Source organism: Cyprinodon tularosa, unplaced genomic scaffold (genome assembly GCF_016077235.1).
Source record: "Cyprinodon tularosa strain WSP-4 unplaced genomic scaffold, ASM1607723v1 ctg106, whole genome shotgun sequence".
Taxonomy (NCBI): Eukaryota; Metazoa; Chordata; class Actinopteri; order Cyprinodontiformes; family Cyprinodontidae; genus Cyprinodon; species Cyprinodon tularosa.
In genome coordinates, this window is record NW_024037849.1 from 980,437 (window position 1) to 1,040,107 (window position 59,671).

Genomic DNA, 59,671 nt, shown 5'->3' on the forward strand with positions numbered 1-59,671 from the left:
CACAATGTATAAAGAAATGAGTAACAAGTTTATTCAATTAAACATAACTGACAGATGGCATGGAAGCTCTCAACAGCTTCATAAATTGCATTTGATTCCTAAAGACACTTGCTAGAGATGTAATAAAGAGGAAGCATCTATTCTACATATTCTCTGGACCTGACCTGCTCTTCAAGATTGGTGGAAGAGCATTATGGAAGTCTTTTTGGAAATATTGGAAAGAGGGTTTAATATCACAGTCAAGCTCACAATTTTAGGCTCCACAGTAGAACTCCCAGACTCACAGTTCTCACCTTTTGAGTGAGAGATGACTTGTTCTTGCTCTGACTACAGCAGAAAGGATTCTATAAAGGATGAAGAAAAATCATCCTCCTTATGATGAATGACGAATGGCTGACAACTATTATTAAATTGGCCTCTTACGAGAAAGTGACGTATGGCCTCCTATGTAAAAAAAAAAAAATCAGTTTGATTGTACATGGTCTGCTTTTACCAAATAGATAACTGTAAAGTAGATTTGGACATGTTGGTGTGGCACATTGAAATATTTGTTGTATGTTCTACAAAACAAAAAAATCAATTAAATTTGCATTATTAAACAAATTGGGGCTTGGTCTTACCAGCTTTCCTGTTCCTGATTTTTAAAAGGATTCCCAGAGACTGATTCAGCTCCTAAGTCTCATAGGAGGAAAGTTGTGTTCAAGATGATATGCAGCATTTCTGCCACTCAGGAGTTTTCGTGCATTAGCCAAAACCAGCTCAGAGCATCTTCTTTATTCATATATTCTGAACAAAGGAAGCTCAGCATGTCTTGTTTATTCATTTTGTCTGAGGTAACAACAATAAATGAAATAATAAATATGTCATCAGTTGCCTTATCCTCATATAACTGCAAATATTTTCACTTTGGTTTAATTTTAATAAGATTAAGCTTGATTTTGTCATCAAAATAACATTGTTTATAGAGTTTGTAGGCCTTTAGACAGACAGACTTTAGAAAGGTATTTTGTGTTCTGTAGTTCTAGGCCAAAGCTGCCATCTAGTGGATGACTGAGGAGCAGTTACTGATTATATATTAAACTATAAACTTCAAATCTGGTTTTAAGCTGGTGGTATGATTAAAAGGTTATTTAAATATTGTAGAAAAAAACAATTCAAGTTTTATTAAGTAAAAAGGGTTGAAGCTTTGAAATAGTTGCAATTTGTTAGTGATGTATTAAATACTGATATAGAAAGGACGTTAATCCAAACATCTGAATGTTTTTTATAAATTAATTCTATCCTTTGAAAACATTGCTTAAAAAAAGCAGATCATGATCATTTGGTTGATATTTGCTTTGCTTAAAAGCACAAAATCAATAAAGAGGAGCGAAAATAGGTCATTTTAAGATAAACACTTAAAATGTGTCAAATTTTTGTAATTCAGGTCAGACAGGCATTCCAACCTATGTGCAAAGGATGAAGAAAAACAAAATCCAAAGAACCTGCTGCTCTAATCGCAACAAAAGGTACTTATAAAATAAAACTATTCAGTCTGTGCTGAAAACATATTTTCAATTTTTAAATAAAAACAAAAGAAGTAAGCCTTGTAGGAATTTTCTCACACTTTGATACTGCAAACACTCTTCCTATTATTTGTTGGTCAAACATAATTCAGAGGTTCTTTGCATAACAGGCAGGTAAAATGTTCAAGAGCTGTGAGATTTTTTTTCAACACTGGAAAAAATCCATATCTAGATAAGTCATTTTTTCTTAAAATAAGTGCATTTGTTCTTGGATTGAGGAGGTAAAAAAGACATTTTGCCAATAGATCAACAAAATGTACACTTAAAGTAAGAAAACACAACTGCATTGAGATTTAAAAAAAAAAAAAAAAAACAGGGCAATTTATGTTTACCACTAAAAAAACTAAACCATAGAGTAGGTGCTCTGGTCAAATACGCTGAAAATACAATTATTCAACCTAGAAGCAAAAACTGCAGGACCTCACCCCTGATCAGACTAGACACACCTTGAAAAACACAAGTTATGGCTGCATCATTATGTGGGGTCCGTCTCTTAAGCAGGCATGAAGAAGCTGTTCCTAAGTGCAAATGTTTTGGAGATTAATGGAGGAATCTCTTAGGGAAAAGGCGTATAGAGGAGCGGAGGTTCACCTTTTGACAGGCAACCAGCACTAAAAAGAAGTCTAGACATGAAAAATTCAGTCTAGATGTGTAAACATGGTAGAAATGTACCAAATTTTATGCAAATTATTTAGCTACTTTTCCCTGGTTTATCTCATAAACCCTTAAAAAAATACTTTAGTTTGTGGGAGTTATATGAAAAGTTGCAAGGCTTATAAATAGTTGTTTAAGTCATATTCTGGGGCCTAGCAAAGTGGACAGATTTTGACCTTTGGTACTAAGAATTGTTTTAAAAGGGAAACTTAATCAACTTTTCAAAAGCAACCATTGGATGTAGATCAATCTATTTTTGGACCTCTTCTTCTTATGATTATTAGGGTTTTTTCCCTCTGTATTTATAGACTCTAAACAGCACCATCATCTTGATTATCTTACTTTCTGGATGAGACTGCAGGTTTCCCCTCTTCCGTTTACATGTGTTTAACCAAGAGCCAGGTCGACGATGCAAAGTGGAGGTGGACAAAGATCTGCATGGTTTGTGCAGGAAACATCCTGCTGCCTAATAGAAACCCCCACTGGCTGATAGAGAGCAACCAGCAGGGACAAACTGCTCCATGAATGACTCCTGTGATAAAACTTCCTTTATTCACAATTAGAGATCTGTCGTTGTCATATTTACAAATACATGTTGCAAATAGTTACACCAAGAGACGTAGAGCAGAAGCACAGTTCAACACTGGTCTGAGCATCTCCAGAACCTCTCTCCCCATATTAGAAATCACATAATAAACGCAGTGTAATGGATTATAACAAGCTGGAGCTCCCCACTGGTCACAGGGACCAGTTTAGTTTTCAGTGGAATACTTCGACGAGCCAACAAGTGCTCCCTGCTGTTAATGATGCAGATGGATCCACATGTAAGGGTGAACAATCATCAGATATGGCAAGCCATTAGGGTCAAATATTTGGCACTTTTTCAACAGGCCTTGTGAATAAGCTACAAAAAAAATAATTTAATGGGTGAGCATGGTGTATGGAACAAATCCATAGAGCCAAAGGGTGGAGGGGGTCCAGCTACTCAATAATAAATGCATGTTTCTGAATGTCAGATAAGGTGGTATTTAATGACTGGGTAACATTTTTATTTTTGACGCTCTTACAGCCTAAAAAAAAAAAAAGTCACAGGCATCAAACAGCATTCTAGCGTAGCATTTGTCAACCCAGGGTGATTTTTACATTTCTTTACTAAACTTGTTGAAAAAGTGAAGATATTTGACCCTCTTGGCTTGCTGTTATCAGAACATTTGGATATGCGTTTGGGTTAATATGCAGCAGCAAACGTATAACTCTGCAGCGTTCACGCCTCGCACTGCATTTCTAAATTAGGTCATGGCTATGAGAGGCATCCAAGAACTTTATGGGGTTACACAACTGCCTCGTCTTTACTTTTCTCAGTCCTCTAAAACCTGCTTAGAGGAACAAATGATCAGTTCTCTAACAAAAAAACAAAACTACCGGATTCACATGTGAAGGTAAAAATGAATAAAATTGGGCTAAATTTCTGTAAAAAGCAAGAAGTGTGAAAAATCTTTAGATCAAGAATTGGTGTAATTCCCCTCTTCACTTCTTATAGGTCTAAAACGCGATGTCACACCTCCGACTGTGTCCTCAAAAAATGCTTTCATTTAAAGTTCTAACTTGTCTGTGGCGGGTTTTATGCGCTGCCGTTCATCTCTTCCTGTTCTTGGAGGGAAACACAGGACAGATGATACAAAAAATTGTTACCGATCTGCGTCTGGACAAATTAAAAAGATGTTACATTTAGGTGTCCTTATGGTCTGAAGACACCTTGTGGATTTGTTGTGTTCATCAATGGTGCTCTAGTACTTTTGCAGTCAATACTTAAACTTGAGTGGAGATTTAATCTATCGGCCGTAAATAGGACAACTTTCTCTTGATGTCTAATCAGGGGTTTAAATGGTGTTAAGGCCAATCAAGAAAATGGATATGCTGTAATCAATTTTGGTCTATTAGTGCAACAACCTACTGATGGTTCTTTTTCAGCGTTAAATTCAACATAAATATCAAGTTGGAGACTTGGGCTTTGAAGCATAAACTTCGATAACCTTGTAATTACTCAATTTTGCCTTTCAATCCAATTCAACATGACTGCATTCTTTTAGAAAATATTTCCTGTTTGATCATCTTTAGAGGAAAATCAGTCAAAGCTGAACGTGGCAGGTCTGACCTCTGAATAAGAAATTTATCAGCCAGGAAATCCGTGTTTGGTGCATCTCTATTAATCTGTCCAGTCGGGCTTAGATGCTTCCTGCTTTGGAATTAAATTTCAACAATTTAACACATGAAAACAAAAATGTGCTTTGTAAAGAAACAATAAAGGCATCTTAACTTAAATTCTGTTAACAAAAAAACGGCCATACATTGAAGGAGAGGGGATTTAAAATGGCAGAGAAGCTCAGATAACTTAAGATATTTAGGAGGTATTACAGATCATGGAGCAGGGGCCCAACAGACCTGATGAAGGAAAACAAGAAGACATCATATGAGGTACATAAAACTACATCGACTTAAAAGGAGAGAGTAGTTTTACTGGTCTTGTACAATTTTAACAAAAAACAGGATTCCAGCGATTCCAGAAAAACGTGATATAAACGAACCACACTCATCTGTCTTCTTCTCGTCCAATTGGAATAAAACGGATTCGGCCATATTTGGTTATTCTGTCCTGGGTTAGATATCAGCAACAACCACACAAACACTGACGCAGAGCCCTCTGTGAGCGCCGTCCTGTGCAGATGAGGGTCAAATGGAGCTGTGTCAGTGCGGAGAGGGATGTGTGCACTCATTTTACAGATTTGCTTACAGGAACTTCCGGATTAACGATCGCCAGTGTGCGCCCTCACAAATACACAAGGACAGACATTAATCCACTGAACATTTGGGGTCAGATTAGATAAAATTTCATTGTGAGACACTCAGATGAGCTTTAAACATTTGACTTAAAAAGGCACAAACTACAATTTTCTGGTAAATTATTTAGATGTAAAATAAAAATCAAAACTTTTTCCTTCTTTTTTTTTCTTTGTAAATCAACATTTTTCAGCCATAAACGTAGATATAATCATCGACTCTTCCTAGACAAGTCGTTATTTCCTCAATTGTTCAAAACCTAAGGTTTTTCCACCGAAATTGTTTTCTTTCCCCAAAGTGCAATAAAAATAAGAGAGCTTAATATCTTCTTTCACTCATTCTTCCACAGTACCTGAGGCCAGTGACTGTGCTACAAAGACCACGTTAAAGGATGTAAAGAAAACCGGGGAGGAAAGAACTGAACTCCAGAATACGACAACATGAAAACAAGCTTAGAATGCAGGGTTTGAGTCTGAAAACTGAGGATTCACTTACCAAAAAAAAGAAAGAAAAAAAAAGAAAAAGAAAATACATAAAATTCAGATTCAGTTCTAAAGATGAAATGCTTCCTTGTCTCTCAGATTAAACATCAGCATAGTTCACCTTTTACTCCTTTTACCTTGTTCCCAAAATACACACCAAAAGAAAAAAAAAAAAAAAAAAGAGAAAATGTATTTCCTACAGAGCAGATTTCTTTCACTCGAACCACCTGAATGGTTTCCCCTGATCAACAGCTGATCCAACAAATTATCTTCTGCTTGGAATCTAGAATACAACAACTGCGTCAAACGGCATCTTGTTTTTTTTGTTTGTTTTTTGTTTTTTTTATATCCACGCCACTGTATTTCAGTTTCAGCGTTACAGCTTTTATAGGTTTCCTCAAGCTCCCAGGTGTAATGCAGGTATGTTTTTAATTCGTCTGGAAAAGAATCAAACGTCTCTTGTGAAGTCAGTAGGACTGCAACATTCCTTCAACTCGGCAGGAGCCGCGGGGAGCGCCGGGAATGGGGAAGAGGGAGGAGCGCAAAGGAAGGAGGTACATGATGGCAGGGGGGGGGGGGGGGGGGGGGGGGGTTAGTGAGGAAGAAAGGGGGCTGATGTGTAGTTGCTTCCATTAAAACTTGACAGTGACCATAATGTTTCAAGTCGTCTCCATCCTTTTCCTTCACTTGTGCCTCTGGAGAGCTTTCCTCTTTCTCCTTTTGAAGAAACAACAGCACCTGCAGGGAAACGACCCATCAGAGGTTAATTCTTTACAAGCCGCATTTCAGGGCTGAGAAACTCTGAACCTTAAAGCTACATCATTAACTGAACTAAAAGGATTTTTAAAGGGAGATAATCAAATATAGTGACAGGCATACCTGCTACCAAAATACTGATTAGTCTACAGAGATTCACTTCAGCTGCACAGATTAAACTGAACTGAAACCTATAAGCAAACTCCCCACCAGAGGACAGGAAGTATTTGAAATAATTTGTTAGCATACTTGGTTTCATCAATCACGTCAACCTCAGTGGGAGCAGTGATGGGAGCGTTGGAGTGTCCGGCTGTGGGATCATCCGTGTTCAACTCGCCATTTGTCGAGCTCATCACCTGAACCATTACAACCAAACAAACAAAAACAAAACAACAGAGGACGTCATATTGCTGAAATATAGATGACTAATAGGCCAAGTTAACAATAGACACCTCAAACTATGTATACTTTCAAATAAGGACAACCTAACCTGGACTTAAATGCTAAAACAACACAGAAGTTGGATCATATTCCTCCCCATAACTCTCTAAAAATAAAGTTCTCTACACCAACAGCAGCTCTTTCTTTTGTTTTCAACAGATCGGTGCTTTACAAAGAAATGGTTGCCAGTTATAACCAGATTTAAAACAAGCCAAAGTGGTTTTAGGTGTCAGAGACTTTTTACAGTCACCCGACTCTGAAGAACCAAGGAGCTACTTGCCTGGAATGAAAAGGAGGAGAACAAGATAAACCTGTTTGGACTTAGCATGTGAATACAGACACTGATAGAGGTTTGGTCTTTAAAATCTGCAGTTCTACTAACAAACACTGGGTGGCGCATTTGTCCCAAATTAATATTTGTGGGAGAAAATGCATAACAATCTGTAGGTAGAATGAGGATAAATACTTCAGTTGTTTTGTCACTTTCTAGAAAAACTACTTATCTGCTAAGAGCTCAAGTTTTAGATTTTTTTTTAAAGCAATTTCATCAGGTGCATCTCAATAAATCCGTAAAAATATATTACAGTAACTGAATTAAAAAAAGAGGAACTCATTACTAATTTCATCATCAATTTCTGATCATTTAATTATTTTGGCTATCAGCTAATACCATCTCTGTTAGGAAAATTCTTATATTGCATATTAGTTTACAAAAAAACAAAACAGATCTGTAAATTCTGATCAGTAATGTCACTCCTGTAAAGTATGCTCACCTATTGCACAGCGTATGCATTCAGTGACTCTTGATAAGGACACTTTGGTAGCTTTAACAGTAACATAAGGGAAGGTAACTTTACTATTACAAATAGGTACATTTCTTTTTGATAAGAAGTTTTTTTAGAAGAGGTTTCACCTTTTCTAAAGACGTGTTTTAAAAAAACTTAATGCCCTGTTGTGTAAACTGAACTTTTTCAAGCTTAACCATGACCTGGATGAGTGAGAAACTTCAGACATTTTTTATAAGAAATTAATTTTGATTTTATTTTAATTCTAAATTGAAAGCTTTGGCTTTGGATGACAGATAAATGGTAGGAACTGTTTATTTGTGAGTCAGGAGTTGAAAATAGGAATACCACAGCTGCGCTGGGAATCCCCCTAAAAGTGTTACATGTTTTGGCTTCCCTATATTTTCAAGGCTCCAGTTATGCCTATGCGTTTCCTTTTCCTTCCACTAAACTTTATATAAATAACCCTGGATGCAACCCTCTGAATAGAGAGCTAGCAATGACTTCAACGAGGATGGGTTGATGGAATCTTTTTAGTAACCTGAATTATGGCATTTCTATTGCTCATAATCATCAAGATTAAAACCAAGTAAATCCCAAATGTGTGCAAAGCATTAACATGAGTTCTCCTTTTAATCCAAATTACTTAAATGTTCTTTTCAATGTCATTCTGGTTGATTGAGATGCACCCGCCAATCATGAGGTTGAGATATCACATTTGCATGGCTTTTGCTGAAAGCTGCCTAGAAGCAGGAGAGCTTTTATTCAGCAATGAGAGCAACATGCACAGCAGCACGCCGGGTTCGAAGAGTCTGACTACCAAAACACAAGCAACAAAGAAAGCATCTACCAGGCAAGCAATGTGGGTTTGGTGAGAAGCGGGGAAGTCTGTCACAAAATTACATGCATTCATGCATTAGCTATCAGAGCAGCAGCAGTGGTACCTGAACAGAGCCCCCCAGCCGCTCAGCTGTGAGGTGCGACCCAATAGTCTCCTTATTGGTCACCGGGGTGGGCTGAGACTCACTTCCTTTGGGCTCAGGTGACTTGATACAAAGCAGAACGTGTCGAGGCAGGTGGGCAGGAAGTAGTGAGAATAAAGGAGGGGGAAGGGGAGAGAGGGTTGCAGGTGAGGTCAGGGGTGAGGTGATGTGTTGTATTGGAAGGGAGTGAGGGAGCAACACGGAGGAAGGGGGAGTAAATGAATAAAAAAAAGAAAAAAAAATCAAATTAAAGAAGACATCTCCCAAGCAGAAGCAGGCTTGTTAAGACAAACTATGTTAATAGAGGAGTAAAGGAAGAAAACATTTATTTTGAAGCAAACAAATCAGCTCATGCAGACATAAAAAAAACAGCCTTGATTATCTGGTCTCACTTGATTTGCTATAAAAAAAAGACGTTAATCAATCTTTGCTGATTTTATAATGATTTGCGCTTCAGCCAGAAACTTAAGATTTTCCTTCGTCTGAATTTTTCCCCGAGTCCTGCTCTGATTTACAACAGAGTTTCCTTCATCTAGGATGTAACAGCTTTTCTGAGTCATGACCAATGTGCACAGCACAATAGGAGGTGCTTCACCAGCATTAAAAGATGGCACGTTGTTTCCAAGCCAATCACATTAAATCCAGAGCAGTAAAAAACCAAGGGGTGGAGCGGGGAAGCTGGAGTCCACTGTAATAAGTCAGTCATATAATCTGATGCACTCCTCAATAGCGTTGCAGTAAACGATGAGTCAGACTCAACAAGCACAACAACCTTATCTGTACCATTATTTATGACAATCAGCCATCGTTTAAGGATGTTTTCTGCATAATAAATCTATCAAATTATTCCTCGCCTACACATAAAAACAGGCTCAGATTGCATGCTAACATAAAACACTACACTTTGTCACACACTAAGCATGTAATTAGTCATCACTGATATGAACAATGCGGTTTGCATTTTCAACTCATGCAGGCAATGACTGCTGCTTAGAGTGGCAAGATGTGGAGACTCACAGTGCCTTGAACAACGTATCCATAATCTGAACTCATTCACATTTTGTCCCGTTACAACCACAACCCCCTGCGTATTCTATTACGCTTTTATGTCACAGACCGACACAGAGGAAGCTTCAGAGGCAAGTTTTCTTCAGTGAGACAATTTATAGCTCTGCGCTCCAGAAAACTGGCCAGTGGGAAAGTATGATCACAAAAACTCCACAAAGGAAAAATACATTTTAAATCCCATTTGCTTGGCAAGCTTTTGGCATGTGGACAATGGTTATCTAAGACCTAACCTGATTTTGCCATCTTTAAGCAAAGCCATAAATGGCAGGATTAGAAAAATTAAAGCGGTGTCAACATAATCCCAAACACACCATTCCCATGGTGTAACATGGTGGTGATAGTATAATACTGTGGGACGGATTTTCCTTCGCAGAAAGAGGGAAGGTGGTCAAAGCTGATAGCAAATTAAGCTCAACAAAATATAGTTTAATGCTAAAGAAACACAATAAAAACAGTAAACTGGAGTGCAGGTTTGCAGAAAGCAGAAAATAAAGATGCATGGTTTATATCTGGGTTAAGACAACTTTTAGATGTGACACACCTGGATCCAGTTGTTAAATGACCTCATCATCTAGTCAGGCTCTACAAACTCCTCTTAATGACCCAGTTATTTGATTCATGAGGAATGAAGCACTGACTTTAAAATCTCAGATTGAAATCAAAGCACCTTAGTCAAAGTCTAGACCTACATCCAATGAAGAATCTGTTGAGTACTGCAGTACACAGATGCCATCAGTCCCTTCTGAATTATCTAAAGATGTATAAGATGAATAGAGGCAAACCCCAAAAACTTTCAGCTGTACATCCAGGTGAATTGAGGTTCTACAAGCTATTGACACAGAGGAGCAAATTCATTGCCTCTTACATAATTTTTATTCCAATGAACAACTATGTGCTACTAGGCGTCTACCACATAAAACTGCAGTTGTAACGAGACAAAGGTGAAAAGATTCAAGAGGTATAAATAGCTTTTCAAGGCACTGTATGGGAAGCCATAAATGATGCTTTGTTGCCCCTCATGATGGTGCATATCTGCAATTTTTCCACTTCAGCATTATGTTATCTTACATTTTATAGGTAGCTGTCTGATAAGGACTTAGGAAAAAAATGAGCGTGAACAAGCGTCTTGTTCTCCAGGAAGCTGCTTGTATGATAAACCTACAAATGTGGTCAGGCATGGAATGAAGATCATTTAGGTAAGTGGGCTGGGTTTGCGGATGAAAGGTGGTGATCTCACCTGGTTTTTGGTCTGCTGTTGTCCTTTGTCTCTGTTGCTGGCCTGCTGGGGCGTGTCACTGGGGATAGGGCCTATCGGGGTGGGCTGTATAAAACAGAACAAGAAAATTAGCCTTAAAACTGACTTTATTTTGTCTTAATGTCTGTGAGAAAAAGATGTGATGGTAATAGGCGCTCACGAGAGATTTGCCGACCCAGTCGTACTCATAATCAAAGACGTAGCCGTTCCTGTCAAACAGATCAGTGAAGAGCTTCCTTAAGTAATCATAATCTGGCTTCTCAAAGAAGTCCAGCCTCCTCACATAGCGCAGGTAGGTGGCCATCTCTTCTGTTACAAAAGAAAAAAAAATAACTAAATAAAAAGGCAGTGAGAACAAACCCCCAAAGAATGGAGATACAGGAACAAAGAAAATGGTTGCTTCTACTGACCAGGGAAGCTCTCACAAAGCACTTCAATAGGGGTTGCTCGTTTGGTGTCTCCGATCTTCTGATATCTTTCTTTCAAAGTGTCAGCCTTCAATGAAAACAGGTTATTATATATTATTTATTCTTTTTAAAACATGTGGCATATGTTGTTTAAAACTAAACAGATGATCAAATCTTTTAAATATTAGGTTCGGCTGATGAAAATTCCTCTGGCTTTTTCCTGTGATATTTATAGCACTTAAGCCTTGTTTGTATAAATCCGACACGACCCTCAGGATTTTAAAATTATTTCTCAATACGTCACTGAAACACTTCTGCTTCAAGCAGCAGCAGTAATGGTTTAGTACACAAAGCTATAAATAAGTACTTACTACATTTTTTTTTTATTTTTTTTTTACACCATTTCAATCATTCTCTACATTTAATCAGAAAGTTTGAAAAGCTACATTTAAAAACGTTAAATTAAAGATCCTAAAAGGAACCAGGTTGTTTGTTGCATATTAACCGAGTAGGCTCTTTCCATACTTTTCAAGATAGAGAGAGAGAGAGAGAGATAGAGAGAGAGAGATAGAGAGAGAGAGATAGAGAGATAGAGAGAGAGAGATAGAGAGAGAGAGAGAGAGATAGAGAGAGAGATAGAGAGAGATAGAGAGAGAGAGAGAGATAGAGATAGAGATAGAGAGAGAGATAGATAGATAGATAGATAGATTTTTTTTAAAGTAGCGGTAGAGTGGTCAGGCTTTCAATATGGGGCCTGCTAAAGAGAGACTGTAAAGCAGATGAAGGGATTGAAAGGGGCTAGAATGTAAAATGGATGGAGAAGAGGATGGATTGAAGGACATTTGGTTGAACGAGCAGACAGCTCATGGAAACATTTCTCTATTCCTTTATTCAGTTTTGCATACAGAGCCTGACCTGGGAAACGCCCACATTCCATACAGATTCAGTCTGTAGGAACCCTGAGTAAAGCTGTAAGGAAACTGGTCTCTTTATTTCCTCCATAATATTTTAGTGTTGAGTCTTTGAACACACAACAGCATAGAGGATTGTTCTGGCCTGAGCCGTGCGGCATCCCCCACACTACATCCCTCACATTCATCTACCAAGAGCTCCCACCCACACAGCAACTGTTCACATGTCTTTTCTTCACCACTATTCTTTGATATCGATGCCTTCAAAAAGCTATGCATGTCTGCTCCTTTCTATAACCTACTGTTTGGGCACTTCAGTTGTTGGCCTTTTAAAATGCCTCAGGGCTCTTTCGGTGGTTGAAATATACATCAAGTGGGTTAGTTTATTAGTGACTATGCAACAAAACAAAATTAGATGATTCATAATTAAGTGGAGGGAAAAAAATAAACAAATCGACATGATTTTAATGTTTCGGGCCACCTCTACAAACAACATTCAAACAGACTTAATGTTTTATCGTTTTCTTTTCTAGGCAGCAAATCATTGAATCTTTAGTGAACATGTGTATTTAGTGTTTTAGTAGTTTTTATTTAAGCTCTCTGTGCCTCTGTCTTGAAAATTACATGAACATTTTTATGTGCCTTTAAAAATAATAAGGTTGGGAAATTCTGTGCTTATGATAAGAAGGTAAAATTGAACAGAAGCCGAATATCATAACCATTTCTTGTTATATTTTAATGAAAACTCGGTTTTATACTGCCATTCCTCTGCTCTCTCTATCCACCTTTATTATTTAAACATCAAAGCGAATGTGTGTACTAGAAACCTATTTGATATACTCAGACTGTGTAGGGACCCTGCATAATGCAGCTTGCTGCTAAGTGATTCAGGCAGGCCATTTAGGTGAAAGTTCATGATACAGGACATTACCTTCAGGCCCTGCCAAGGCAGACTACCTCGGAGGAAGTACATAAACATGTGGCCCAGTGCTTCTAAATCATCTCTTCTGCTTTGCTCTAGAATACAAAAAAAGAGAAAACAAATATGTTTTATGGCTGGATTATTTTATGATTAAACCTGGGCTTATTAGAGAGACTCACCTTTTCCCAGGTGTGTATTAATGCTCATGTAGCGTGCCGTCCCAGTCAGACTCTTGTGCTCCCGGTAGGGGATGTGTTTTTTGGTCTCAGGGTCTATATATTCTTTGGCCAGACCAAAGTCGATGATGTGGATGGTATGCTGCCTCTTGCTTCCAGGCCTCCCAACAAGGAAGTTCTCTGGTTTTACATCTCTGTAGATCAGACTCTTGGTGTGTACATACTCCATCCGTGTTATCTAGTCAAGACAATTCAATGGGAAAAATTAGTCTGGACAAGAGAGGGAAGCGTACAGCAAACCTAAAAGGAGAGTTATGCTGAATAATAAAACTTTTAGGGTGAATTTACTTCTTATGAGTGCTGTGCATGTTGCCCAGACTGGATACGTAAGCAGTGCAGTTGAGTAGTGGGCCAACCCCCTAAAAAACTAAACGATTAATTAAAGAGGATACTCAAGGAGTCTTTTAAGGACAACATTCAAAACAGCCTTTTGGTTTTCACCTCAAACAAACGGCGCATCATTAAACCCCCTTTATTGAATTGAAGTGAAAGACCAACTTTATCAGAAAAAATCCACTTACCCCTTTGATCCCTGTTCTCAGCATTTGCTGCTTGTCCTGGCAGGTTAAAGCTAAATAAATATGCTAAATATTTGATCAGATTGTCTTCTGCACTTTAACATCCACTTAGCTATCAGAGGGCTGGTAAATGATGAATGAGTGGTGTGTATGCATCAGAAAAACTATCTCAACTCCACTGCTATTCATGTATATGCAAAGCGATAAATGTATATCGTCGCTTATTATTAAACAATGAGCAAATTGCTTTTTTTTTTAATCATCAAACTGGTGACTTTAAGAACTACTTCCTATAGATTTCAGTTTTAATTTCTTTACATTTTTGCCTCTTGTTGTAGTTAAGGTATTTTTACACAGGTCTTATTAAAAAATAAATTCATTCAGTTCAATTTAAAATGTGAATTTAGATGTCATATTTTGGTTTAAGAAGTATAATTCCAAGGTTTTTTAAAAACAATTTAGTTTAATCTGGCTTACAGAAATGCAAACCCCAAGTTCTGTGTCTCAGAAAATTTAAGATCATGCATAAAACAAAAAAAAAATATTATTTTGAACATAAAAATACCCTCAGTACTAATAAATATGTCTATAAAGATTACAGCACAGGTACTCTTTACATGATCATGGCACTTCGTGGATGCAACATGATTGAGTGCAGCAACAGACAAGCAACAGCAGCCTTCAGCTTATCTGCATTATTAGATTTGATGTCAGACATCCGTGTTTGGGAGCTCTGAAAACACATCAACTGAAACTAATACTAAGTGTTTACATACACTATATTGCCAAAAGTATTTGCTCACCTGCCTTGACTCACATATGAGCTTAAGTGACATCCCGTTCCTAATCCATAGGGTTCAATATGACGTCGGTCCACCCTTTGCAGCTAGAACAGCTTCAACTCTTCTGGGAAGGCTGTCCACAAGGTTTAGGAGTGTGTTTATGGGAATTTTGGACCATTCTTCCAGAAGCGCATTTGTGAGGTCGCACACTGATGTTGGACGAGAAGGCCTGGCTCTCAGTCTCCGCTCTAATTCATCCCAAAGGTGTTCTATCGGGTTGAGGTCAGGACTCTGTGCCGGCCAGTCAAGTTCATCCACACCAGACTCTGTCATCCATGTCTTTATGGACCTTGCTTTGTGCACTGGTGCACAGTCATGTTGGAAGAGGAAGGGGCCAGCTCCAAACTGTTCCCACAAAGTTGGGAGCATGGAATTGTCCAAAATGTCTTGGTATGCTGAAGCATTCAGAGTTCCTTTCACTGGAACTAAGGGGCCAAGCCCAGCTCCTGAAAAACAACCCCACACCATAATCCCCCCTCCACCAAACTTTACACTTGGCACAATGCAGTCAGACAAGTACCGTTCTCCTGGCAACCGCCAAACCCAGACCCGTCCATCAGATTGCCAGATGGAGAAGCGCGATTCGTCACTCCAGAGAACGCGTCTCCACTGCTCTAGAGTCCAGTGGCGGCGTGCTTTACACCACCGCATCCGACGCTTTGCATTGCACTTGGTGATGTATGGCTTGGATGCAGCTGCTCGACCATGGAAACCCATTCCATGAAGCTCTCTGCGCACTGTTCTTGAGCTAATCTGAAGGCCACATGAAGTTTGGAGGTCTGTAGTGATTGACTCTGCAGAAAGTTGGCGACCTCTTCGCACTATGCGCTTCAGCATCCGCTGACCCCGCTCCGTCAGTTTACGTGGCCTACCACTTCGTGGCTGAGTTGCTGTCGTTCCCAAACACTTCCATTTTCTTATAATACAGCTGACAGTTGACTGTGGAATATTTAGGAGCGAGGAAATTTCACGACTGGATTTGTTGCACAGGTGGCATCCTATCACAGTTCCACGCTGGAATTCACTGAGCTCCTGAGAGCGACCCATTCTTTCACAAATGTTTGTAAAAACAGTCTGCATGCCTAGTTGCTTGAATTTATACACCTGTGGCCATGGAAGTGATTGGAACACCTGATTCCAATAATTTGGATGGGTGAGCAAATACTTTTGGCAATATAGTGTATAAACTGCCCTGATCAGGGCTGAACAATATTAGTTAAATTGCCACGTGATAATATTGGCAAATGGGGAATATGGATATGAATTAAATAAACATGTTCTCTCTACAAGGTTGTTGGGAATATTTCCTCAGGATCATATCTGCAATTTTCTTGGCAATTAAAGAACTAAATTGTAGTTTCTCAATGACTTACTCATCTTAGTACCTCTGCATGTCATGAGAACTTTTTATGCAGCATTTAAGACTAAATGTCAAATATTTTACAGGTACAGGAACTCTGAACGGATTGTTATTAAATAATTAGATGACATTTATTCAAGTCTTTGCATTTCTTTAAAACATGTGTACCACATACATGTACTGTTATACTGCGATACAGTTTGCAACTCATTGTGCAGCAATGTCCCTGATTCTGCTAAGGAGGCAGCCACAAACCCTTTAACCAAGATTAAACTTGAGGGGTAATAGCAGATTGTGAAATGCCACCCCAGCAGTAGCAACATTTTAGTACCACACCATTTCCTTCCACTGAATCTACCATTAACATGCAAGTCTAGTTTAATAACTTTTGTGAACTTACTCTCCTTTGTTGCTTATGGCTGTGGATGGGCTGCGCAAATCATAAGATTCTCTATTACTAACCTTTTCTTTAACACTAACCCTGTGTAATTCTGATATTCTGGAATAATGAATTTAAGATTTATATTGAAAAATAAAGCAATTACCACCAAAACTAAACCTGAGTTCTTTAATGTTTAACTAATTTATAGTTTACACTTATTGAATAGTTATGATCAATTAAGTATGTGGAATGGTCTTTTTCTTTTAAGCAAAAACTCTGTTCAAAGCAGAATAGGATAAAATTACTAAAATAACTTTTTTCTTTCTTCCTGGTGTCGTTACGCATGCCTTACCAGCTGTATGGCTATCATGAGGACGGTCTTGAGGGAGAAGGTGCGGTCGCACAAGTCAAACAGATCCTCTAAGCTAGGCCCAAGCAGCTCCAGCACCATGGCGTTGTATTTCCCACATGGACCAAAGTAGTAAACCTGAGGAATTCCCTCTGTACAGACAAAAAGAAACAAATTCAATATGTTTTGTTATATTCCTTTTTTTTATATATATATAAACATTATCCATATTAAATCTAAATTTCAATTAACTGTACAACATTGGGAAAAGAGAGTATGAGTGCTTGCAGGTAAAATTATTAAAGGGTCTATAAACTGGAGGTATTTTACTTAAAGAGGTCTACCTTTTTCACAGCAAAATTCATATAGAGACTATAGATAAGCTACTGCTGTGAGTGGACCAAACAAACTGAAACTGCAACAAATGTCAGCTCAGTGCCACTTCCATTTAAAACATCAAAAACTTCCCACTCTCAGAACAAAGCCGCATCGCAACACACAATAATGCAACAATCAGCTAAGTATGAGGAAGGTGACATGAGTTGATTTATCATCCTGGTGTGTTGATAAGAAAGGCTCAGACAACATTTGGAACAACAGCAGCATAAACAAAACCAACGTTAGGGTTTTATATTCAACAGGTTTTTCCAAAACAGACACGGCTTATTCTAAGCAGTAGGATAAAGGAAAATGTAACTAAAAAAAGCAACAGGAAACATAAGACACACAGTGTCACCTGCTCCAGCCACCACACCTGCCTCAAATGCTGTGCACTAAACCTCAAAGGAATGTGGATGGATGAAACAGCAGATTGGCAAACATGCATTGGAAACTGAGGCGTGGCAAAACACTATAGCTTGTTTTTATGATAGAACAGAGGAAACCGTCTCTAATACACAGTCTTTTTTAATTAAAGTCTTATTTTACAGGAGATACAAACATCCTACACAATCTTAAATGGTCATGTAGAAATATTTTGCATTTTTAGTGTTTGATGACAGAGTAGCTTTGTGGCAACTCAAGGATTCAAAAAAAAAAATTTGTCATAATGAGTGAAATTTTTTTCTTTAAATGTTCTATGAGTTTTTTTTTTTTATTAATTCTGTTGAAAAGCAATGTCTGACTTTTATTTGTTCCCTTTTTAATAAATTGTATTATTACTTTTGTCAGATTTGATTGTTTTTTTTTTTTTGATGACTGCTGGTTTTTCATTAAATGACAAAGAGTATTTCAACATTATTTCCTCTTAAAAATGATTTGATTGCCTTTTGGGAGAAGCTGCCCGACTTGGCATCAAAAAGCAAAGTTCAAATGAACATAATTTAAAATCTAAATCTGACAGAGTATGGATAATTCTGAGCTTTATATTATACATGTCAAAATGAAAAGCAAATTAAACAGAAATGTTAGCCAAAGATGGTTCCATTAACATAAAGCATCTGCTAGTTTCTTATTTCATCTGATAAAGGTCAGGGACATATTCTTTGTTCTATTAACACAAACATTCTTCTAAATCCCTTCATTTCTCTTTATTCATACTGAGTTTTGGTCATGCATTATGGTATAAAAAACATTCAGAGTCCAAACAGTCTAAATGAGAATCAGAAAATTAGACTAAAGATTAATAAATATATCAAGATCAAAGCCTAGTTTATGAATCTATATTCAGTTTCAACACACATCAAGAAAAATAAAAGTATGAAGACAAAAACTATTTAAGAGAAGGTTTAATAGGGTGTGTTCTGGTGTGTTTCTCTAGTTTTCATCGCCAATTCTACCTCCGAATTCCTCAACAACACGCATGCATGAAATATGACAGAAACATTCCCTCATCTATGGTTGGACGCACGAACGCACACCTGTCTGCACTCTGGCCTCTAGGATTTTCCTGATTATGATGTCCACGACAGATGAGACTGTGACAAGAGATCATAGGGAGGCTGACTCATCAAAAGCTTGGCCCAAATCTAGAGGGCATTCAAAACACAGTCATCACCAGAGAAGAGCATAGCGTGCACTATAATCTTCTTCTGATGTACTAAGCAAATGCTGGCACTCACAGCCTGGAATTGACTGCTGTTAAAACTTCTGCTGCATAGCTTTTATGTCAAAAATCAAAAATCAAACTTTGTCATAAACATAACAGCTTTCCCATCTGCTACAAAAAAAAAAAAAAAGGAGAAGAAAAAAGTAAATCAATGGTACAGAACTGCGTTTGCGTAAATCTGTTTAATTCAGATGTACTGTAGATCTTCAAGTAAACGTCATTTGTTCAGCATAGTGGGAAACGTTCTTTGACGCCAGTGGTACTCTGACCCCTGCTGTCTTGACAAATTGAGACAATCCACCTCATTGTTTCTGCAGGCCAGCCTTCTCAGACGACACAGTCAGAGGGAAGACTGCATCATGGTGGCAGAAGACAATGTTTCCCTACAGTGAAATGCCAGCACTGGGAACCAATGAGGAAGGAGGAGTAGAAAAGAGGACATAAGGAGCAGAATGGAAAACAAGAGGAGAATGCCTAAAGAGAATTGAAATCATGGAGAGCAGCAAGACTAAAGAGGGGAAGTGACGACCATTAGGTCTAATGCTTTAAAGATGTTCTCACAAGGTTGAAATTTGATCAGCCTGCACATACTAAGCCGGCGCTGGAGTGCTGGAGAACTCAAAAACCCATCAGGAGCAAAACATGGTATTTGGCTGAAGACTAGTCAAAAGCCACAATTTTCAACAAATTCATCTTACTCTTAAATTAAAAAACTGACATTCAAATAAAAGGCAGATGTTACGCTAAAACATAAAGGTACAGCAATAATTTGGCTGACAAAGAAATATGTAGTCAGTTACATCCATTACCTCTGCCTTTGTTTCACACTTTGTCACCTGCTACATGCAACTGAGCTGAATCCCAAAGCTAAACACCAGGCTGTTGAAAACAAAATAGTCGAGAGAAACCAATCTGTAGTCACAGGCCGCTGCCATGTATCAAGTTTATACCAGAGGCTTTGGACATTTCTTCTTGCTGTGATGTGCTGCTTATTCTAAGCCAACTCCAATAAGGGTATTGTATATACAGAGACCAGGGGAGAGTTAGGAAAAATGATATTTTAATTGTTGTCCAAATAGTGGGGTGTAGTCTTTGAAATGTATGCTGTTTTATAAAAGCGTTGAATGATCCTATCATGTTGTCTTGGTCTGTTTTTCTCACTGAACTTGATGGTCTAAGGTTAACATTAGCTTAGTTTTAGCTTAAAATCCTTTTTTTTTTTTTTTTTAAACAGAACTATAGTCATAACACAAAAGCATAGACCAGGTATGTTGCTTGTGTGGTTCAGATAATTTTTTATACCAAAGAAGATAACCTGTTAAATATTTGAGACATCTGGTGTGGCCTTCCAGTACAGACTTGGCAGTTTGCAGCACATTACGTGACCATAGAAAGACGATTTCAGAGACATCATTTAGAAGCAGCACAAAATAAAACAGAAAAGAACAGAATATCTTTTAGTCATCAGTTGGGAAAAACACCATGTATCACCAGGTAAACTACAGGCAAGTAGAAAAAAACTGAGACTGGGACTTCTCTGTTCGGAAAAAGGAGGTACATTGAGCGATACCTTCCCAGCTGATCTGGAGAAATGACGTGGTGGCCCCTATCAAAGATTAGCCAATCATGGTGTCAAATTAAATAGCAGCAGACGGCATGAGAAACCACAAAATTGTACGCCACTTTGCTCTTACTCTTCCTCCCTCAAAGATGCAATCATGGTTTATGACAACATAGATGAGATAGCAGTGGATACACGCAAGTCTTCCAGCGCTGCAAATTTTTATTTTGGTCCAGCTATGGGCTCGACAACTCTTGTTTTCATCGCAGCTGCATGTCCTGCCTCAAGCCATTATACTGCAATGTGACCGACCGACTCAGCCATGGTATAGTCTCCAATAGTTGAAGCGGGGTGAGATGGATTCTTGTGTGTTTGTTAACTAACAAATACTGCAAAAAAAATTCACCATGCAAGCTAAGTTAAACAGCATACACTCACACAAATAAAAACAAACTGAAAGTGAAATTATTATTTTTTTTAAAAGAAGGAGATATAGCAACTAAGAAGGGATGAATTTTCAAAAAAAAAAAAAAAAAGAACATGGGATTTAGATGCACTTCCATTCGTTGGGGAAAATAAGGTGATGCAAAGGACAATGTGGCTGCAGTAAACAGAAAGTAGATTAATAAAATGATCAGAGACCACCAATCAGGAATGGAACAAAGTTTTAAGAATTGTGTTTCAATTAGGCAAGTTTTACTTAATTTATTGTGTAAGCTCGTATTAGCTAATGTTTCATGCCATCCGGGGACGTCGAGAGAGAAATATGAACATAACGCTGCATTCAACAGCTAATCACTCATGCGAGGTAAATATTTACTACTTTAGAACTTATAAGAACATTTTTTTTTCATCTCTTATAAAGTGCATTTATGCTTTTACAAAAAAAGTCAAAGACCGTCTCAAGCAAGTGTAAATCTTTTTCATGAAATCAATTAAGTTTATTTCAATTTTGCCCTTTTTGTCAAGCTCTATTAATGAAATACTTCAAAATCCACAAATAAAAGGTTGATGGTATAACGTATTATTGAAAGCCATGGAAATTCATCCTTTATAGCCCCAATAATAAATAACAGTCTAAACAGGCCTAAATGCTAAAACCCATAAATGAATTCCAGCATATGAAGTCAGTCTAACATATATAACCACAAACATGTAACTTTAGGAGTCTAGTCAACCACTAACTGGAGGCTATCCTACATGAACAGTGAAATCTGACAGACAGAGGACATGTGCTATATCATACATAATACAAAATTTCCCGGTTTAACATGAATACACTGGTATGCAAGAGTCCATATAAAAACAATCTATTTCAAAAACCAGATAATCCTGAGAAGGTTTCTGGTTCGCTATAACAGAAATACCAGAAACAGTGTCTCTGTTAATTTTGACAATAACCTGTAAAGTAGGAGGCAGCACCCAACAGCTGGGATGTGTTTAGACCAAGACAGAATTAAGAGTGTGCAGATAAGCTCCTGCTGGCATTAAGTGCTGAGTAGTCCACACTATGACATATTTGAGGCTCTTGGGCAGGGCAGGACTAACAGGGTCACATGTCCCCATTTAGCAAAGTTGACAACATAAGTAGATTTATCGACTTGACTCCTCCCATGCTACATAGTTAAGTTAGCCTTCCTCTACCTGTATAATACCTACCCTAACCGATTTTGGATTCCAACACTGCATGTCAAAGCATCTATTGCTTGCCTGCCCATGCTGAGAAAAGGTATAACGCTGCTCACACCATATTTTGTCATTAGGAGGGTGCCATTCATTGGTTCTGGGAAACAGAACCTTCTTTGACGCCTCTGGATAGATTGTTGAAGTTTTTATCTAACAATGGGTATTAACAGATTCTGCCACTGTTCACTAATGTTCTCTAACAAACCTCTAGAACCTTCAGAGGGCAGCTGCCTTTAACTGACATTAATTGACATACATGTTAGCTTCATTTAACAATAAAGTGACATCTTTCAGAGAAGGGTGTCTAAAGTACAGCCTGCAGGGAATTTGGATTAGTTCTGTGCTGCTCCAATAATTGTACAATTCTGCCCACCAGCATTTAGTTGAAATAGACAGCATCTGAAAATGTTGATGTGATCCATTCACTGTCAAACTGAAACTGACAATGTTACACAATGAAAAGTATTTGCCGTTAATCAATCATGATTTTTTTTTTCAATTTCACATTAGCTAGGACAACAACCATCCAATGACAGAGAGGGAGAACAGAAAAGAATATGGGTACAATTAATCCAAAATTTGGGGGGAAATCCTATGATATTTTGATAAAAGGGAAAATGTGAGACAATTATGAATTTGTTTAATTCAACTGTTTGTCCAAAAGAGAGGAAAAATCTAATTTTAAATAATCTTAAAAATAATCAACTTTTCATTCTTAAAATTTTCATGGGTAATTTACTTTTTGATATCAATACATCAGAAAGCTGAAACCAGCTGGAACACCTGAGTGAACACAACAATGGGTAACAGCACTCAATGTGACAAGTACAATTCAGGAAGTGTCTGGTTTGTGCATGTCTTGGTAAACAACGATGAACATTGGCTGGCATGTAAAAATTATGAATTAAAACAAGATGAGCCACAAAAAAAAAGGTTCTTGTCAGCAATGAATGTTAGATTTATTTTTCTGATCTCAACATTGTAGATAGCACCCAGTTAATCACTGAGTCAGGGGATACCAAGACCGGGGAGGATATCCGAGTAGACACCATAATTGCTTGACTGCTTGTAGAGACTCAGCTAAAAATAGTCAAGGACTACCCTAAAGCCCCGACTTCTTATCAACACTGGAGGACTTTTGAATTGATACAAGGAGCCAAGAAGTTTGCATGTGTAGCTAAATTTAACCAGAGGACACACACTTTATGAGCAAGATGAAAAGAAACCTTTATGAGCAAGATGAAAAGAAACCTTTATGAGCAAGATGAAAAATTAGCCGTTAAACCATGCTCTTACAAATTCACAACATGGGTTTTAAAACAATAGCTTTTTGTTGATACTGTTAACTAGTTGGATCCAGGCTAAACTCCTTTCAAATTATAAACAAGTAAAATACTTTTATGCCAATGCATAAAAGGACAGATTAGATAATCAAAATCTAAACTTGTATGATATCATTTTAATTATGACTATCACAAAGTCCATTTATTGAGAGATGACCCAGGATCAGAAAATGGATAAATAATATGAAACCAATAATGGATAAAGTTTTCTTTTTAGCTAAATAATTAAATCAGATAAATTAGACAATGAAAGAAAAGCTTTTCTACAAATTTAGAAACATGACATGGCACTCCTTAAAAGCGATTACTAAAGGCTAACTGAACACAGGAAAATTGATCTTCAAAACATTATGTGCAGAAAAAACATCCCTTCCTGTTGGTGGAAGTGTAGACTGTTAACAATGGAAAAGTTATTCTTCAAAGAACATCTGTGTGAAAACATCGAAATACTATACAATTGATGTTGGGAATGTTGCAGTAACCGTCTCAGAAAATGGAAGCAATGTCTATTTTCTATATTGTGTAACCTAAAAAAGTTGCAGAACATTAAACGTGAAATCGTTGTGCCCTTCATTTGGGGCTACAATTCTCTTACCTGAATTTCCCAACTGTTTGTAAAATCTGTACTCCAAATGGAGCTGTGGTGCCCTGGACTTTATGGGTTCCTACAAGAGAAAAACAGGGGAATGGTTAATAAACCAAATTTAATGCATAAAAAAAAAAAAAAAAAAAAAATCAACTTACAATGCAAATTTGTATTCATTTTATTTGATCATTCATTTATAAAAAGAATATAGAGCTCCACTTGTGTAAGGACAATAAATATACCCATTAAACACTTAAGTGACTTAGGGTTTAATGTATTGTTTGACTGAAGTCCTGGGCCAGAGTGTGTGAAATGTGGTTGCATAAAAAGTATTTTAAGCTGCTCCATGGCAGGCTTTTGTGATGACATAGCAGATAGCCAACCCTACAAGCCCTCTGCTTCATTGTGTTGCCAGCTGACGCCCCGCAACCTAAAATGTAATCTGATTAGCCCCACTTTGGTGATGACAAGGGCATTTCAGACAAACCTGGGGAGGTTAGAACTAACACAATCAACTTAATTCCTTGCCCCTAATCTGCCTTAATCTTTAATATTCGACATGATTAATTCTACAGGAAGGATTCTGTAGGCCCTGTGGGTCAGTCAGAACAGTACATGGGTTCACATACAGTACTATATTGAATTCATTAAACGAATCATAACATTCTTGTGTCAACATGTGGCATATGCTTGACTTGAATCTCAAAAAAATAAAAAATAAGAAAATCAGACAAATTAGACCTAACATGTTAAATTATATATAAATTTTTGAGGCACTCAGTAATCTGAAAGAAGGCTATTGAATGTTTTTCTCACTTCAGTTACAGAATATCAGGTTTTTAAAAGATTTATGTCCATAGAAAAAAAAAAACAGAAAATCATGGTGCAAAAATTTGAGCTTGTACTTTCCTACAGTTAGAAGTTCTACTAGAGCTGGACAATAAATTGAATTAATCCGATAATTCATGTTTTCAAAACTCCACTGTATAAAATTTTCCTAAATCGTAAAATTGAGGAAGTTTTTTCTTCTGCTTTTTATACTTGCGCGTTTGCTTCCACCTATTTCCTCCTTCCGCCCAATAGCATGCTGCACTCTTTACTCACGCCATGGCAGCGATAGAAAAAGGACTTGTGTTTCATTGATTATTTGGAAGTGGTTCAGCTTTGACAATGCTGATGTGGAGCAGACTACAGTAGTGTGCAAATAAGTTGTTTCAGCATCCCCGGCAAAGGCAGCCCACAGAATGGGAGCAGCGCTCGCAGCTTAGGTAGCACGTTCCCGAAAGGAAAAGACCACAAACCTTGGCCGCCTAATTTTTCTAAAGCGGTTCCATACGTATGTGTAGTGTACGGTGAAGGCAGATGATCAACGCTGTAGCTGTTCATATAGGGATTGAGATGGTGCCCATGTACATAGTAGAGAAGCCTGGCTTCCTTCACATGCTAAAAGTGTGTGATGCAAAATGACACACTGAGTCGCAAAAATACTTTGTGGAGTTTGCGCTACCAAAACTGTAGAATGAAACACTACAAGCGCACTGTGAAAAGTTTAACTCTGCTTTGTTTTTGCAACTACTGCAGACAATTGGTTCAGTCGAACTCTTCAGCCATTCATGAGTGTAACTTTTAATTATATCGACATGAACTGGGCTCTCAACAGCTTCTGTTTACAAACTGCCTACTTCCCAGAAGATAAATACAAGTTATTGACTGTTCGATAAATTGTATGTTTCAGCAAATTAAGCTTTTTTTTCCCTACTTGTACTAAATATATAGATGTAATTTTTTTTACTGAAAAAAAATCTGTACAATTATTGTTGGGGGAACAATTGTTGGCTAAATATTTGTCACTTTGCACAATATATTTTAAAATACATACATGTAGTTTTTAATACTTCAAGTAAAATCGATTAAAACCCTAATCATCCAAGTTTACAAAAAAAAAGAAAATAAAAACGAGATTTTATTTTTTTGTCATTTCGCTCAGCCCTAGGTTCTACCCATACAGATAACCAGAGAGATGCCTGCTAACAGTCTATTAGCACTTGATTTATTCTATACAGAGTCGAAGAGAAAGGGAGATGTTATTTGCCACAAGCTCCTTAAAATAATCGATTAACTGAAAAGGCGCTTCGATCTACAAATCTAAATTAGCACAAATATTCAAAAAGCTTTTTAATAGAATGGGGTCCCCCAGTTTTTATTTAAGAGTTGAATTTTTCCCACTGCTAATATTATATGATTTTATTATATCAATACAGTTATGCAGTTCTCTCTTCCTTTAGATTCATAATACCCAACAACCTCATATGGACCAGACTTAACTTCTGTAAATTGTGTTGCACAAAGACAATAAAAGGGGAAAAAGACTAAAGGGCTGGTTATACTCCCGCAGCAGTGTGTCGCAGTGAACTTGTTGCAGGTGTGACGCAGACATTTTTGATTCATGCCCAATTTTGAAGCGTGGTCTGCACTATGTTTATTCCACGCCACAACGTAAAGGGGACAATCACGAACTAGCTGTGGGTCTAGATACGGCTGAGGCAGTGAGGAAGTGGGGGCAAGTTTGACAACGGAGGGACATGAGGGCGAAAAAGAGGGGATCCTCGCTCTAACTAGTCCCTCTTCATGAGTCGTTTTCCCACAATGGAGGTCATACAAACAAAACAAGCCAGTAAGGTACCAAACAGGAAATATGCATAGTGTAGAGCGGAGGTAGAATTGACCAATCAGAGGCCTCCTGTCTGCGGTCACCTACAATTTGGGAGAGGTGCAGCAGAGTGTCTGCGGAGGGGGCGGGACGTCTCTACCCACACTGCGAAACCTACGCAGACAACCTAGTTTCGTAGTATAAATCAGCCTTAAGAGTGGCAGAGATCTCTGATAGGAGCCGCCAAAAAATGAGCTTCCTCTAGAGGTTGGCTGGACTGGAGAAAAGGTAAGGAAAGCCATCAGACACAGGGGGCTTAGAGCAGAGCTACTCCACATCAAAAGGAGCCTGTCTAGGTGGTTCCAGCATCTGAGTACTACACCCCAAAAGAGACTCCCTTCAGAGGCTCTCCAGGCATGTTCCACTTGGACAAGGCCCCACTGGAGACCCAGGACTCCTTGGAGGGGCTATAAATAGGAGGGTTCCTAAATTCCGGCCCTCTGGGTCCGATGTCCTGCACCTTTTGGATGTGCTTCTGCTTCCACACACTTCAATCAAATGGCTAATGACCTCCTCAGCAAGGAGTCAAGTTCTCCAGAGACCTGCTAATGACCTGATTATTTTGCAAGTTGAAACTAAGGCACAGCCAAAAGGTGCAGGAAACCAGACCTGGAATGAGGCTGGTTTTGAGGAACCTTACTACATAGCAAAAATATGCTGATGAAAAAAGGATGTCTGGGTTCCCTGTTATCTGTTGCCCCAGCAACCTGATCTCTGTATCATATCTGGATCAGGTTGCTGGGGACCAGGGAAGGATGCACTGATGGATTTTGGTAGACAAAATTATTGATAATCTACTACTTAAATTCTGGAATCATAAGGAAATAAGGCTTAAAGGTTAAAATACTTTATCTATTTATACTATGTATTTACACTTGTAGCTTCACTTTTTTCCGTCTAGTAATGCTTCAACTAATATATACTGTCAAAATGTTTTGGCATAAAAAAATAATATGCTTGCATGAATAAATATTAACAGCATCATAATTGCTCAATTTACAGCTAAACTGTATTTCAAAGTTTATCCTTTTTGTTTTTTGGTTTCTATAAAGAGAAAAAAAAAACGTTTGCCAAAACCATCTAACAGAGTTCAAAGAAAATCTGAATAAATAAAGAACAGCTCGACGAGTGTGTTTCTCTTAAATTAAAATTACCCCTAATTTACTTCTTATAATCAAGTTGGGTTTCACTTAAACTAAATACAATATTAACTCAATACAAAAATAAAGCAAAAATTATTTCAGAAATATTCTCTGATCTGATCATTTAGTCAAAACCGGAGACATCACGGCGAGCAGAAATACAACTACTGAAGCAACAATGAAGAAACTGAGTGGAAGACAAGAGGCGATAGAGAGGAGTGGAAGCCTGTGGGAGTGGAACACGTGACTGGCTAGGGAGGTGGAGTGGGGAACTGCTGCAGCGTCATCCAGCTCCCACATGAAAACAGATAAGCATGTCTCACACAAGTCAGGCCATAGTGAAGAGCAGTGAGACAGAAAATACTAAATATATAAATAATGACCGAGGAAAAAAAAGTAGGAAAAAAAACAGATGGCAGCAAGCTGCAGGACCCTTTAAAACAGCTTACAATGGGAAACACAGGCTTATGGCAGCTCCATGTACTTAGGAGTCATCTTTATTCAGAGCAGATGGGCTAAGCTGTAGCTGTGTAAACGACCAGGGCCAAGCGGAGAGTGCCTGATGAAGCATTTTTTTTTTTCATCACCAAGGTTTTCCTGAGCCTCCATACATATAATTAAGTGCTCTTCCTTAAAATCTTGAATAAAGGAAGAACAATGTGTAAAAGGCTACGGTTCTTTGAATGAATGAATGACAGCATCAATATCTCCCAGGATTCCCTAACTCACTTACCATGGGGATGCTTTGGCGTCTACACTGAGTAAATAAATTAGTGGAAGTAAGAAGCAAGCCATTAGTGGCTTCTTATTCAAACTGACAAGGAAAAAGTTCTACCAAATATAACAAATTTAAATAGCAGTATCTCTATATTACTGTGAATAAAAGGCGTAGAGATTTGATTAATGTTGCAGAAGTTGAAAAAGAAAAAAACAGAACCACATCCTGAGCAGCCTGACACTTATGAGATAAGATGTTATGCGTTTTCCTTTTTAAACTACTTTTATTTTGAAAGCCTTGGTGTCAGTTTCCATATTTCCACCTGACGTAATATCTTTGATGACATGTGTATTTACAATATCATATATTTTACGATATATTGGTTTGGAAGGGCATAATGAAGAGGAAATAAATACAGAATTTATTCCTTCTGGACTGGAGAAGAGGTAAGGATAGCCATCAGACACAGGGTGTCATCGTTCATCAACGTTGTCTAGAAATGGCTTATTGAACAGTGAATCAGAAAAAAAAAAAAACAGATGACAAAGCGTGTTAGCATGTCATTTATTTAAATAAAGTACTCCAGTTTGCTTAAATGAAAAACCTTAACACATGAGTGCATGGTGAAGAGAGTGAGAGTCATTTGATACTATGAGCAAGATGGACAGCTGAGATGATGTAACGCAATGTATAAATAAATATCTGTGTTGTTTATTATCTATGAACCCCATGTGACTTGTGACAGGGCGTGTATATGTATGCCACGTCCTGAAGAACAGACCCAGCATTATACAGCCCAGAATAGCTGTTGACCTTTGCTTGCTCACAGCAAACCATTTCACAACTGGCAATGAGATTAATTTATTCTTGGACTAATTAACCCTTATTTCAACACATTTAGCTTGCTGAGTGATCATAACAAGGCTCAGCAATGAAAATGGAAAGGGTGGGATGGATCTTCACTGATGTTGTCTGTATGATCAAAGGTGTATGTGATAGAAACGAAGAAGTGGTATCAGAGGGCAACAGCTGGCTGGTGTGCAGCACATCTCCGGTTTCAGATCAGATTTAACAAACTGAGATGGAGCCATTAGCAGCCTAACAAACTCCAATGTGATTATATTGAGCTGCTTAGATTGTTTGTAGTTTTTATATAATCCATCATTTTGGTTGAGTTTTTTTTTTTTTTTACATGAATAATGAGCTTAATAACTGATGGAAACCAAACCAAAAAAAAGCTATAAATCAAAATTACACTTAGGAGTTGAAAGTGTTAACAACTCAAATGGCCACCATAAAGGTGCAGCACAAAATGTTCAACATTAAAACATTATATTTCAAATTACAAAGAAGAATCATCCAGTTGTTATTTGAAGCCCTGAATTTGTGTCTTTAATAAATTATATTTATGACACATTATATGTAGTTTTTGGACTTATTACTATATTCCGCTTCTAAAATGAACGTACTAGAAATGCACCTTTAGGAGGAACCAAAAAGCACTCAAATACAGCCAGATTTTATTTCCCATATATAAAATTTAGGGATGCATGATATAATCGGCCCCCTATCGGTATCGGCCTGTATCGGCCTTAAAACTGAATATCGGACATCGGCCACCCCACCAATATTTAACCCGATATTTGATCAGCTTCTGAGTTTCTAAAGTCTTAAAAAAAATAATAAAAGTACTACTTTTTCTTCTTCCTCAAAAACTTCTTTTTTACAGACTTAAAAACTTCTAAAGACGAGGGAAAAAATATTGATACATTAAAATATCAGAATATCTTCATATGCTGATATATTGCCATTTAAAAACACCATATCAATCTCTTTTACTAATGAAATATTGCTATGTCATCGTTAAGCTACAAAATCCCCCGAAAATTCACAAAATTGCCATATTTTTATATGTTGATATATTGACGCGGCATCGATCTATTTTACTAACAAAATCTCACAAGAATTTGCAAAATATCACGAGAGTTTGTAACAGAACGATGAAATTTCACAAATTTTGAAAGTAAAATAGATCGATACCGCGCTTTTAAAAATCAATTTGATAGCAGCATATGAAAATATATTTGAGTATATTATTTATTATAAGTGTCAGAAATGGATAACAAAACTGCTATTTTCAATGACTACTTATTTTTGTCCAGCTTTAACATCAGTATCGATATCGCTTATAGGCTACATAAGTTTTAAAATATCGGCATATCGGATATCGGCCAAAATCCCAATATCGTGCATCCCTAATAAAATTAATAAATAAAAATAAGCTAATGCAAGTAACTTTAAGCTGTATTGTTTTTTTTTCAGAATATTGTACACTTTAGTCCAATGAGCTTGTCCAGTAACCCATTTAAACATTAATGATAAAATTAAAACATTTTAATCTTATTAAAATAACTTAAATATCCTCTCTAATAATAAAAACATTCTACAATAAATGCTGGGTTGATTGTGTGCGTTCAGGTAATAGATTGCAACTTGTGACAAAATTTAAACAGGGTAGTAGTTTACCATGTTTGCTGCTACTGGTTACATAACTGAACCAGGTGGGATACACTGTTGATCCAAATTAAGATGTTTGTTACTTTAATATACAGGAGTAGCTCCATGTACTTCCAAAAGGAGAAATTTCCTTACTTGCATAAATTTATTTGATCAAAAAAAACGGTTTCTAATGAAATTACAGAAGGAGCACGTATCATGTTTCATATGTAAATATAATCCTCAGGCACTTGCACACAATGATGACGATGAGTTGTTAATTATTTTGTTCCATATAATATTGTTTGACTTTTAGGTGTTATTTACAAAGTCAGGGAGAGCTAAATGAAGAAACAGTTCCAGGAAAAATAGCGATCTTATCTTACTGTAAACAATGTGCAGTAGAAATGCCTTCTACCACCATCTTAACCTGCTATCTATAAGCAATTTCCTTCACAAGCAGTGCAAAAAAATAACAAAAAGAACCTTGAGTGTAATATATCTGTCATCACAAATGACTCCAAATCAAAGCAAATGAAGTCAGTGAAGAGGTATAGAGTAAAACAATTTCCCCAAGGCACTAGTATATCGATGAACTATCCAGATCTGAAAGGATATTGTAAGAGGATAGCAAAACATAGAAATATTCCCAGGCATCAACATATACTCATGGGAGGCCCAAAAAACAAGAACCCAAAAGCCAAATCTTCTTTGTCAATAAACAGCTAAGCAAGGTATGGCATAAGCACAATAAAGGCTGTTGTGTTCATGTTGATTTGACAGTATGTGCTCAAAAAAACCCATAATAGTAGGTGCTAAAAACAAAAAAATGGCTGGTAATGATAAAGTCAACCAGGACTACACACCAGTTGGATAGATGCAAATTTTTGTAGTTGGGCTTATTATTGCTATCTTATTACAAGATACTGTGTCTGATAAGATAAGACAGACTTTGTTAATGTCACAGTCTCAATAGTCAAAAGAAGATACCAGAAGGAGGAAAAGGTGCATGGGGTGTATACAGTGCATCCACATATCTATATATATAACAGCTTAAGTCTTTTTTTTTTAACAGGAATATTTGTCTGTACTTGCATTTCAATACAAAAGTGGTTATTACTTTAACTACTGGCAAGGGTATCAGTTATCTTTGAAGGTCATCTACTGATTTCTAAATCATTAAGTCCAAAACTGCTTTGTGATTTTATTAATCCAAAAAACTTTGTTTGCCTATCTTTAAGGTCATTCTAAGAAAAATACAAACCAACTTTACAATGAAGACTAATTTCAACAGCGTCAATACAAGGCAAGAAAACCAGTCACTGTCCCTTTCATGTCTTGTCCTAGGACTTGGTTTAACCACAAAACAAAAAACGAACTTTCAGTTACCTTGAAAGTCTTATATAAATCTTTCCACCAGACCAGTATCGACTGGCCACTCCTCCCACTGCTGCTGTGTATTATTTAGCCACCCAGTGTGGGAGCAGGGCCGCTGTACTTTTTATCTCATAGTTACTGCAGGCTCATTAAAAAGGTGAAACTGTTACATGTTTTAAAGCGATTTTACTGAAGCAGAAGATGTTCCATCAAGATTGTTGCAGTCAGAATTAAAAATTTATATTCACCAAACACCAATGGATATTTTACTATTTAATTTAAAATGATCAGCAACTTCCCTCTACAAAGTATCCAAAAGTCTTAAATACAACAAAAAGGAAATAATTTATATAATGTTGCCTTGAAAACTGCCTTAATGACAGGGCAAAGTATTTAATTCTTATCATGGTGCGTGCCACCTTTAAATCACCTTCTAAACTTATCTTTTAAACTCTTAAAAAAAAAACAAAAAATAAAGTCCTAAAATGCCGCTCTGGCCTTTTTTTTTCCCCAAACCAAATTATAATCATCTAAGCCTTACTGGGTTATTTTGGTTCTATTTAACCTCTTAAATTAAAGTGCTATAAACACAGGTTCCAAATGAAGCCACAAAATGTAAACACATGGAGGACCAATACTAACAGAAACAGAATGAGATATAGTTCCCCCAATTGAAAAAAAAATATGTTAAGAAAAAAAAATACAGAGAGGGGCATAAAATGTGACTAATGCAAAGAGGTATAAACATAAATAGTGTAAATAGTGCTTCAGCATGATCCAGGATGTAACCCTTGAAGGTGCAATTACACAGAACACACTGCTTTACAGGCACACACCCCGCTCAATTTCCAACCAGTTACTTCGTAAGGTTACAATTTACACTAAAGTATTTCTAACCAAAACTGCATCATCATGCTTGATGCTGCACAAATCATCTTCTCTGCAACGTCGACTTTTTCCCAAGCGGATCCCTGTGAAGGTTTTATGACTAAATCTTCTCAAAGAAACAATGTGCCTCTGTGTGAGCAAACAGGGTTACTTCTGGCTACTAATTAATTAGAGGATTAGCTAGTTGACTGAAGATAGGCTTTTTTACATGCAGTTGACATCCCACGATTTATTCATCCAGTCTGCCCAGCATGCACTCTGGAAGGCCCCAAAGGGGTAAGGGAGGACCTTAAATCGTCAAAATGTCACTTTAATTCCAGACAAACATGCTGATAAGGCTTTTGTGGCTTCACAGTTCTCCGACAACTGCCTCATGGCGAGCTTGTGTAAGCTGCTGAGCTAGACTGCAATGAGAGCTGCTTATCATGCTCCAGTGGGAGGCAGACAGGAGAGCTAGATTCAACACCTCAGATTTCCATCCCAATATCACGACTGCCCGGCACAGATAGTGACTCCACTAAGAGAAAACATCTCACTAAAATGCCTCTGCATTAGAGAGTCAACCAAAAAAATAAAAACAAAATATATGTTTGTTTATTTATTTAATAACTACAAGAGACCTTTATACTTTTTTTTTCTTGGAAAAAGATTTTAACAAAATACTTCCTGCTAATAATAAGCCCCTTTTCCATCAGCTCCACTATGCCTGCCTCTATTCTTCCAAACTAATTTTCAAATGTTTCCATTCCTGTTTTTTCAGTATCATTTCTGGCTTTTTTTAGCCTTCTTTGTCTCTGATCTTTCCAACTCCTGAGTTGGGATGAAAGAAATTTGGTACAGCTCCTGAAAAGGCAATAATGCAAATGTTGAAAAATTGGTGGGATGGAGCAGTAAAGCCAGGCCAAGTGCAGCTGACAGAAAAGAGGCTTTAGAGATAAATGGGAAATTGGCTGCAGGTGACAAGTGTTTGACTTGATATGTAATCAGTCAGCATAGAAATAAATATCCAGTCAGTTTTTAATAACTGAGTCCCATATGACCACTACTACCGTAGGTTGCATTGACAACACACTATGGTCTGTTTAGAGAGGGAACATGATTGGAATATGTTGATAATTTCCTGGATCAGTCGGTCATAGAAAGCCTGTGATAAACAGTACATTTAAAAAAAAAATTAAACATGCATTGCTTTAAGGTTTCACTGTGTGCAAACTTTGAAACCCATGACGCACCGTTTTATGCTAGACTGAAAGGCTAACTGCTGTAGCAGAATATTAGACAGATCCAACAGACAGCAGTCCTTCAATCAATGGTCGGCTAGTTATGATTGTTAATGAACACATTATTAGAGTCAAAGTCTGAAGAGGGGGGAAGAAAAGATGAGGGAAAGCAGAAGCTAATAGAAGCATCCATGGCTGGGGGGAAACAAAGCAATAAAAGACTCAAGAGTTAAATATTCAGACTTAAGTGATAAGTCTGACAAGACAATCAGCCAAGCTCTGGGTCAGAAATTGCCTATAACCACAATAGATTTTTCTTTAAATAAAGCTGATAACTTAATTCTGATTTTACTAAAAGCCATGTTAAAAAAGAAACTTTATTTTTTATATGTCAACAAGAATCTGTGAATCATTAAGGCTGCAAGAGAGGGAGAGAGCTAGACTTTTACAATCAACAGTAAGCCGTAATAAAGGTCTCATATAAAGCTAAATTTGAAAATAAAAAATATTAACACTGAGAACCCCAGATCATGTTTTTCTAGAAGTGCAAAAATATGAATATAGAATTCCTCTCACAGTAGGCAGATAGCATTTACCAAAATGTTCCCTCCTCTGAATGAGCTCTATGGCTTTAGTTCATAGAGATAGCGGGTAGAAGCAAATATTGCATTAGATAAAGGCCATAGCTTCGCCCTTTGGGTGCTAGAGATGGCTAAGGACAGCTCATTTCCCCTAATGACATCAAAAAGGGTGTTCATTTCAAACATACAATTTTGAGCACAAATTAGCTAGGAGATGGAGAAGGGCAATGATAGAGGTGATATTTTTTTATTTGTGAACCTCATGCACAGGGTTCAGGACACACATGACTGTAAAAAGTGAATTTTACATAGTAGGGGACCTTTAATAGATGTGCCTAATGAATTGGGGATGTAGACTTACAGTTTCATCATTCCATTGACATTATTACAATGACGACACAACCAGGAAAAAATCCATAATTCATCATTGCTTGGCTACAATCCATCATTGTTGCTTAAAGTAGAACTAAATAACAGCAAAGGCTGTATACATTAATACTTTTTTGTTCTTTTCGCAATAGAAAATACTTCAAACAGCCAAAAACAGCTGTAAAATATGATTTTGGAGTATACAAACATAAATAAACTTTTGGTCTCATCAAAGGATTACAAATGGGATGTTTTTTTATCTGTGAATGATTCACCTTCGTGATTGCATGTCCCTCTTTGTTAGTGCTTTGACCTTTGTCATGGAAAGTGCTGGATTTAACAGTGATGTCAGTCTTAAAGAAATATCCCAATTAGAGTACACAACTGTAATAAGATGACTACCAATCGATGGGTAACCGTTTATGAAACGTCTGTCTCATGAAGCTGGAAAGTGCTGCTTTTACACTTATTACAAGTATAGGCTGCTGATGGCAAACTGCTAAAAATGCATCTTATTTTACTGTTTACAACTTTTTTTGACAAACTGGAATCATCTTTTTTTTTAATCATTGTGTCAAAGCACACTGTCCTACACATGTCTTTTGTGCTCTGGCTGGATTTTGGTAAAAAATAAAATATATTTATTTAACTGGTAATCTAAACTCTGGTGATTTTCATATAGTATAAGAATGGAAATCTTCTAGTCTTCCCCTTACAAAAATAACAAAACAGAAATGTATGATATACAAGTGTAAAGAAGGAGGTTTCTGAAATCCGAGTGTCAGTCCCTGAAGCATTGTGGTACCTTTTGGATTATTTGCATAAGAGAAAAGTCTGATTTTAATGGACCTTCTGAGCAGTATAGTGAACCACTGAATTTATTTCAATAGCATAAAACTCATTTTTGAGTGTATACATTTTATTATTTTCTAAATTTACTTTAGGTTTGTTTATAATTTTGAGTGAACAACTGTAGTATAAAAAGGTTAAACTAACAAGACATTGCTTACAAAAAAAATTGAGACAGAAAATTGGCTTTTTTGCTAAGCTGATTTAAGTGACATTGGTAAGAATAGAAGTACAATACTGACAGAAAAAAAATACTTTTCTAATCTATACATCTAGCTGTCAAGGAACAACCGTTCTGTGCAGTTTTTTGGAGCCAGATGGACTATAAATTCATTACTCAGTCCCTCTAAGACACTAGTCTGTACAGACATGGCTGGCACACAATGCACAGTAGGCCTCTGTTCACAGTCCTAGACAGTCACTCCAATATCAGCCTCTGACTGAGCTATAGAAACACCCTGCACTGTACAATAAGTGTCAACACTGAAGCATTTGGTTATCAGTATCCCACAAGGTTGCTGCAGACATTGCAGATGCTTATTATCAGCAAAAGGGAGTAATTACTATAGGGAAACAATTTTTGGCCAACTATCACAAACTGATGAGATCAGTGTCGAATGTAAGATCTTCATCTACCCCCAAGAGTCAATATGTGCAATTGTATTTGAGATGTAAAGCTATTTCAGGAACAAAAGCAAAAAATAAAAGAAACAAATATATTACATTCTCAAAAATTACATATCTATAAGGTCATGTGTTCTATGTTTCTTAATCTCTGAAGTCTTTGAGGCAGTCATTAATGGAGCATGAGGCAAATATTGGTCAGATGAAACTTCTCGGCCTTGCTTGTTTGCCATTAAAAGGTACACTATGCAACCGGTGTTGATTTTCCAGCGAGGCTCCCCCCAGAGGGCGAAAGTAAAAGTGCACTGTCGTAAATATGCACAGCTGTTCTCCTGGTTTCTCCGTCAAGCCAGGCGCGGTTGTTTTGAGCTTAGCAGACAGGCGAACGCAACAAATGACCAATGCTGCGTTCACACCGCAGCTGGCGCGACAGAAGCAGCGAGTTTACATGCAAAGTCAATGGTTGACGCGCGTCAAGGCGCAGCAAAAGGTCCCGCACGGAGAGAGACACAGCGCTGATGATCAGAGGCTATGATCTCTCCTCTTAAACAGTTTATTGACGCCTAAATTAACTTAAAATGCAGAAATCTGCCGGCAGAATATGCAGTTTGGATTATTTAGATGAAAAACACCTACCAGCTGCCGCGGTGAACCGCGAGGAGGCGACCCGGCCAGAGGCTGCTGATGAAGGGATTCCTACTGTCGGCGCACCGCTGGTATGTGGGGGTCTGAGCGCCTCCGACAGAAAAAATATTGAAGGCAGGATAATAATCTGAATGAACTGATTGCACTGATTACATTTTCAGGTGTATTTTCTCACTTAAACACATATTAAAACTACTTTATTCCCACTGATCACAGCAAATATAGCTGCAAGGCAGAGAAAGGATAGTGAAGCTCCGCCCAACGCACGTCAGACACACTTTTGCACCGCGCAGCCAGAGCAGCAAAGCTGCTTCAGCCGCGCGTCAGAACTAACTGGTACAAGCAGCAAAAATGAAGCAGCAGACGTGATTTTGCTGCTTTTGCTGCGTGAACGTAGCATAACTGCACAAAGATCGCCACTGTGCTAGCAACGAGAATGCTTTTAACTGGGGGCGTGTAGCAGTTCTCGCCGTAAAGCAAGACTGACTCTCGCGAGACTTCTGAGCCTGTGGGTGCAGGTCGGTGCTCCTGCAATTGCAAGTGCGGTATTTCCCCCACAGACCACCAGGGCGGCCGAGAATACCTTTGTTCAACCTGAAATGACTCATTTAATCATCCAAAACGATATGGAACACATTAATTAACTGAAAAATGTTGCATAGTGTACCTTTACTTGATTTTAAATATAAACATTATTTATAACTGTTTAATAACATCCTTGAACCCCAGTCGACTCACACTGAGCCTGGTTCTGCTGGAGGTTTCTTCCTGATGAAAGGGAGTTTTTCCTCTCCACTGTCGCTACAAGCATGCTTAGTGTAAGGGATTGCATTTGAGTCAATGCAATCAACTGGTTTTCCTTAGAAAACTTTTAATCAATTTGACTGTATGATCTGGTTGAACTGTAAAGTTGAGATGACCTGTGTTGTGAATTGGCACTATATAAATAAACTGAATTGAATTACCAGCATTACATTGCTTATTTTAAGATTCAATGGCTGATAACTTAATAGGTATTCCGCTTAAGCGCAAACAATATTTTAATGTTTTTTTTTTGTTATCTAAAACCATTGTTAGAAGTACACTCTTTATCTTAAGACTCTGAAGACGGTGTTGTATTGTCAAATATATCATATGCCATTTTTAAAAACCGAGGAACAACTACAATGGAAAGCTACGACGAAAGGTTAATCAAGGAGGTTCACCAGAACCTGTTATTCTTCGATGTCTAGCAACTCTTGATCCATCTCCGTTACCGTGATATCTTGCAGATGCGCCATTGTTGTTTTGGAAGATAAACACTCCCGCCGACACAGCCGAAGTTCTCATGACCATCCGTCAAAGTTCTCGTATATGCTGTGCATCCCTAGAAATTCCAGACCGACAGTGTAGAAGCATACCAGCAAAACTGGTTCGCGACCAGACCCAAGCGACATTTGATGTGTGAGGTTGCAGAAGTATAATCTGCCCTTTAGTCACACAAAGGGTTGTCAGAAAAATGCATTCAGCTGGAGCAACAGCTGAAGCACCTTGTGTTAAGGGGGGCCTTCACAGAAATGCAACTTTTCAGCACTACATTGCTCTCTTCTATCCTGTCTTTGCAACTAAATTTTCAGTAGCCAAAGGGTTTGAACAGGAGCGTTAGCCCAGGTGTGAAACACATCCGTTTGATCATTTGCTCATTGGCATTCACCTTTATTCCAGCTGCAGGGAAGTATGCCTCAAAGGGTCAACCGACTACAAAAAAAAAAAAAAAAAAAGACGATAAAAAGGTCTCAACTAAATACAGGGTAAACTATAAACACTCCTTCATAAACTGGCATTTACAATCTCACAAACAAGAAAAGAGTGATATTAAAATCAGACAGCCATATCAGAGTAATAAACAAAGTTATTTTATTGGTTATGTAGTAAATCATCAACCTATTTTCAATCAGAAAATGTAATAAGCGACACCATCTCTTAAACTTTTAGTGCTATGAGATTAATTCTTTAAGAACTCCACTTTTTATTTTATATTAACAGCTGCAGATTCATTATTTTTTTCTGTATATTAATAAAAACATGCAGCAGAAGGACCAACTAATCAACCAACTCTGAGGAAAGAAATTTGGTCTTGTCATCTCAAATAAGTTGCACATTAATGGATAAGAAACTGCCAGATGGCCTAGAGCTCGAGAGTGCAACTACGGAATTTGTTCAGTCATTCCTTTTTTTTACCTGGCTGCAGTCCTGAATATTTTTCTGTATGAACAGGTTGCATACATAAAGAGTAATAGGCTAGTTGAGCACCCAGCTTCCTCTTGAAAATTAGACTTGCTTAGCTCGCAGCAAAGACGTGTACCTCTGAGGCATACCAGTCTGGTCTGGTTTGCAACCCCTCTATTTAATGGACTAGGCATATTGTTGTTGAGGATATAACTCCCTACATAATAAGGCCTACTTTCAGAAGCGATTTGAGGAGCGTTTGTATTTTGTCAAAATCATCAATATGATGTACACAAGGGTCTACCCCATGCATATTTCTTTAAATTGGTGGCAGTAAGGGGTCTTTGGGTTCTAAACCCTCCCCTGGACCTAATGTGAAGCTTATTGGTTCACCCTGTGCAAGGATGGGTTGTCTTTGGTACTGTGGGGCTAACTGGTCTTTTTAATTCTGCAATATTTGTCTAGAAACTAAGTGATGCCCTAATAAGTTAAATAGTGGCTATTGCAGCTGATTTTTTCCAACATGCCTGCATACACTTCAACTATTATAGCCCCACTTTCAGATAAATACACTACTCACTCAAACACAAGCAACGCAACAAGTCATGCTGTCCTCCCGTGACTAGGCACCAGTGTTAATTTCGTCAACCATGAAGATGACGAAAATATTTCGTCAACGCCCCCTTCTTCCTGTGACAATAACGAGACGATAACGGACAAAAATTGTTTCCAGAAAATATAAAAATGACGAAAATAATTTTTGACGAGACTAAGACGAAATTTACGATCTATTGACAAATGGACATTAAGAAATGTAATTGTTTATGATTAATTTGTAATTGTTAATATAAGTGTTTCTTGAGCTGTTTGTCCCTACACAGCACCTGTCCCACAGTGCCGTGCAGCACTCAGTCAGCTGTAGCATAGCTCAACTTCGCAGTCATTACGGATACCGGTGTGCGATTTGGTAAACAACGCCTGGATGTATGGAGCCATTTCATTTACAACACGAAGGAAAACACCGGAGGAAGGACGCCACCAAAGGGTCTGCGGCTTCAAAATGGCAGGGAAGAACACAGCGAATCTCAAGCGACATCTGAGGTCCCAACACACTGCTATATGAAGAAGGTAATGAACGGGTGGGCCTGTAGTGGTGGGAATGGGTGTGTTAGACCGTGCACGGGTGCATGCATGTGAATGTATATGTGTGTGCGCGGGCGCGCATGCATGTGGCTATGTGTGTGTGTGTGTGTGTGTGTGTGTGTGCCTTCTTTGGTTTGTATCTGTCAGTCTCTCTGTCATAGAAGAAAGATTTTCTACTGATACACTGGATATTAATTGTTTAAATTTCTTCCTCCCAACTAGATTCCTGACACAGTGACACCACAGCCAAATCAGAGGTTGGGGAAGGAAGGGAAGTGTGTTGCAGAGATACACCCCCACCCCTGACTCCAAACAGCAGAAAGCCCTGGAGAAGTCAATGGCAAAGTGGATTGGGCGTTCTGGCCTGCCTGCAAGGACCATTGAGGATGAAGACTATGTGGATATGATGAAACAAGCCAACAAAAGGTTCAATGTGTACAGTGGGATATATGTTAAAAAGAGAATCAGTGTGTGAAGTTCTATTCTGCACAGTGTTATATAAATAAAATGGAGAAAAAGAGAAGAAGTGTGTGGTGAAGTTTTATTCTGTACAGTGTGATATATATGTTTAAAAAAGCAGTGTGTGGAGAAGTTCTATAATTTACAGTGTTGACTAAAATGACAAAAATGACTAAAATTTGACTAAGACTAAAATTGATTTTCGTCATTTAGACTAAGACAAAAACTAAATCGGGAAGGCAATGACTAAATATGACTAAGACTAAAATAGATTGTTGTCATTGTGACTAAGACTAAGATTACATTTAAAAAAGCTGACTAAATTAACAATCTATTTTGAAATTACATCTGTGTCTTTCTACAGAAATGGATCATAAGCACAACAAAAATTAAAAAAAACATCAAGGAGGGGGCAGAGAAGCTGAGTTCCCCTAAGTTGGTGCCACAAAATGTAACAAAATTATGAATATATTTGGAGCAACAGGTGTGCCAGCGGGAGCAGAGCAGTCAACATCAGAGGCTGAAACACCCTATTAAGTGAATCGAGATGATAAACAGAAGCAGTAACAGAGGAGGGAGGATTTGGAAGAGGAGAGACATGACCCAGTGGGGACAGATAAAGAAGGAGGCCAGAATAGCTCCCAACAGCTTGTTAAGAAGTAGCCAAAGAGGTTAGAAGTAGCAGATTGAATTAAGGACTAAGAATACCTTAATTTTTCTCACGAGGAAAGAACTTCAACATTACAGTAGCATTGGAAGTGGTTAGGGATTAAGCACTGGCATGAAGTAATAAAGAATAGTTTTCTAGCTTACTGCTATAAGAAGACAAAATGTGTCTGGAGTATGACCAACATAATGTAAGAGACGGATGTTTCATGTAGGAAGGGTATAAGCTCTGTTGGTCTTTGTTTTCAATTACAGATATGACCAGGGATGGAGTAAGTAGACAAGAATGGTGATCAAGTAAGAGCAGCATAACAACCAGTTTTACTAAAGTAAAACTAGGCAGTCAAGAACCAAGAAATTACTTAAGGAAAAAAAAAAAAAATCTGTTCAATAAAAAAGTAGCAAATCAGAAATTTTAAAGTCTTAAATAATTAATTAAGTTCAGGCAGAACTAATTCCTTTCCATAAAAAAAAAGGAAAACTTGAATGTGACAAAGATATATTCCCAGCAGTGGAAGGCCGATCGCAGTGAAATATCCACTACCCGGTCACCATCTATTGCAGACCTCAACTCATGGCATACACACAATACTGCTATCACAATGTCACCATGCAATAAGAGTAATATCAGAGTTGATATAGAAATAAACAAATGTATTCCAAAAATTCACCAAGCATGGCAATGTAACGTCCTAGTCTAATTCTAATATTCCCAATATATGAAGTCTCATTGCAGTAGACATCCACACCTGACATGGACAACAGTGCCCAAGATGGTGAAGTACAGAAAATAAGGGCAAGTAAATGTGGTTACACCACAGTATTTACCACTGTTACTGCCATAGCAGGGTTTTTTTCTAAACCAAGCCCTGCATTTGTTCCTTTAATGAACACAAGGAACAGTTGCTCATTTAAGCAATTAACTTTCTAAGTTCATCCTGGGTATGGCACAAAGGAAACAGGTTTTTCTTCATGTTTTTCTTTAGCTTACAGCAGCAGCTGAAATCTTCAGCACAAATAATCCCTTTTTTCAAATCATTTGAATTCGACTTGAAAACTGCTGTAATCATCTTACAAACAATACTCTCATTCCTAACTCGACATTTTTCCATAAAAAAAATAAATAAAAAAATAAAAATAAAAAAACACGTCATAGAGTTTCTAGCATAAACACTTTTCCGGGCCTCTGAGGAAGTTGAAATTGTGGAACTGATTGTGGCGATCCCTGTATAGGGCTTAAGCCTGTCATACCTTGACGATTTAGCCAGCGTATGCCTGATGTACGAAAACGCTGGCATAAGTTGGACAAGTTATGGGTCAGCTTTGGAAAAGTTATGAGCAAGCAGAAGCACGCTGGCACACGTCAACATACAGCAAGTACGTTTGCCAGCATATGCTAATACGTGGGCTAGGGCTGGGCGATAATTCAATAACGATATATATAGATCGATAGACGTGTGGTGCAATAGAAAAAAAGAGGGTCGATAAAAGTTCGATAAAAAAAGAAACGCAGTTTTCCTTCCTTCTCATTGTAGCCTAGCATGTAGGTTTATGCTAGTCACTGCTTCCTCCCAACCAATCACAATCGCGGACCCAGGCACGCCGTCACCAAGCGCCGCCCTCTCAAACCACAACATAGAGCACATGAAGATGTCGCAGCAAGGAGAGGCGGAGGAAATTGTTTCAAAGAAGGGTTTTTGTAGTTCGGCAGTCTGGCAGTATTTTGGTCATGGCAAGTCGGACCAAAAACAAACCACAGTCATCTGTAAAATGTGTAGGGAACCAGTGAAAACTAAGTCTGATAACGGAACCAACTTTTTTTTTTTTTTTATCATCTCAGCCGCTCACAGCCGCAGGAGTACGAGCTGTGTAGGCCCCGACGCGGCTCTCCTCCGAGGAATCTTCTGGAAATATATATATATTTTCAGTTCTGGGCAGTTTCCCACGTAGTTCTAACAATTGAGATAAAAATGCTGAGGGGCGAGACACTTCAAAGTAATAACTCAGGTTAAAACAGGAAACGGGGGCGGCGGCGGCGGTGGGGGGGCATTTATTTATTTGTTATATTTATTTTGGTCACTTTTCTGGTCAATTTTGTTTATTCTTTGTCAGTATTTAATAACATAACCCAGGTCTCTTAAGTTATTTTTCTTTAAAACAATTCTGTTATGGTTAAAAAAGTTGGTTAAAGAAAGATTTAATTCAAAGTCTGTGTTTTTTATTAAAATTAAATCATTTAGCAATATTATAAAAAGTCCAGGCAGAGCTGCACATAAAATATGGTTTCAAATCTTTTCAATAATTATCAATATCGATCAATATGCATTTTTTTTTTATCGATAAGCTTTTTTTCTATATCGCCCAGCCCTAACGTGGGCCATAAGTTACTTAATTTTTTTAATATAAATTAAGTGTAAGTTAGTTATAAGTCATGGTGTCTAGCTTTTCCAAAACCTATAAGTAATGTGTGCATAACTGATGCATAACTTATGAAGAACTTATCTCCAACGCATGTTAGAAACTCCAACGTGTTTCTAACTTACTGCTACTGTTTAATGGCGTATTTGCAGCATTTTTTGGTAAAAAAAAAAAAGGGGGTTCATAGGAGGAAACCATCAATACTCCTCCAGGCTGCATCCTCATCATAGGGTGAGTGAGAAGGTAAGTGTGATGGATCCTACCTACGTTTATGCCATGACACTAAATCTGCTGTGACAGCAAACCCTTTTTCTTTCTTCTTTTTATTTATTTATGTATTCTTTTTTTTTTTTTTTTTTTTGGCGGGTGGTAAACAGCAGCTAGGTTAATACCAAGATCAAAGAAATCTTTTTATGCTGACAGGGCGCCTGTAGGCGCACTGCTGCTTACCTCAGGACACTGGCTTGTGACAGTTCATGGCCATATGCTGCCATGCGTTATGCACAAGTTAGGCTGTCCTTGGACATAAGTTCTGGACTCATTATGAATACTCTATATCTACACCCAAAATTGAAAAAAAAAATACATGGAAAGTTCAGTGTGTGCCAGCGTTCTAGAAGATTCTGGGACGTCAGACATACGCTGGCTAAATCGTCAAGTCACAGGGGCTGTATTTGTTAAAGGAAAAATCCGTTCAACAAGAAATAATCAATGGATCACTATCTATACCTAAAACTAATACATTTGCAATGATTTAATGAATGTAGGGTTAATCAGTAAAAAAAATTTAAATAATTTTTGTCGCGATCACCTGCCTGGGAGCAGCCATTTATGCCCAAATATAGTAACACCTCACTCCTGACATCTTCCGGCAGTGACGTCACGGTGCGGTAAGCCTAGCACCATTCTCCCCGCTTTACAAAAAAAAAAAAATCAGAGGGAACTATTATACACACCTGCAATCAACAAAGTGACAATGCCCACGTGCATGGCAGTTGGATGTTGCAATGCATAGGGTAAAAGTGAAAAAAACAATTTTTTTATTTCACCTTTATGATTCATGATCTACTAATTCGTCATTGGATTGCCAACTTGAAGAGAGAGGATTGGCAATCAAACTTCTGGCCACAGAAAAAACTCATATGTAGCCAAAATTTCAAAAAAGAATGTTTTCAAGATGACTTTGATAATAGTGCGTTGTGACAAACAGCAGATCGAGCATTGGGACTTGCTCAACATCTGATACTGCACCGTTCTTTGACAAACATGGATGCCTCAAGTAAAGCACATTCAAATGAAAATTACTCTTGATTAAAAACACTTATCATTTATTGAACAGCATGTAATAGTTTTACATTTAATGTACTTTCCAAAGTTTGAATTCTGAATATGACTGGACTTTTCCTTTAATGTTTAAGTGAAATGACAAAAATGTATCTTTTCAGGATATAATTCAGTAAATGACGTTATAAAGGATGGCCTAAAATTCTGTTGCACCCAAATGGGTTATGGTAGACTCAAGCCTGAGTTACTGTAAAAAAAATAAAAAAAAGTATTCAAAAGGGGTTAGCTAGTTAGTACAAGAGCATCACAACACTAGCTGTTAAATATAGCGGGATAACTCAAGCTATCCATCAATTGAGGTGAGACTCTTGTTTTTACAACTTTCAAAAAAAAAAAAAACTAAAAATGCAAACAGAATCTGCTTCTACTGGGTTTTCCAGAGTCCAACACTTCATTGTACATCTATGATTCATCCAGATAGATGCTAGCGGGACTACAAGGTCCTGGTGGCAGATGATGACACTGCTACTTGTTCCGGATATAGTTGGCCACTACAGCGGTAAAAATACCCAACAGAAGGAAGGTTCCCAAGCAAAAAGGGGAGTGAGGCAGTGAGTCGATTAAAGATTTCAGGAGAGCAGAAGTGCAATTATGGCTGTGTGCCAACCACAAAGCTTTAGAATACCCATGCACATCATGGCACCCATAGGAGAAAGAATCATGAAGGACTATAAAACATACATGAACAGTGCTGTGAGAATAATGACAGGCATTCCAAGAGCAGAAATACTGGAATAAACCACATTTTAAGTTATTCGATTCTTACATCAAAGCATTTCTGGGAAAAGGACATGACTTATCAATAAGCTTTTCAAACTCTGCAAGTGTAACAGAAAGTAAGTTAAGAGAAGTAATAGTTCTGAGGAAACAGTTGGGCAATCAGAAAGCAAACAAGCCATAACATTTCATGTTTTTTTGTCCATAAGGCTGCTGCTTCAAAAAGACTGATAATTGATATTAAACTGTTGTTTGAGTAAAATTTTGATATTTTTAACAAGGTTCTTAAAATTTTTGGTAAAGTGTGGAATGCAAGTTATTAGTTTTCAGGTCTGGATTAGTGTGGAAAAATAACACCCTAAAGGTGGGTTTTATAAAAGCAAATCTATCCAAAAAAGTTTACCTGTAGTTACCTCTAAAAAGTAATTATGGTTTAACAGTTTTCTGTTGCAGAGTTGCAAAATTAGGGAAAAAATACTGTTCATATTCTGCTACTTTCTATTGTATCTAAGTATAAAAAATTTATGCCAATAAAAATGAATTAAGATGCAGTGTTTGTAATGTGAGGCTATATATAAAGGGTAACAGCAGCTTGATGTAGTTTCAGAAGTTATGAACTTACCAATTTGATGGCCACATATTCATTAGTATAGAGGTTTTTGCCCAGCCTCAGCTCTCCAAAGTTACCACAGCCAATTTTTTTGCCCACACGAAAGTTTGGGCCAACCATAAGAACTCCAGAATTGGTCCCTGTACCCCTGCCGCCATGTCCAGTCCTGCTGGTCGTCGTCTTTGACATCTTTTTTCCTTCCTCTGCCTCTCCTTTGCCCCCTCTCTTATCAAAATCCATAAGCTTATGATACCCTGGCCTCTCCACGGTTATTTTCCAGCCATGAAAACCATAGACACTCCAATAACAATAGTGGAGGATACTTTAGAGGGAGACAAATATTGCAGCAAAGAGGAGAGGAGTCGCTGTTAAAAAAAATCTTGGCCAAGACAGCAGGTCAAGTTGCCCGTGTCTCACTCATACAGCTCGTCCCTTTTTGTTTTGCAGAGTGTGTTGGATATTAACAGGGGGCTCCCCTCTTGTAGTTGTCTTGACTCCAGGATCAGAGCAGAATTTCCATGGCCTGTGAAAAACGCTGGTTTCACTACGCTCTTCCCGTTGAGGCGCACACAACACTAATCAGTAAAAGCCCTCCAAAGCGCAGCTACAGCTTCCACAAGGCCACTTGGGAACGTCATTTGGAGCGCCTCCTTCCTTCTGGTCACCCTTCATTCACACAATGGAGACTCTCCATGTTGCAGGGCTACACCTGGAGGCAACCCAAACGTTGAAGGAACAGCAACACTGGGAACAGTTCGGACTGTCGTCACTTTATCTGCAAAAATAAAAAACATACCAATCAGTTTAGAGAAAAAGACAATGTTTTTAAAAGCCTGTAACTGCAATCCTCATCATTAGTCACAAATTAACCAAATCACTTAAACTTTATTTTGATTTAAAGGCATAAATCTTCCTAGACTTATGGCACCTTCACAAACTAAACATATTCCATTAACCTAGAAAGCAAGATTGTTTGAAACTGCATATATTCAGATCAGGTTGACAAATGTTTTTCACCTTTTAGTTACTGTATAAAATTAAGTGTGAACTATAACATGCCTGCATTCTCAGATAGGGTTGATAAACAAGAATTAGAACTAGAACTAGCATTCCAGCTCCTGGAATCCTTCAAATTTTTATTTCCACTGAGGTTTTGTTTTTTCTTTTCTTTTGCCGTTTTGCAAAAAAAAAAAAAATCCTTTTACTTCAAATATCAAATTATGCCGACTATGGGTGCTTTGTACTTCTGCTGAAATACGATATTAGTGCTTACTGGTGCAAAGAAAATTCAATACAAAAAAAAAGAAAAGGGAAAAAAAATCAATATGAGCAGAAATATTCCACTGAAGATTAGACAGAATTATTGTACAATTAAAACCTATTGGGTAAAATTCCACACAGTGTGTAAAGCTAACAGATTAAATGTTCACATGATAGACTAACATCTGGATAAAAAACATTTTTAGTCTGATCCAGTCAATGGGTAGTTTTGAAAGCATGTTTGTCCTCTGACTAGCACAAAAATAAGAGAAATTAGATACTCCAAATTTGTGTGAAGGACCATGTTTGGGAGAAAAAAACCTTTTATAAGATAATTGAAGTATTTGATAGGAAATATCAACATGAAGCAAAAACAACATTGATATTAAGCTCAACAATCTTTTTTCTAAATTTTTGTGAACAAGAGTGTCCAGATGCTTCTGAATAACATCATCAACTAGATCCTCATTCTCGATTATCCAAGATGCTTATGCTGATAAAGAAGGCAGGTAATGCACGCAATAGCTACAGCCAGCTACTCTTCTATAAAGAAAGGCACTTACACAGATCAATGACTGCTGTAATGCCTAATTTGGACATAATTTGCATCATCGGAAAGCATCCTGCTGGATGTATTCGGATACTGTCTAGTCAATGGATAATTCAATTCAATTCAGTTTATTTATATAGCGCCAAATTCACAACACATGTCATCTCAAGGCACTTTACAGTTCAACCAGATCATACAGTCAAATTGATACAAAGTTTTCTATCTAAGGAAAACCAGTTGATTGCATTGACTCATTGACTCAAATACAATCCCTCACACTAAGCATGCTTGTAGCGACAGTGGAGAGGAAAAACTCCCTTTTAACAGGAAGAAACCTCCAGCAGAACCAGGCTCAGTGTGAGCGGCCATCTGCTGAGGCCGACTGGGGTTCAAGGAGACAGAAGCAGAGATACAAAAAGCAGCTGTAAAAGGCAGCCCCGTCCAGGAAACACACAGCCAGGCAGACGAGCTCCAAGGCAGCTCCCATGCCAGAGGACGAAGAGAGCACATCCACTCAGTTACATATAGCAGAAAAAAGTAAAGCCCTTCAACAAACAACAAAACCGTTTTTCAGAAGACCGGCAAACAAGTTAGATTACTGTTGATGAATCAGATTTGACACCTTATCTTGGAATTTGTTTTATCCATTCACAACAGGCAATAGACATTATAATTACCATGGCTAGTGACGCTTGAAATGTTTTAAGAATTCTATTAGTGAACTATTCAAATTTATCCAAGGCAAACCTGCATGCTTAAAGGTTAACAGTTATTTATTGCTGCAGTTTGCACACCTGGGAAACAGAAACAAAAAACTCATACCCATGCATGCCATCAGTCATTAATCTAAGTGTTCCTTGTTGTGCAACAAATGACTGATGCTTGCAGAAGGAAGTAAGATGAAAATGCCCAACCTGGTCACAAGATTATTGATAACAGGATAAAAAGACACGTATACAATACATATCTGATAAGAAAATGTGATTACAGGTGCTGGTCATAAAATTAGAATATCATGAAAAAGTAGATTGATTTCAGTAATTCCATTTAAAAAGTGAAACTTGTATATTATATTCATACATTACATACAAACTCATATATTTCAGATGTTTATTTTGTTTAATTTTGATGATTACAAATGACAACAAATGAAAATCTCAAATTCATCATATCAGAAAATTAGAATATTACTGAAGACCAATAAAAACAAAGGATTTATAGAAATGTTGGCCAACTGAAAAGTATGAACATGAAAAGTATGAGCATGTACAGCACTCAGTATTTAGTTGGGCCTCCTTTGGCCTGTATTACTGCAGCAATGCGGCGTGGCATGGAGTCGATCAGTCTGTGGCACTGCTCAGGTGTTATGATAGCCCAGGTTGCTCTAATAGTGGCTTTTAGCTCTTCTGAATTGTTGGGTCTGGTGTATTGCATCTTCTTCTTCACAATACCCCATAGATTTTCTATGGGGTTAAGGTCAGGAGAGTTTGCTGGCCAATTAAGAACAGGGATACCATGGTCCTTCAACCAGGTACTGGTAGCTTTGGCACTGTGTGCAGGTGCCAAGTCCTGTTGGAAAATGAAATCTGCATCTCCAAAAAGTTGGTCAGCTGCAGGAAGCATGAAGTGCTCTAAAACTTCCTGGTATGTGGCTGCGTTGACCCTGGACCTCAGAAAACACAATGGACCAACACCAGCAGATGACATGGCACCCCAAACCATCACTGACTGTGGAAACTTTACACTGGACTTCAAGCAACGTGGATGAAGTGCCTCTCTTCTTTTCCTCCAGACTCTGGGACCTTGATTTCCAAAGGAAATGCAAAATTTACTTTCATCAGAGAACATGACTTTGGACCACTCACCAGCAGTCCAGTCCTGTTTCTCTTTAGCCCAGGCAAGACGCTTCTGACGCTGTCTGTGGTTCAAGAGTGGCTTGACACAAGGAATGCGACAGCAGAAACCCATGTCTTTCATACGTCTGTGTGTGGTGGTTCTTGAAGCACTCACTCCAGCTGCAGTCCACTCTTTGTGAATCTCCCCCACATTTTTGAAGGGGTTTTGTTTCACAATCCTCTCCAGGGTGCGGTTATCTCTCTTGCTTGTACACTTTTTTCGACCACATCTTTTCCTTCCCTTCGCCTCTCTATTAATGTGCTTGGACACTGAGCTCTGTGAACAGCCAGCCTCTTTAGCGATGACCTTTTGTGTCTTGCCCTCCTTGTGCAAGGTGTCGATGGTCGTCTTTTGGACAACTGTCAAGTCAGCAGTCTTCCCCATGATTGTGTAGCTTATAGAACTAGACTGAAAGACCATTTAAAGGCTTTTGCAGGTGGTTTGAGTTCATTAGCTGATTAGAGTGTGGCACCAGGGGCCATCAATTTTGAACCTTTTCACAATATTCTAATTTTCTGATATGATGAATTTGAGATTTTCATTTGTAATCATCAAAATTAAACAAAATAAACATCTGAAATATATGAGTTTGTATGTAATGTATGAATATAATATACAAGTTTCACTTTTTAAATGGAATTACTGAAATCAATCTACTTTTTCATGATATTCTAATTTTATGACCAGCACCTGTAAACTAGTTTATAGGAGCCCTGCAATTTATAATTTTGCGAGTCCTAAATAATTGTAACCACTGAAACCCCGCAATTTATTATTTCACACAGCACACAGCTTTTATGAGGGGATTTTATAAATGAATGAGTAAATTACTTGTGACATCATGAAAGCAATGAAATTAGCTTGAAATGAAAAATGGAGTATGTAAGCTAATTTATATGACCAAATTGAAAATAAATTACTCTTTTTGCACCATGGTATTCCTCAGAGAGAACCATGGAGAAGCCTTCTAGGTTAGCTCCATTAGAATAGCTTATTGAAACAATACTCATAATTGTTTTTATATATAAATATATGTTTAATCATTTGCACATTTTTGCCTCCACAAGTATAGAAATAATCTCAAAAGAGGAAGGCTATTTTAACCACAGCTTCTGGTTTATGTTTCTCATGTCAAAGACTGGTGTATTACCAGCAATAGCCTAGCATTGATACCTGTCTGCATTGATGTAGGAATAAAGAAAGTGCAAACTATTGTTTGTTGAATCTGTAATAAACTATTTTTTCAAAGTAAGAGGTTTTTAAATCACTTAATCTGTACAGCACACACCTAGAGCCTGAAACTACTACACACTGGGCAAAGCTAGTCTAAAATTTAGATCTAAAAAGGAAAGAATTACTTGGTTGACGATACTAATGGCTTCAAAACAGCACAGCAACTGTTAAGAGTCAAAATGGAAGCTATATCTAGGGTTTGTATTTTTTTTTTCTCTTTTATTTCTGTAATACTTACAGCTCGAAAAAATTTAAATAAAGCAAGCTCATACCTCAAGATGTGCAGAGATTACAGACACAGTAGGGGGGTTTATTGCGGGTTTTTTTTAAGCCAATCAAACGGATTTGACACAAATTAGCTGCAAGTTAAATATTTTCAGTGATTAAAAAAGACAGATACAACTATGGTACCCATTTCTAGTGTGCAGTGTTTCTAGTTTCTTCATTGAATTGCATGCTTGTTTTTGTTTTGTTTTTCAGACAATTAATGTCACTAAAACTCTTTCAAATGTTTTTATGCCGTTGATTTTTTTTTGTGTATGCAGCATATACGTCTTTTTAATCAAACTGAATAAAACGTTTTTCTGAGGGTTTATCCCCGGCATTTGAATTGTACAAATACAATCTCGCCCTAAAGTCATCAAGATTTAAGATATTCTGGTTTCTCAAATTTAGTTTCTTTTTTCTGAAAATCATTAATAAGACCTCTCCTAACTGACATTTGCTTATTTGAGGAAAAAGTGATTTGAATGAAGAAAATTATGATTATTTTTGCAAGGATTTCTACATTTTAATGTACTTTAAAATGCAGCTGCTGTTTCCTTTAATAATCATTCACATTTATTTGTTTTGAAGTATAGTTGTTTTGAAAAAAGAAATGCCAACAAATGTGGTATTAGTTTGAATACAAGCAGAGAGGAACTACTTTGTACAAAACAGTAAGCAGAGCAGAAGACCAAGATTTTCTTTTGAACGGCACTTGTATTGAATATACTACATTCAGCAACAGCAGCCTTAATTTCAGTTCCTTGAATGGAAATAATACTACTGGCTAGGGGTGTAAATCACATCCATCATGGCGATTCGATTCAGTATCGATTTCCTGACCCAACGATTCGATTATTTTCGATACTTAAGAATACACCACGATTCGATTCGATTAATCGGTTAATTTTTTTTTTATTACTATTATTTTTTTTTTTTACACCTTACAGGCTAAACAAAGTTTCAAGTTTGAAATAAATCAATGAAAGCTGTAATATCATTATGCATTTTCTTTAGAAACAACAGCAAATAACAGAAGTAGAAAAGTTGCATCAAAAAATACTGCAAAAATACTGCACAATATCAGTGTAATGAGTTCAATGCAATACATCGGCTCCAGAGAAACTGTCCAACATATTTTTTTTAGAATGTAATAAATATATTCAGGAAAGAGAGATGTTGTGTAGAGAGTTAGACAGGAATAAAAATAAACTAGATATAAGGGAATTGTTTCAAAGGTCATCTGGGGATGTAGTTTTTGGTAGTATTTTTAATTTTCTAAGAAGAACGTTTGTCTGGTCCATACTCCATTCTGGAAGGTGGCGGTAATGCACCTATAAGTTGTTTGCCAACCGCCATTAAAAAAAAGAAGAAGAAGAAGGCTCCAGAGTGTTGCGTCACCGCCCCCTTGAGAGACGCTCTGCTGCACCTCTCCCAGATTGTAGCTGACTGCAAACAGTGCATCAGACAGGAGGTCGGCTTGTTTTGTTTTTATGACCGAAATTGCGGAAAAAAACTCGTGAAGTTTGACCCGCTAGAAGAGCGAGGTGCGCGAGAACGCTGGGACGCTTTTTCCAGCTGAATCTCCGCTCTTTTTGCCCTCATGTCCCTTCGTCGTCGGACTAAACTCGCCCCCACTTCCTCATCGCCTCGGCCGTATCTAGACCCACAGCGTGTAGCCCAGACCACGCTTCAATACTGAGCATAATTTAAAAATGTCTGTGTGAAGCTTGCTGCAACAAACTGCTGTAAGAGTATAACCAGGAAGCGCGGTAGGAGGGCAAAATAGGTTTAGCGCCACCGCAGCACGGGAGGATTACGCCCAGGAGCAAATGGATAAAAATAGACCGGAGGGGAAAAAAAAAACATTAATCGATTATCTTGCGGACGTGTCGATGCATCGGATCGTCGGCTTTTGGATCGATGCATCGATACAAAACGATTATTATTTACACCCCTACTACTGGCTGTGCCAAACGGTCAAAAAATGCTTTGCAATTGCAAGATGGGAGTTAAAAGAATCCCTATAGATTGTTAAAAAAAAAGGAATAGCATTAATTTCAACTTGGTTAATATCCACAGGTCATGAGGTTATACCCATTGGTGCCTAAAAGACAAAATAACAACATAGAGCATTAGTAATTGTTTAAAAGTACCTGTACCTGTATACTAAAATAGTTATTTGACACTTGAGCACATGGCTTTATGACCTAATCGAAACAATAGCATAATGTTAAAAAGCTGAAAAGACTGGTATTAGAGTTTACAAGCCAAAAGATCATTTCTAAACCCTTTAATACTGTCATGCTTACTGACTAAAAATAAAATAGTAAAGAAAGAAGAGATTGAAAATAAAAAGGGGAGATTTCATCTTTTTATAATAACCCAAGATTACTATATGGCTGAATGAATAAATATGTAATGTTGGTTAGGGTAGATCATTACAGGACCCCTAATTTCTTATATCTCCACATTCCAGAGTTGTATTTTTAGTGTTCCTCCAGAGTCACCTATAAGTTCAATTTAAGTAAGATAGAAGAAAAAGATGGATGGTAGGGGTGTAAATAATAATCGTTTTGTCCACAAGAGTATCGATTCATGTTTTGTTTTTGCAGTCTATTTTTATCCATTTTCTCCAGGACTTCATTCTGACTCCCGTGCTGTGGTGGCGCTAAACCTATTTTGACCCTTCTACCTCGCATTATTATTTTTCAGTGAATGACATATTCATAGGCCTAGGTGGAGTACAACTTTGCTTCTTCTGTTATTTGCTGCTGTTTTTCCAAATAAAATGCATAACGATATTACAGCTTTCATTGACTTATTTAAAAGTTGAATCACTGTCTAGCCTGTAAGGTTAAAAAAAATAAATGAACCAATTAATCTAATTGAATCATATCGTTGTGTATTCTTGAGTATCGAAAATAATCGAATCGTTGGGTCAGGAAATGGATACTGAATCGAATCGCCATGATGGGTGTGATTTACACCCCTAATGGATGGATGGGTGAATGCATGGATTTCTCAAATCAAGTTACATATTGTTCTTTAGCTGTACAGTAGCTCACTGTATACTCTAAACTCTGAAAAGGTAGAGCACTTTAATGACATTTACTAAAAAGGCTAATGTCTATGATTAAAAATAAAAATTACTTAATAAAAATCCACATTTTGTAATTGATTTCGGTTTGAATATGGGTTTGAAGTGTTCCAATGTAAACTACAAAAAGTAAAATACCCCCAGCATTGTCAAATGCAACACAAGATTCCCAAATAGTCTACCTGCATACGATACTTTGGTACCAAGTGAAGATAATTCCAATGACCTGAAATGAAATTTGTTTTGTCATACAAACCTTTACATCTGCTATCACACCTACTGGCCTTCAGGCGTATGTAGATGGAAGCTAATGGCTAACAGGCTTCCGAAGCGATTTTAACAGCTGTCCTTCAGCGTTAGCTTCGGATAATCCCAAAATGTACTTTGAACACTTCTCGATACCATGTTTAAAACTCAGTTATTACAGTAATCTATGTGAAAATGTAAGCAAAACAACTAAAGAGAAGCGAAAAGCTAGCGTTAACCACGGACAAGGCCAGATAGTACGAGGCTAAACAGTTAGCTTAAAATCGCTCTGTTACTAATTTCTAGGTACGAAATTGTAGCCTTCGACTTAATTTTTCGAAAGCAATTCCCGGTTATTGTGATAATATGGTTAGTTTCCGAGTTTCATATAATTTCCAACACACGATTAGGCTAAGAGAGCTAGCAACCAATAAACACCGTCAAATTTGGCCCAAATATCTGATAAAAAAAATTTTTAAAAAAGGGTAACATTTTCTGTTAGCAACGCAGTTAAAAACAACAGACAAAAAACATGCAGTTTACATAACAGTAACCAAATTGAAAAAGTAAAAGCAATAGGGAGCATAAAATATTCATTGACTGATATACCTAATGCTACCAAGCTAGTTCGTTAATGCTTTATAACTGACAAAAACATCCCAAATGACGCCGCGAGGAGTACTATCCCCTTAAGAAACACTCATACTAAAGATATTTAATCTAAATCACCCAAATATGTCGTGTTTCAGGTTAAACTTCGGTTACGGTTCTTACCCTAAGCACTACCGGGCAACTCCTTAATCCAGCCAGCCGAAACTGCTCAGCGAGCGGCGCAGCCTGGATCTCACAGACATTTAGCAAACTAGCTCACCGAACGAAACGGTTAAAAACGAAACACTGTCACCAACTGTCTCCCCCTTTAACGAATCAACTTTAGTCGTTAAAATACAGCGTGTTACCTTGTAATGTTCAGCTATCGAAACCCAGTCGAAATCATGGTTCTTCGATCGTTGGCTTCTTTCCCGTGTAGCTCCTCTTGTCCCCAAGTTGCTATGATTGCACAGCGATGAAGTTGGTGTCTGATTCTGTCCTTGCGAATCGGCACACCGTTAAAGGGATAGTGCACACATTTTAAAACTAATCAGGCAGAAGTTTCTATAAAACAGCCAAATTACTTTAGATTTAGCTTGTGTCAACTTTGATACTTTTTCTTTTTCTTATTATTTGTTGTGAATCTCAAAATGAAATGTAATCTTATTTTTATTATTGTTCAACTCTTTTTGCATTATCCATTCCATGAGATGTGTGATCATGGGCGGTTCTAGACAGGGGCCAGTGCCCCTGTAAATGATGCATTGCCCCATTTGTTAATTTTTTTTGTACATTGAAAAATTTTTTTTGAACTTAATCCATTTTTCTGACACGCTTTATCGCTAGGTCATGAGGGGTGCTGGTGCCTATCTCCAACTGTCTACAGGTAAGAGGTGGGGTAGACCCTGGACAGGTCGCCAGTCCATTGCAGGGCAACACAGACACAAACAACCACTCCTACACACTTTCACACCTAAGGAGAATTTAGAGAAGTTGGAAGATGCCGGAGCACCCAGAGAGAACCCACGCATGCTCAGGGAGAACATGCAAACCCCATGCAGAAAGGCCGGGAATTGAACCCCGAACCTTCTTGCTGCAAGGCATCAGTGCTACCCACTGCAGCACTGAGCAGCTCATCAATTTACCTTAATAATTTAATTGAAATACAGAATATACATATATTACCAAGATTCTCACACAAAGTGATACATTGAAGGTTTTTATTTTTGTTAAATTCAAATAAAATCGCTTAGGTTTGGCTCAATGAGAAAAGAAATCAGTTTATTGTAAATAATAATAATAAAGGGCATTTTTATATTATAGCTATTTATTATGTAAAGACCGGTGCTAAAGAAGGTGGCTTTTCATAGATTGTGTTATATGAGCACAACAATAATAGAAATAAAAAAAAAAATAAAGGAAAGAATGCAGGGATAAAAACAGAGACCGAGAGATCTTCTCCAAACCTTTATCTATTTTCTGCAATATAAACATTCATAAAGCAACTGAATTCAGAGTTTTACATCAGTGGTAAAATCTAGATGCATGCAATACATCTGTGTCTGGGTAGTAAATGATTAAACTTTTGAGTTTCTCTACTGGAATGATTAATCTTTGACATTATAATAAATAACATGGCAGTACTATTCTTATGATATGCTTTAGATCTCCTCTGTGCAATAAAGAATTAAACATTGCATCTTTTTTAAGCCACTTGTTAAAAGGGTAAACATTTTCAATCAAGTTCTATTTAGTAATAGTAATAATGTGTGGATTTTTCCCCAGTAGACTCAATGTTTCAAAACTCTTAAACATTTTTTTAAGTTTCTGTACACAACAGCAATCCATATATTACAATCTCAAATAGAGTTTTGAATCTAGGCTCTGAAAAGTCTTGAAATAACCCTTTAGTTCAGTGCTGACTCGAAGTTCTCATTCGGATACGAACATCAGCACTGGTCTTTTACTGTGGTCTCTTTAAGCTTCCTTCAGCTGCGCAGCGTCACGCTTTTTCACTGCGCACGATGTTAGGCAAGAAACCCAACGCAACTGCTTTGGTGAATACAACCAAACACCGGGATGCGCAGAGGCTGCTATAAACGGATATCTATGGCTATAAACCGGTTGAGTAAAGTTGGCCGGGTTTCAGTCACGTGATGATTATGACGCGGCCAGGGGGCGCGATTTCAGATGGAGGGCAGGAAGTCTATGAAGTTAGTGTAAACATGGAGGATACCGTTACCAAGAGCCCGTATTGTATGGAGTTAGAGCCTGTTTCAAGACACAGATACAAGGAGTTGATATACAGATATGTTGGACGTGACCCGTACCTCATGAAGATGAGTGAGTTTTCGGTGGACCTTAAAGATTTGCCGACAGTGGAGGCCGTCGACATAACGAAGTATCTGGTCCTTCAGACGTCGTATTACACCAAACAGCAAATGAAGGCCTATAAATGTATGAAGGCATATAACTTCTTTGTCAGCGGGTGGGTCCCCAACCTCGGCACCAAACGTCTCCACAACGATTATTGTCTAGTCTTCGCCAGGGTGAGTGTTTGTTCTTATATTGTTTTATGTGTTAAAAGATGCTAGCGTTAGCAGTAGCGGCTAGCCTCACAGTTGTTTATGTTTCTCTCGTTGAAGAGATGCTTCTGATTTGGGCTTAGTTTTTTGATAACCGGGGTTGACCGTCGGAGCCCAGTCTACCGATTCAACGTCACCCAAAGCGCTAGGACAGCATAAACAGTCACAATGAAGTCCATATTAGACTACCGGTCACTTACTAATCATTACTAAGTACATGAGCATTTAACGATAACCTTATGCTATATAAACACAACCACAAAAAAAAGTTAGCTAGCTAACATAACGTTATAGCTTACCTCCGACGAAGTGGTCACTGCAGACACGGGCATTTGCAGACTCTGCTCCTTCAGATCGCAGACGTAGGTTTAGAATCCATTTTTTTCGGCGTTGTTCTGTGAGCTTTTTACAATTTTCACCTTTATGGACGACAATCTTTGGTACTCTGTAAAAGCTCTTTTCCTTTTCTCGGTTAGAACGATTGGAGCAGCCGTAAACTACACAAAACATAGGCATTATTTCAGACGGCAGATCCTCAGCTACTTCACTTCCTGCCCTCCATCTGAGTTTCGCGGGCTCGTGACGCAGCACTGTGACGTCACGTGAAACCAAGCTATAAGCACTTATAATGCCACGTATCAAAGAACTATGAATAAATTATACAATTTTTTTTTTCTTTTTTCTTTTTACAACAGCAGACTTTTATTTCAGCAGTGTACTTTTAAAATGATGTAATCATTAATGCATAAATGATAAATGATTTTTACACTTTTATGACATAAACG

General features: G+C 37.7%; 1 protein-coding gene across 4 annotated transcripts; it reads right to left on the reverse strand.

Annotated features, from left to right (window-relative positions):
- Window positions 1-4,714: 4,714 nt before the first annotated feature.
- Window positions 4,715-56,788, reverse strand: LOC119784518 (casein kinase I). 4 transcript variants are annotated; one of them, XM_038286616.1, is made up of 12 exons: window positions 56,670-56,788; window positions 47,174-47,936; window positions 23,987-24,056; window positions 16,758-16,906; window positions 13,247-13,481; window positions 13,077-13,162; window positions 11,238-11,322; window positions 10,988-11,133; window positions 10,810-10,893; window positions 8,466-8,567; window positions 6,545-6,651; window positions 4,715-6,277 (listed from the first exon to the last, which is right to left on the reverse strand). In XM_038286616.1, exons 2-12 carry the CDS (start codon window positions 47,399-47,401, stop codon window positions 6,223-6,225), a joined length of 1,347 nt encoding a protein of 448 aa, XP_038142544.1. In that variant the 5' UTR covers window positions 47,402-47,936; window positions 56,670-56,788; the 3' UTR covers window positions 4,715-6,222. The 4 variants fall into 4 exon arrangements, with proteins under 4 accessions (XP_038142544.1, XP_038142535.1, XP_038142558.1 ...); XM_038286607.1 differs by having other exon boundaries at window positions 10,988-11,136; XM_038286630.1 differs by lacking the exon at window positions 8,466-8,567.
- Between the last annotated feature and the right edge of the window lie 2,883 nt (window positions 56,789-59,671).

What these genes read in the sequence shown, in the direction of transcription:
- LOC119784518 (XM_038286607.1), bottom strand. Translation starts at nt 47,401, where the DNA reads ATGGATTTTGATAAGAGAGGGGGCAAAGGAGAGGCAGAGGAAGGAAAA. An exon ending in TGCCTTGGCAGGGCCTGAAG is followed by an intron (nt 11,323 to 13,076) that starts GTAATGTCCTGT and finishes TTTTCATTGAAG; the next exon opens with GCTGACACTTTGAAAGAAAG. An exon ending in AACAGCAGACCAAAAACCAG is followed by an intron (nt 8,568 to 10,809) that starts GTGAGATCACCA and finishes CTTTGTATCAAG; the next exon opens with TCACCTGAGCCCAAAGGAAG.